Here is a 72,089-nt window from a genome sequence, read left to right as displayed (position 1 = left end):
AGGGATTCTTAAATTTAACTTCGTTTCTGTTTTTCGTCTCTTTATTATTTTACAATTTGAAAAATGCTACATTTTGTGTATTATAAAGTTTGTACAACGAGGATACGATATCATGAAATGATGGCGAATGGCTAATTAGTCGGGTCTTTGTCTTCAAGTGTATCGAGACGAAGGCAATATGACACAACATATTCAAAGCGAAATAATGAGACTTTCTAGATGAAACTCTCGAAATATTTTATAAGTAAACTTGTCAGGGGTGTTTAATATGCTGTTCGCCTTCACCTTTATTTGTGGTCCGTTTCCCTTTTTGTGTCTTTGCAGCTCGAACACCCAAAGACCGGAAGACACGAATTATCGTTCCTTGACCTTTAATCCTCGTCCTGAGTTAATGAGGACAGGAAGACATGACAAAAATAAGATTATTGTCCTTTGGTATCTTTTCTGGAATCTTGTCCGGTACAATGTGCTGAAAGACTACGCGGTTGTGTACAGTACATATAGAAATTACCGTTGATATGAAACAACATAATTGTATCGCTTCCAAATAATTAACAAAGTAGGAATAGTGGAAACTCCACAGGTCACCCAACACGTTGATGCTTAATTCAGGTGGAAATTTCAGATCTCCATAACTTATAACTATTAAATGTAGTCATCAGTCTGAAATACCTAAATTATTGCTTCAATGATGTTTTTGAATGTTTTATAACAATTATGCGAAATAAATATTCCGTGAAAACAATGTTTTAAAAGGCATATTGCATATTTGATCTAAACCTGTAAGGATTGCAACATAAATATAAAATATTCCATCAATTTATTTCCAATATTTGTTAAATCCATGTAAAATACAATTGACACTGACACAAAGAACACGTCCTCGTCTCTAAGTGCAACAAACTTCTGATTTTAGTGTCTTCGTATCGTCGGGTGTTCAGGGCGAAGACACAAAGGCACCAAGAATAAAGGGCGACGTTACGACGTTTTATACCCGCCAAAACAACAGTTTCAAATATTTGGAGTGATTCTTCATTAAGATTTGACAACCGTCTGATATGTTTCCGGTATGCTTGCCTTCGCAGTGATATGTATGCCACAATGATCAGAAGAACTTGCATCTTTGCATCCTTCCGTGTCGTCAAAACTCTACAAGAAAGGAATAAATATAAAGACACGAAGGCACGAAATACTCTGCCAATATCTTAGGAAAATGTGACTTTTGATGGCATTTTTTGTTAATGCTCGGATATTAATATTGAAGTGTTCCTTAGGATTAAACATGAAATTTAAAAGGGGCTGTCGCCTTCTAGGTGTTCTCATTACAGTAGTATAATGGGGTCAAAGGTCAAATGAGTGCATTTTAAAATAAAGTGCCTCTGTGCCCTCGTTCTATTTTCACATTACCACCTAAGTTGCCTTAAATATTGTATCAGGTTTGTAACGTCATTAATGACACCACATTTAAGGTTGACGCTGAATCAAGAAGTACATTTACCTCAATAATTAAAAAAAAAAATCCCAGCCAAACAAATTAATATGCAACAAAATAATGATATGGTTTGCATCGAGAAATATGCACTCGTGTTTACACGGAATAATACTGCACAGCATGTGTAGTTCAAAATCTCAACTGCAGAACTCACGCATATATACAAATCTATTTTATTAATACACACTTGCAGAATAGTATCCTAGTTCAGGACAACATCATATTAATAATCCCTTGGAGATAGAAATATTGGCCACTTAATTGTTTAATCCCGCAGATTGCAGTTCTTGCTTCATAGGGACCAGCACCAAGTTGCATTCATTGGGTTACCTTATTTGAACTGTCATGGCTCAACAAACGTACTTACAATTAATATCGCTGTTACATTTATTTAACTGACCTATTCATTAAACAATATGTTCAATTTTCAAAACAAAAGCCAGGTGTGGAGTTAGAAAAGTAAGTTGTTGAGTATATGAATGTGAAATGACGATGCAAATGCATTTCTTGTACCTCAGGCAGCAATACAATTTGATTTTAAGCTTTGCATCGACTACAAAAAGAATATTTACCTATTGTACACTTTTTGAGAAATGTGTGCGAAAGAGAAAATATTGTATGTTTTGAGGAAGAAGACTACTACGGAAAATGAATTACATATAAATATATAAAAAATCTCAAATCAACAGTTAAAATCACCGTACTGTCATGTATACAACCAAGTATTTTTAGCTTAATAAGAAAAGCGCAGACCTAAGTATCGCCGGGTCATGAGTTCGATCCCCGGGAGAGATGTATGTTCTCCATGACGACCTGATGGAGTAATTTCGTCCCCCACTTCTGAATGATATGGAAAAGTTGATAGTTACTTGCTAGAAAAAGGCTAGAACTTGTAGAGAATATAAAACACTGATAGGTTAATTTACCGCCGTTACATGACTTAAATGCTGTTGAAAGTAACATTTACATATATGGAATGCTTCTCCAGCACCTTTCAATACTGGTGATGATTCATTATATGACATATATTTATTTTAATTCATCCGTGTGGTGATGTTTAAATTGTTGAAATAGGACCATTTTAGAGGAATAACTGAAAGATTGGTAATACTATACATGTACACAGTACATGTACTAAACAAAAACAGAACAGATATGTACGGTTTCATCTAGTTAAAATATGTACACTATTTCTTTGATTTGCTGTATTGTTTCTGTTTTTACTATAAGTCGGACATTTACCATCACATTTCATGTATGTGTAATTAAGTAGCATATTTCAAGCACTCTCATCATACACGTTCTCTTCCTATTCAAAACGTAAGTTGAAAACGAATCGGATCGTAACAATTTAGACATTTAAACTTGATTTCAGACAGGATGTCCTTGACAATATTGTGAAAACAAAGTTAGTATATTTTCACCGAAACACAAGTCATGAAGATGCTTTAATTTACAAATGAAAATAAGAAAGGCTGCTTCAGACATTTGTTATTATAGTAACATTTAAGCACATTCAGTGAAATATTAAAGGCATTTTCATGATTACTGACATGATATTTCAACTAATCAAAATGATGAAATGTGGTGGTAAAGATATACGATATGTAAAATAACTTCTAGTAGGATGAGAAGAGCATGAAGAAGAAATTTGAAATTCAAAACGATGTATTTATAATAAACAAATACTGCCGAATGAATATGTCAGACTAAGACGTCTATAAGTAGGACTATTATTGGGTTTATTCATTATTTATACAAGGGTAAGAAGTCAGTTTAGCTAATTCTGGCATTCCGCACTGAATCTAATGATTAAACAATATATTTATTTTTACACATTTTAGGCTTAAGCGCATATTTGTTTCGATTTATAACATCAGTTAATACCTTCGTGATACCTTGATACGTTCGTTCTACCAAGTTGTGTCACCAACCAATCACTCGAAAATGTTGTAACAGGAAAACAAACATGTGTTACCTCATGTTCACAGGCGTAAAGATCATGCTAATAAAATTCAATATACTATCAAATTACCAGTTCTTATAAAAGCCTAATGTTAATGTGCAAAGAAAAAAAATCAGCTGATTAAAAAGTATTAATGCTAACGGAATGAAAACAATTCTTAACATTTGCGATTATCTAATAGATATATTTAAACTTTGATACCGCTTGATTTATTGTGCACAGTATATCTAAACACCCAACATTCCTAACATTACTACAGTACATATGTAAACCGCTTGAATACAGATTAATTTGACAGCATAGGCCATTTTAGACAATACTTGAGAGAATATGCACATTTCATACTATCTCACGAAAAGACATAATCAAACCGAGTTTGCTATTTTTACGTCTTTAAGTCTGTCAACAGTTTGTACAGTCTAACTATGTTCGCTACAGCCAAGAGTAGTGAGCGAATAATCCGAGTTCCAGCAAACGAAGTTTGACTGTACCAGTCTTTATAATACGCACCATATATTCTTTCACCCAGTACTGTTAATACAGACAATAAACCAGCCATTTTTAAAGTTGTAAGCCTAAAAACGGAAGTTTTAGAAACATAAGCAAGATAACTTTCGTAAATGAACAAAATATCAGAGCGTGCGAAAAGTTCATTCTATAGAAATGACTTTAGACTTTTTAATTTTTGACAGTCTCAAGTTTAATAAATCTACATGACGTCATCTCAAATTTATAATTTCACAAATAATTACAAGTTTATATTAAATGGAAGCAAAATGGCGAAAATCTATCGTTTATAACAAAAATGCACTTACTGACCTTGTGCTGTGACCTTACTCTGACCTTTAGGAGGCGACAGCCTCCTTGAAACTTTTCCAATTTTTATAAAGTTAACAATGAACATGGCTGTCGGTCATTAACAAAAAATGCCATCAAAGGCAATTTCTATGCCTCTTTTTCGGTATATTGTCAGACTAAAATATGCAGAAAGCAGCCACAATACAACGATGCCAGCAGACTCTGAAGTAGTTTTTAACGCGCACATAATGAATGGAAATATACATATTTTTGTTATTGAATTTCTGCGCATCAGTATTTTCCTCGGGTTGAATTTAATGTATTCATCGGTCAAAATAATTATACAAGCGAGACTTCGAATAAGTGTTGTAAGAAAAACAGTAAACATGCTCAATAAATCTTGATCAACAATAAATAGTCAAGAGAAATTTTCGAGAAAGTTTGAGATATTTATACCTTTTAATTCTAATTTATATCATACATTAAAGTAATTTAGTGCCTACTATATTTTGTAAAGTGAAAATTGTTCTGCTGATATTTCAAGATAATTGTCAATTTACCGTCTTCTTTCTAAACCGTGCCGCAAAAAAGACATAAGTAAAAGATATTATATATGTGTTTACTGAAAATACATTTTGCATTATGTGCGTATTCGCTTTTTCAGCGAAATCGTTCAGTACAGAAATATGCCCCCTTGAATAAATCAGGAAATGCTGTACACTCCGTGAGGCTGGTATGAAGCTATAACGCTTGATTTTATGTTGAACAGAAATAGACAAGACAACGTTTTGATTTATACTATACTCATGCATTGTTTTCAAATGATAGCTTCCATCAAATTTAAGTTTGCAACTCCTTCAAGTCTATTAAGGTTGTTTAGACTGATTGAAAGCATTTACAATCATATTATTAACATTTATTCGGATAACATAGATAAAGATCCTGGATTCGGCACACGGAAAGAAAAATAGAGTGGAATCACTCCAATCATTTTTCAATTCGCTTCAAATTTGGCAGATTTCCTAAATCTGTACAAGATGTAGTCAATTCGATCTCAGGACCTCAGAATATCGTTTTGATGCTCTACTGGCTACACGGTCACTTGTACATTCAGGTTTGTTACCACAATGAATAATCGTCCAAACATTTCTAGCGACTGGGATACACTTGAAGGCATACTCGGAGTATATTCAATTAGGGTTTCACATAGAATACCAATTAATGCAGTTAAGGAAAATGTAAATTCAGATCTACAGTCGATCATGTGGTATCATAAACTGGTTCAAAGCTCTATTGCTATGAAGTATTTTGTATGAAAATTGAGTACTCAGCTTCTCCATTTATACACTGCAATACAACTGTTAATATTCTTTATTTTCGGCTAGGAATTACATAACGTTCTTCGATGAGACTACGTGAGCGTTGTCATTATGTAATGGATAGAAACTGCATTGGTAACAGTCATAATTAAATGCGTCACAGTTAAGTGGATACTTCTTCCATGAGGAAAAGCAAAAAAGATACATCTAGTCGCTAAATATCATTGAATGTGTGAGGAAAGCATTAAATACACATTCATTCTGCTACTGGTAGTTCATAGCAAAAAATAAGCATGCTTTTCTTGAAGCATTTTGCCTCTTGTTCACGCAATGTTAGTTTAGATTCAAGACGGTATACGGAAGTAGATTAAAACATGGACAAAATTTGATACTTTGTATCTCTCCATTAGCACTTAAAACTAGTCTAGGATGTACAAGAACATTTGAAGTGTCTGCGGCATAATTCCTTCCTAATGTGTCGAAACCATTGACCATTCTTGATACTGGAGATGGACGATTTTTCTATAGTACAATCATTTTAACTTTAGAAATCCTTCAAATCTTTTATTTTCAAGAATTTAGCGTTCGAGCGTATTGAACTCATTTCGGTTTTGCAACTTCTTTTTCTTACTTTTATTGTTACGTGAGATAAAATGTCTTTAATCTAAGCAGCTATTCTACAAATTGGCCTCATCATTTTAGAATGATCACATGGTCAGGAAATCAGTACATTACCCTTAAATACATAAATTGATAGCGCTTGTAAATTAAGGAGATTGAGAATAATATGGCAAGATTAAATTTCATGTTACTTTCGTGATTTTCTCATTTATCTTTTACGGATACTAAATAAAACTTCTTTTAGTCCAACATTTGAGACACCGGGGAAACCGAGTGCTTGATTTTGTCTTCGGGTGTTATTGTAACAACACAAAATACTGGTCGCTATTACCTATATTATTTAAAATGTCTTTGTCTATAACACTGATATTGAACATAAACTTTTAGACGTAATAAAACCCAAAGATACTGGATCTATTTATATGTATAATTTGCATTCCTTACAGCCACATTCGTTCATAATCACTATGTTGAAAGTATTGTTTGAAGAAAAAACAACATTTCTGAATGGTTCAAGTACAAAAATATGTCAACTTTTATCATTTCTAATATTTACTAAAAAAAAGAAACAAAATCACTTACAAGACAGACATGTCTCATGTGAAAGTCTAACTTGAAATAAACTGTGACTTTTGTACATCACCTTTATTTATTAAAAATACATAGTGTATTAATACACCATTAAAATTTGACCTTTCCGGACTAAATATTTTTATGCGTACTGGAGCTTTGGAGCATCGCAAAATTTTCAATCTGCCCTGTCAAGCTTCAGTTTACTATAAGAATACCTAATGGCATAAATAGTGCTTGACGGAAAGAATATTTTGATGCAAACAACAAATGAAAAAACAAATGCATGGACGGACTGTTCGTAAAAGCAACATTTTAGGGAAGCAAAATATTTCGGTGAAAATATAACAAGCCATATTTTATGAAATTGGAAAGTGATTTTCTAAACAGCCATAATGAAAACTAGTAAGACTTTAAACGACATTTATTATTTCACTATGTGGAAGCAATCTTTATCTTCAATTGATTACTGTTGTTAGTACGGTAAAGGGTAAGACACGACAACAGTTTTGGAAAACCAGTAAATTTATACGCAATGTGTTTTGGATACGTAAAACAAATCATTGTCGAGAAAATGAATTAAATACACATTATATTTGTTTAAAATTCAAAATATTTCATTCGAATGTCTGCAGCAAACGTTATATTTTAGTCCAAACTACTGTTTTTTTTTTAATCGCACATTAAAAAAAACTAAGTCCCGTGGCGAAATGGAGACTGGGGTGAACACCTATCTTGCTTTATGCCTAAAAATACTACTATCGTAGTCATTTTAGTAAGAATTGTATCGCATTAGATTGAATCATTTAGTCAAATGTTGTTCTGTTCTGAATACCTAGTCTGCAAAAAGGTTCTAATGTCTTTGAAAATTAAAAAAAAAAGAATATTGATATGTTACAGGCATTTTCTGAATTTAGGCATTTTGTATAATGTGTTGGTAAAAAAAAACTGCTTTCTGCCAGAGTAACTCCCGTGATTAGTGTTAATCGTTAAAGATGCATTAATTTGTAGCAAGACAGACACTCTAACGGGGACGGGGACGGGGACGGGGATGAGGTTGAGGTGGGGGTGGGGGGAGGGGCTTATGTTCTGCTCACAGATATACCGGTCACTACTATAATTCCTACGTTCGTAGACAACATGAAATAGTTTTGCCACTAAAGAAGTTCGTACTAATGATAACAACGAAATACATGCTTGGAAAATATAAAGTCACTGTAACATTTCGGGTACTATATTACATATGGGGGGCCAGCTTTGCCCCTGGTGTATTTTTTCAGTACTCTAGAACATTACCGCTAGTATTTCGTTCATAAACTATAACATTAATGCTACTTACAATCTATCCTCCAACTTGACAAAATGTAGGTATATCCTACGTTCGTAGACAACATGAAATAGTTTTGCCACTAAAGAAATTCATACTAATGATAACAACGAAATACATGCTTGGAACATATAAAGTCACCGTAACATTTCGGGTACTATATTACATATGGGGGGCCAGCTTTGCCCCTGGTGTATTTTTTCAGTACTCTAGAACATTACCGCTAGTATTTCGTTCATAAACTATAACATTAATGCTACTTACAATCTATCCTCAAACTTGACAAAATGTAGGTAAACTGCTGTTTTAAATAATAGAAAAGGAAGAAAATAAATTACTCTTTAATTACGTATGGTCTGTGCGAGTCATTTTAACAAATGCTGGCAGATATTGCATTAGTGTAAAGCAGACAATGTAGTAGTTACATTAATGTAGCTGTATCCTTTTTGTGAAAAGTAGACATTTAAACCAAATTTAAGTCTGACTGTTGTGACAATATTATCAACTGTCTTGAGGCAAAGCTTCAATATCCTTCCTGTTTTATTTTCCAAAAATACATCAATGGAAATGAATCACAAGAATATATCAAAGTCCGAAAATATTATGTCCTTTCAGTTTATTCCAATTTACCTTATCACTGCCATGAAAGCAAATGCTAAAGCAAATGACTCTGTTTACATATGTACAGTATTTAAAAAAAGTACGTATAATAACTAATATAGAGTTGAACATACAACATGGAAGCGAAACTTGGGACCAAACGCCGCTCTTCATGGAATTACACGCCTCAACACGTGTATTATTGAAGGTTCCATGTTCACCGCCGTTTGAGTACATCTGCGGATGTCTCTAAATTCCTTTTTGTACTTTTAGCATTTGTAAATGTTGAGTTCTGCTCAACCCGGGGTCAAAGGGCGTGGACGTTAGCATGCATTTCCTCTACCGTCCATGAACATGCACAATCAAACCAACCGAGCCTGCAGCATTTTCGTTTTTGTCGTGTTGAGCGACCTGTGAAGTTTCCACTTTTCTCTATTTTGTTCATATTGACAATATTAATCGAAAAGGAAGAGGGGCCCTTGTCAATGAAGTACACCTATTTCTTATATACTTGCATATTAACTGTCTAAAATTGAGCCTGTATTTCACATTCTTACAAAACCTTTAATATAACTCCTCATTAGGAACAGTATTCAATGGTGGCCTAATTGTGATGTTAGTTCTGTTAACAAAACTGAAATACTAATGTCGTATCTACGTTCTATTCGTAAGAGGTGGGTCATCATAGATAAGCGTTTAATTATTTTATTTATCTAAGCAAATTTTACTTATAAAGCCTTAAAAGTATGTATGTGAATATACTAAAGTGTTTTGAACGCTTTTATCGGTACGCAATAGTGTAACCAAGCCGGATCGCACTCACAACATTGCAATTCTAGAAAATTGTACAATTACCACTTTTATCTGAGCGTTTACATTTTCTGATGTCTACTGCATTAATGACATAGTGGATGTTTCTACGCGAAAGGAGATATGTGTTGTTTTTACCTTATTGCTTTTATCCTTAATATAGAATGTAGTGAGTAGACCTATATAACATAATTTGTCTGCGAGCGTCATATCTTGCGACAAGAAATATATTTTGTTGACGTGGTTTTTGTTTGACAATTTTAATCAGTATCTTTCTTTTTGTCGATGGCATACTGTTTTAAAATTATCACTTACGTAATACAAAGCAAGATAAAAATGTTATAAACCTCTGAATATGGCATTAAGTGCCCCTGCATTAGCACTTTGGACAGATATAGGACAGTGAAATATCAAATGAAAAAGCGTTGTCTGCTGTCTGAGGCATAAAGCTGTCAAAACAGGCTGAAAACATGCAATACACTAAAAGCTTACGTCATGTTTTAAAAGGAAATTGCTAGAATGTTCCCACGTACGTGGGAAAAGGATTTCGGATTATTACTTATGCCAACTTCATGAAATGATGCTAATGCTGAAACAATATTGATTATATTTTAACGAACCTGACCCATTCAACATTAACAAACGTACTTTTTGACGAGATAATATGGGTGTTGGTTTAATATTTCCTTTGTAAACACGCTCTTATTGCAATACATTTATAACAATCAAATCAGCTGAATTAATAAGTATGCAGCAAGATCACTTTGGACAATGTTTTAACGTTTTGAATTTTTCATTCGTTGGCGTTGTCAAACGTGCGACAGTTTATAGTCATTTAGCATTTCCATGAACGCTTATTGTAAACGCACACTGGTATCTGCGACAGACTTTTATGCATATCAGTAATGTAAATCATTACATGACCCTATATGCCGGTCTGTGATATTGAGCTGTTTATAGTTGAGGACTTAATCTTTCTGGGTTAAAGTGACGACTTGGAGAAAAAAAGAACAATTTTGACATCATGTAACAAACACTTATTGGACAACAGGCATTAGTTTATTCCCGGGCGGGGCGTATGTTCTCCGTGACAATTTGATAAACGACAGTGTGTCTGAAATCATTCGTCCTCCACCTCTGATTCATGCGGGGAAATTGGCAGTTAATTGTGGAGAAAAGGTTTGTACTGGTACAGAATCCAGACACACTGGCTAGATTAACAGCCCCCTGGTACATGAGTAAAATACTGTTGAAAAACGGTGTCAAACCCAAAACAGGAACAAACACACAAACACTGGTTTTTACTTTTGACCAGCAAATTATTCAAAATGTGTGCTTTGTTAACTAACTAAATGTTCTTGTCACAAAATGTTGCAAATTTTAGCGGAAAGGATGCTGTCTATGTCAAACTTAAAATAAATAGTTGTTCTTGTAAGCGATTGTAACATTAACAAAATAAAGTAAAAAATATTTCAAAAGTAGTTGAGACCAGAAAATTTAACAGAATTATATTCACACCTGCTTCATGATTTAAATCAGAAATATGTTTGATGAAAAAAAATGCAAAAAGGAAATAGCAAAAGTACAGCTGAAACTTAATATTTCGAATTAATTTTGTTCAAACTTCCGGCTAACCCGATGATATTTTAAAGTCCCGTTCCGGAAACACCTGCCTCAAATATAATATTTTCAGTTAAATTTCGGTTATCTCGAAGTAAACGCTCCATCCTTGGAATTAGAAATACCGAGTTCCAACTATGTAAACAAACCCATCCATTTGACATTGGCCTGTCATGTATTTTGTACACTTTGTAAAAAGTTTTGTATCTTGTTAATACAAATACTATATAGTCTAAAATGCTTCTTACTTAAAACTCCTAATATTGTAACACCTTTTCAAGAGACCTGTCTTTACCTTTTTTCAGAACTTTGGAATGTTTTGTTCCCTGATCAGAGAAGGTTTGTTCGTTCTATTGATTCTTTCTTGTAGGAAACAAGTTCAGTAGAACGCCGTGGGTATTACAGATTACAAGGTCAATACTATACAAACGTAAATGATTTTCTATCAATAAAATGAATTTGAAACTAGAACAGTTGCTTTAAGAAACTGATCTATATTATAAAGAAAGTGAAATAACTGTATATCCCTGTCTTTGTTTTTGCCTTTCTCTTTCTTAAATTGCTTATACTTGATCCCTGACATGCAAAAAGCAACATAGTTGGTTTTCTCCGCGCAGTCTGGTCTGGATCTATGCTGATCGCAAACCCACTATGTTGGTTTTCTCATGGCGCGGCTCATTTATCATTTCATGTTTGTATTGTATAATTGTCTTAGCTTTACTTCTATAAATTTCAGTTATATACGTCGAAATCATATGTATCGTTATACTACATCACACTTGGATAATATTCAGATTGCATTCATTTACATACATTTATCTTTGACAAATGTTCATTCTCGCTGTTTCAACACTACGTTTATTTCATACATTGTCTAGTTGGTAGACGCTGGTTGCATAATGATCAAACACGCAAATATCTTTTACTTTTTGACAACGCATAGTTTAGTTTATACATAATGTATTTTAGGTCGATTGTGAAGGAAATTCTACAACCTATATTAATCACTCTCGATACCTCATTCCTGATGGAATCCATCGCCTCGAGGGTATGAGAGAAGAGGATAGTCTCCCTTTTTTAAATGCTGAGCAAGGGAACTATTGGTACCATTTTTCACGTCTTTGGTATGACACGGCCGTAGATCTAACCCACGACCTCCCGCACTCAAAGCGGATCCTCTACCACTAGGCTACCGAGGCGTATAGTTTGGTGAAAGAATAATCATTTGAAATCTCAATGCTTCAGTTGCAAATGTTTAAGTTAGTACAGTAGGGAACCGCCTTAGAACAATCAATGGCAGAACTACCACTGTAGAACTTTAAATAGTTGATCGTGCGGACCTTGTCTCACTCTTATACCGTGTTCACACTAGCAGATCAGTTTTATTTCTATCAGGCACTAATTGGTTATAATTGGTATTTGACATTTAAAACCCATCAAAATATAATATTGTTTGCGTCCATGCTAGGCAAAGAAATGTGGTTTAAGTTGGAAGTAAACAAATATTTTGCAATAAACAAAAATGATTACAAAGAAGGAGGCTGACAGAAACAAGAAGGAGTCATCAATGTTTAAACTTTTGTGTTCATCTAAAAATTTCTGTTCATTCCATCTATAATGCATTTTTAGCATCAGTGTGACTCCATATTGCAATTTAATGTTTTTGTTTCATCAACACATCAATTACTTTTGCCAGTCATAGTATCAATAGTTTGATACAAAAGAGAAACACGTGGTATTCTTCCGTGTAAAGGGATTTTGTATTGTAAAACCAGTTATAATACGCATTTGCTTTCACACTTGTTAAATAATGTAGTATTACTTTTTAATATATTAGTATTGAAACCACCTCCCAAGGTAGTTTTAAAGCTATATCACATAACCTACCTTACCTTTACATATTCACGTTCTACACCATAAAGTGTGGACGCAACCGAGTTTAAAAAATAAACCAAAGTTAATGTAGGATTTAAAACATAGTCTGAACACGGTACACATAAACACAATATATACAGCATATACATCAGGATATCAAGTGATAGATATTTCGACATAAAATATTTCTAACGAGAATATCAATATCTCTTTTATATTAATTTGCCTCCATTACGTGAGGAAATTACAAAAATACAAATTGGTATTTAATTGTCGTAATATTATCGAACTCGGAAATATTTTTCAGTGCAGATTCTTTTGTTTAAGGAAAAGCACTTGGGAACAGGGCACTTTATCAACTAAATCTATGTTTTTAATAACAATGTTCTTTATTCCCTCGATTATATATTTTCATCTGAAACAACGCAATGCTTTAGCTACATTGTGGTTATATTACCTTTAGTACTTTTGATTATATCTAAGTGGTAAACATTAAAATAAAAACAAACATTCTAATCATTATAATACATACATTTAAAATGATGTAAAAATGGATAATATATAATTTGCCGAATGACATTAAAGTTGCATTACTTAAATCATGTAAAGATGTCCAGAGGTGCAGTCTGCTCAAGTTGTGTCGTGTGTTGGAGTCCTACTTGGGTCACAACTATACCTTCTCAATACGTCAATATGCCTGACGAATAAAGAGAAGCTTCAAGCGTTCATTTCAATCGAGCTAAAAATAAATCAGTATAATCTAAACTAAACTAACTAAATGTTACATCATTCTCCTGTTAAATCATGTTTCAGGTATTGTTTTCATCATCTTTTAGTATTCGATAGAAATTAAAAATTGCGCAAAATACATCGCCTTTGCTTTCAGAAATAAACCGCTTCAACATATTTTGCAAAACAATTCGAAATACGTCTACAAGTGAAATGCTTCATTCTTCGAAATTCTGTCATGTAAATTTTATGAATGGGAAAATTAAATAGTTTTAACTTTACATTACATTTAATAAAACAGACATTCTACTGAAGCAATAACGCTTGCGATATTGTGAATGATATTTCATGAAATCTTAAGACTAATATTCATTAATAAGTGAGTAAAAGTCTGTTGAAACAAAACGTTTTTTATATAGTTTAGAAATGGTATTATTGGTATTGCCGGGGAATTTCACGAAGTTCATAACCTTTTACAAGCAAATTCGATGAATTGGTATCCCCCACCGAAAGGGATTTAGGTGAGGTATGGTAAAAAAATATTTCTGGCAAAAGTTAAGGATGATACTAAGAAGCAAATAATTTCATTAGTTTAAATAATTTTTGGGGGTGGGGATGCAGCGGGAATGACCGGCGAGGGTACAAAATTTCACCTGTTGATTATAAATTCTAATTGAAAATTAAAAATGAAAAAAAAAAAAAAAAAATAAATAAATAAAAAAACTGGCTGGGGGATGGGAATGCATGATCGGGAGGGATGGTGGGCAACATCGAGTGCAGAGTGAGGTGGGGGAAAGGTACAACTTTGCATGCTAATAAATATTCATAGAAGGTTTGAAAATAAAATAATAATAAGAACTTTTTTGGTGGGGGGAGAAGGGGAGGTGTGTGAAAAAGGCAAGGTGGTGACCAGATGTGGGTACAAAACTTCAGATGTTTATTCTAAATGTTCTTGGAAAAGAATGAAAGAAGTTTAATGAAATTCTACTAATAGGTTGGTTCGTTATGTACAAATCTGTAGATTTTTAAACAATTAAAGGGCAATAACTCTAAGGAAAATTGACCAGTTGAAAAAAAATGACAGGCATCATTGAAGTATGTTGGTTCATATTTATTTCAAGTTTCATGAAATTCTACCAGCTTGTTACCGAGAAATAGCTGCAGACGTGGACTTTTCATTAAATCAAGGGCAATAACTCTAAGGGAAATTGACCAATCTGATAAAAAAAACTTGACGGGCATCATCGCAGTATGTTGGTGCATGTTTATTTCAAGTTTCATGAAATTCTACCTTCTGGTTACTGATAAATGGCTGCGGACGGACGGACTGACGGACGAACAACCCCATTTCAATACTCTACTCCCGATTTCATCGGCGATGAATAACAAATATACAAACGTTTATGTGCCGTGTGGCGGCTGTAAACAGTCCCCCAGGTACTTCGTCACACTGTTCTTACATTATCTGGTCCTTGAGATCATGGTGTATTTTCATTTTTACTATAATGGAATTCCATTAAGTATCAAATGTCTTACGACGTGAAATGGTTGAACATTATAGGCTTTGTAAATTGGAAACTTATTGGTACATCTATGGCTATCAAGTTTGTATGTGCACGATCAGATGATATAACACGGCTGATGCATTTGCAAATATTTAATTTAGTCCGATATTTCTACATCTAATTGATTGGCACTGCTAATGGTGCACTCTAGGTGACGTTTGAAACTGGGTTATGTGGTATCAATAACTAGGTCAGTAGGCGGGATAAAATGAACATCTTTTTAACACTTTCAAAAATACACAGTTTAAGATTGAAACTCATGAGCCTAAGTCAGAATGTTTTTCTTGATGACTTCAAGTTCGAATCCGGGTCATATCGGGTCAAAGACTAGGTCAGTTGATCAAATAAAAGGAAAAGCTTGATAACACTGTAGAGGCAACTATTGTAACTAAATCTTTATGAAACTTAGTAAGAAGGTCTGTCTTAATGATGTCTCGATCAACTTTGAAACTGATTTGGATGGGGTCAAAAATTAGGTCAGCAAGCAAGATCAAAGGAAATTTTGTTAAAACTTTAGAGTCCACTGTTAAAGTTTAAAACTCATGAGAATTTATCAGAATGTTTGTCTTGTTGAGTTTTAGGTCAAGTTTGAACCTGGGCTATGTGGGTCAAAAACAAGGTTACCCGGGCAAATTAAAGGTAAAACTATTTAACGCTCTAGATGCAAAAGTTGTGACAAAACTTTATTGAAACTTCGTCAGAATATTTGTAATTGTACCTTTTTACCTTAATTTTATCAGTGTGGGGAATCACGTGACCCAAAATGGTACGGAACACGGAAATCAACATGGCGGACTTTTGACTTTTTTACCAATTTTCAAAGGTAAGTAAAAACTACAGCATCTATTTTACTCTTATTATAGCGCAGTCTATGCGCATTTTAATGCTCTTTCCAGCAATGTATGTGTCGTGTCCTGTCTACGTTTCTTCTAGTTTCTGAGTTACCTTCGAGCTTTTGACCGAAGCGAGGATAATTTTCTGTAAAAACGCAATGGTACGATACACGTAATTACTCTTTGCACATAAAAATCTATGTAATTTGCAGCTTTTCGTACTTGTTTCAATCTGTAACTGTTAGATCTTTATCATATAGTAACCATGCACATTGTTTTTTTTATGATTTTTCGTGAATTTTTACAAAATATCGACAAACTATTGAAATGGTACGCGACACGTGCTATGATACGCAACACGTATTAACTGTTGGCAGTCTGATACGCAACGCATGCATGTGTCATCAACGGCGGTTTAACTTCCAATTCGCGTCATAATTGATTTATTGAACTATTTTAAACGTGGTTTTCAGTTTTTTAGAACGTTCAGAAGCACTGCAATCTTTAGTTATGTTTAAACAGGTCCGCACGTTAAGACTTTCATGTTTCAAAATTACATAAAATGTATTAATCTTATTTCAAAATGGCGCAATTGTTTAGTTTTCTAATCTTGTATACTTTTCTTCTACAGAAATGGCAAAACCTAAGAAGAAACGGAGTCTGACACTTGGGAAAAAGAAGTGGATAAAGAAGCAAAACAAGAATATCAATATTAAAGTAACTTTCCAATTGCCGCAATGCGCCAGGAAATCACCATGCAGCGAGAAAACAAGCATAAAGAATGCTTACGCCATCTGAATCCCCTCTACAACTTATATCCAGCAAACTGAAGAATAAAGTCATTTAGGTCACCTGTCGCTTCCAAAAAACAAACATACAATAACTCTTGATTAAAGTTAAAGTCTTCAAGATCACTTTTTGGACCTGTAGCGGAAAACTGATATGTAAAGACGGTGTAGAGCACTTCTTAAACACTGGATTGCAAGTGTGAAGAGCTGCATAATAAAGACAATGTAGTCCCCGTTGATGTGACTGATGAAGCAGTTAAAGAAAATTTATTGTCAGAAGTTCTCTCGGTATTATAAGAGGGAGATGGACTTGATGAAGTAGTGATAAAATTTCTAAAATTGGTTAAAGATAAAAAATCCCAGTGAACCGTATAGCATTTTTTGTGGATGGAGGTTGTTTGTTGGTTTGGGTGCACTAATACAACACAAATGAGATACTCGAACAAAACTAAGATGTTTTGGAAACTTGGCTGGAGAATATTTGGAGGACGGTTTATTCGTTTTATGAGCGGATACAAAAATAGGGAAGAGAACGTATTGGGTATGTCAGATCCAGGGCTAGCATCACCATAAACATCTTTGATTAACTGTGCCGTACCAGATTTGCTAGTGTTCATAACATTTAGTTACAAATAAGTTTTACAAAGCTGACTTTTTTTAATGAAAATTAAGTCACGTATCGTACTAAAATCATCTAAAATTTGAACTAATTATTGAACTCTAAATAAATGTTACTATATACATTTCTGACGCATTTTTAGTCGATAGTTTCTTCATGGAAACTTTTAACAGAAAACGTTTTTTTTTTGGTTTTTTTTTTTGCAGTACCATTGAAAAAATACTACACCACATTTTGTATTTGGGGTCTGGTAAACCTATCCCCCTTGGCCAGGCCAACATTATCTGCTACTCCCAGTACAGTATCTTTCAAAGTTATGGTGCATCCCGAGACATAAAACAATCATACAAAATAAAATTTAATAGTCTTCATCGGATGACGTTTTAAAAAGTTCACCCATCACACCATGTTTGCAAACTGGGTGAGCTTTTATGTTATGTACGATTGTTTTATGTCTCGAGATGTACAATACTGTATATGGGCCTAGTTAATATGGGGGTCTGGCCAAGGGGATATGTTTTTCAGACCCCCATGTGTCTGTGTGATATAAATCGTCTTGGTATATCTGAAATTCATAATACTCTACTCGCGATTTTCTGGATTTTGTGCTACTATGTTTATAGCTGGCATTTTTATGGTTTTATTCTGTGACGGTATCACCATTTTGACGTTAAATAAGCATTTTATATTTACGTACAAAAGATGAACAATTAATAAATAATTATAATAATTCAAACTGATTTTGTTTTTGGTGGCTATATTGTCCATTGAAACAGTATTCCAGATTCTTACGAGCGGAAAGAGGCTTTGAAAGAACCAACACAAGATCCAAACTACCTAGTTTTCTCATATAAAGAGGCTGGTATTAGTGGGACTCTAATTTAAACCCTCTATCTTTTCAATTTCACAGTGATTAGAAACTTGAGTAACTAGAAACGTGAGTAACAGTACTTCTTTATTGCAATTAAAAACATAATTAAACGAAATTATGTCACAGAAACATGTGCAAAATAAATTTTTTTTCTATTGACAAAAAAAGCTATCAAAGCTCATTTTTATTATCTATACAGAATCTATAAAGCAAGCTTCCAACAATAAATTAAAACAAAATCAAAGAACACTGTCATTAGAAATTTCTTTTTCTCAATGTCATTGAGTGCCCACCCGCTTAGCTCAGTAGGTAAGAGCGTTGGTCTACGGATCGCGGGGTCGCGAGTTCGATCCTCGGGCGGGGCGTATGTTCTCCGTGACTATTTGATAAACGACATTGTGTCTGAAATCATTAGTCCTCCACCTCTGATAATTCATGTGGGGAAGTTGGCAGTTACTTGCGGAGAACAGGTTTGTACTGGTACAGAATCCAGGAACACTGGTTAGGTTAACTGCCCGCCGTTACATGACTGAAATACTGTTGAAAAACGGCGTTAAACTCAAAACAAAAAAAAAAAAATGTCATTGAGTCTGTCTATTCCCATTCAGTATGTCAATTTATATCACATAATGTCTTTTTGCATACAATTTAGCCCCATGATTGTAATCACACTATTTTCACATTGTTTACTGAATATATCAAATTTTCCCTACCATTTACTGTTAAAAACATCGGTTCTTTCTTCACTCAATATCTATTTCACTTCCCGTATTTGTATTAAATTCCTCGTCTCATTTAGTGTAGATTTATATCACTTTCCTTTTCACATTAAGTACTCAAATAATTTTTCTTTTCTCCAATTGTATTTATATCATCTTTCTTTTATTTTCGGTACTGATATCGTAACTATTTCTTTTCTCGTTTATATGCACTTCTCAGTCCAGTCCCATCCTCTTCATCGGTAGCATTTTAGATTCATTCGTCAAAGCCTTCTCCCACCTTATACACAAAGCTCCTTTCTGAACTGCGTTCCCTGTTTTCTTCTCAAGGGAAGTCTCTTTCTGCTTGCAGTAACGAACATGTGATTTCTTCACATTTCTTCACACAGTTATTCGGTGTTTAAGAAGTGTTCTACATCGTCTCTGGTATAACTGTTTTCCTCCACATGTCCAAAAAGTGATCTTGAAGACTTTTAACGGGAGTTATTGTAAACTGTTTTTTGGAAACGACAGGTGACCAAATTCACTTTATTTTTTATTTGCTGGAGATATGTTGTACAGAAGGGATTTAGATGGCGTAAGCAGCCTTTTTGCTTGTATACTCGCTGGTGGTTTCTTGACGGATTGCGGCAATTGGAAAGTTACTTTAATATTGACATTCTTGTTTTGCTTCTTTATCCACTTCTTTTCCCAAGTGTCAGACCCGGTTTCTTCTTAGGTTTGGCCATTTCTGTAAAAGAAAATTATACAAGATTAGAAAGCTGCGCCATTCTGAAATAAAATAAATATTTTATGTAATTTTGAAACATGAAAGTCTTAGTGTGCTGACCTGTTTAAACATAAATAATGATTGCAGTGCTTCCGAACGATCTTAAAAACTGAAAACCACGTTTGAAATAGTTAATAAAGTAATTATGACGCAATTTTGAAGTTAAATCGCCGTTGGTGACACATGCTCGTGTTGCGTATCAGACTGCCAACAGTTAATACGTGTTGCGTATCATAGCACGTGTCGCGTACCATTTCAATAGTTTGTCGATTCTTTGCAAGAATTCGCGAAAATCATAAACAAACAATGTGCATAGTTACTCTATGATGAAGATCTAACAGTTACAGATTGAAAAAAGTACGAAAAGCTGCAAATTACATAGATTTTTGTGTGCAAAGAGTAATTACGTGTATCGTACCATTGCATTTTTACAGAAAATTATCCTCGCTTCGGTCAAAAGCTCGAAGGTAACTCAGAAACTAGAAGAAACGTAGACAGGACCCATACATTGCTGGAAAGAGCATTAAAATGCGCATAGACTGCGCTATAATACGAGCGAAATAGATGCCGTAGTTTTTACTAACCTTTGAAAATTGGTAAAAAAGTCAATAATCCTCCATGTTGATTTCCGTGTTCCGTACCATTTTGGGTCACGTGATTCCCCACACTGTTTATGTTTTGCTTTATTTATCAGCGGGGATTTTAAACATTTTGCTCAGTAGCTTTACTCTAAAACAGTTTTAACTTACCATCCTTTTGCCAATAGTTAATGTCATAGAGTGTTAAACTGCCGTAAGCCTGATGGATCTGAAAAATGGAAATCATATAAATATGACACTAAGTATCTTTCCATTAGCACTCAAGACAAAATAGGGCATAAAATCACAAAATGACATTAAAATGTTGACAGTCTGAGGGAGGGACCTGTTCTAATATCTTATATGCATGTAATTGAACTCTTCCGCTTCTCCTTATGTCTCGTTTTAAATGAGTATAAGAGCAGTAATGTCATGAAAAACGCTTTCGGGTTATTACTTACGTGAAAACAGAATACCGTTATGCAATTAACTAACACCATATAAAACAACTGTTTCGATGGATTTGTTTATTATTACATACACACAAACAGAAAAATGTTTAAACAAATGTATTAATTCCTTTTATGATGTATTTTGTTTAAAAATGCTGATAGTGTAAACTTGAATCATTTATTATTTGGTCCGAACGGCGTTTCACGACGAATATTTCTATCCGATTTGTAAACTCATGACTATATATATTTCTTGTATATCGTATAATTTAAACATTTTTATTAGGACAGATATTTTTATTGCAATATATATAGCAAATGGAAAATAAATTGTACTACTTTTTCATATGGTTGAGATGTATGCAAAGCGAGTGTGGGAAATATTAACGTCTGTAAGCAGAAGTGACGTCATTAAGTTTCAGTTACGCACAATGACAAACTTTCACTTAAGTTTTATCGTTTGTAACGTAATGTTATTGCAATAGCATGCATTTCTACTACCGTCCATGAACAGGCTCAATCAAACCGAGTCTGCAACATTTTCGATTTTGTCGTGTTGAACGACCTGTGAAGTTTCCAATTTTCTCTATTTTATGTTCTAACCATAACATAATGCATTTTGAATCGGGAAATATTCTATACGTAACGTAATACATAACCGAAAGAAACTGTCAGGGTTCCTGTTTTTTCGTATTTTACATAAATAACATAATAATCAACGTTATCATTAGCAGAATGAGAGTCATCTTTTATGGGGGTGCCAGATGGGTTAAATATTTGGAGACGCCAGTCCGGTGTGCAAGAAACTTTTTAATTTAATAGCAATGTTTGATTAAATTGTAGAATTCTTACAGAGTTGGAAAGTATGAACGAATAACTTGATTAGCTTTGCCTGTCATTTCATTTAAAGTGGTATTTGTAGAGCATTTTAAGATCCCCACTAAACCATTATACAGAAGGTTTAGCATATTAATCGGCTGCATGAATCTAAAACTCAAAATACACACAAAAATTGGTTACTCTCGTTTTCGTATTTAATTAGTAAGACTATTGGATATACTGGTGTACTCTAAGTTAGAAAAATAAAGGTCTTAATTACACAAGGTTCCCTGATTAATTTATCAGCAAACAGTTCCCTTCCTGCTCTTTCTGTGTAAAACGATCTAGGTAACCTCACAGATGTTCTAAATAATGTTTATTAGTTCTCAAAGAAAAAAAAACTGATCAAGTTTGGACATCTATTAAACCAATGTTACACAAACATAATTATGATTGTGCAAATAAACATCTATCAGCTATCTCATAATAACTTAAGTGCACTTCCATGTAACTATCAGAATTGTAGGTCGATGGACAGTAAGGTAGTAGCAAATTATTCATTGGAACTCAACGATTACTATCATAATTATGCCTTGCTCCCCTTAATTTCGTGTTATAGATTTGTCTGTATAGCCCTGATATATGATAAAATATGTACAATGTTTAGGGATGTTAAAAGACTTCTTTTCCAATATTGTGCTGCTAACAAATCAACAAAACCTTAACGTCTGTAAGCAAAATATTTTGATTAGAGTTCCTCAATAAACGGTGCTTAATGTTATTGATATTATAACATAACATAACACGACATATATTAATATAAAAACTTACCATGACAAATTAACAAAACCATGGGCATGTATTTGTAGATTGCGATGAAGGGCCAACATTTTATAAGTAACACTGAAAGAAAGCCTGTAAAACAATTTGTTTGTTATGGGTTTTAACGCCGTTTTTCAACAGTATTTCGGTCATATAGCGGCGGGCAGTTAACCTAACCAGTGTTCCTGGGTTCTGAACTAGTACAAACCTGTTCTCCGCAAGTAACTGCCAACTTCTCCACATAAATCAGAGTAAGTAAGTAACAGTTAGTTTAAGTTTGTAACTTACAACTAGATATATTACCGTCAAATCAGGTTTCCTCAAAGGCCTATTCTAGGTCCTTTACTTTTTTCAATATATATCAACTACATATTTATGCTACATCTTGACCTTAATACAAACTTGTTTCTCGATAACTCTACACTGCATAACACTGTTTACCAGTTTTCTGAAATGCAAAACTCTTTACAACAAAACCCTTGACGTCAAATAATGGTGTATTGTAAACTACATAATTATCCTTTCACATAATGCAAATTAAAAGTACGACGATTGATTCTTCAATCAAGGCAGAAAAATATAATACTCTAAAAGTAAATGATCCAGAACCGAAAGATATTACGGATATTTTTAGCGCAAAAGATATAAATTTTGCATCTAGATAGTAAATAAACTTTGCAGATTACTGATACACACACACTACACACTCTGCTACAAAGCTAACATCCGAACATTCGCATTTGCTTTGGATCTCTGTCAATCAAGTTATGACTTATCTGTTGGTAGATAAAGGGAAATTATTACAGTTACTGTTTTTATTAGCATAGTCTTATCATATTTATATTTTAAAGAAGAAAATGCCCTTGTGAAATAAATGTCGGTAATTAAAGGGTCAAGGAAAGGCATTTCAGTATCGACCACATCGATCATTCATTAGGTGAAGCTTTCAACTAGTAAGACATGGAGTAACCGTTAAATACAGAAAACAAAAGTGCCACCAAACAGAAACCATGTCTGCAAACTTCGGCCGTCATTTGTAAAGTTACTTTGATGATAGAAATATTTGTCCCACCTACCCATAGCGAGATGGCGAATAATCTTATATATCTCAACTAACTAGAAGTAGGATTATCAAGTACTTACTGCAAGGAAAACCTCGAAAAAATGCGGAGTATATTAATCTAATTCAGCCCTTAAAGAAAGGCAAAGGCACCGTCGAGGCTATTTGTATAGAAATTTTAGTTATAGCAAATAAACAAAAAGCATGTCACTACGGATAAGGCAATGTCTTACCTGTGTTTGCAGCGATGGTCGTCGTCGTGTCTGCTACATTTGCAATTGACATGACGTTTCTTCAAACCTTATTTACAAAGACTCCGGACAGATTAACTTAAAGTTTGAAAAACTGCCAGTCAATGTAAAACGGAATTGCATTATTAATGAACTGCACATTTCGGGGTTGGAAATGGGACATATACTAAAACGGAGTATAAAATGCACATAAGCCTTTTTTACGTACGTTGCCTTAAAAATTGTATGGAACCATTATTTATTTCTTATACACTTAAATTAAACTAACTTAAAGATAACAAGTATCAATATCAAAACATTTGTTAAATGTCGGTTTAATTTTGTTTCGATATAATTGATAATATGATTGTTTGAACGATTTTTCCTTAAAACAAAATGATTTCTTTCACTTTACAAATATAAATTGAATTTGTGACAGAATAAAACGTTGTAGTTTGTACAACATGCTTTTTATAGAGCGATTAATGCCATGACATCAAATCATGCGCAATCTATAAGTCAATTCATTTGATGTGACCTAGTTCGATACGTTATCTATGTAGATTTGTATTAAGTAAATCGTTTATTAATTTAAAGACTGCCATAAAACCATGTAACGTTTGCTAACATAAAGGAAAGCATTCGTATGGTGGCATATTTCTGCCAACCACATATCCACTTATTTATCTCGAAATATTTCGTAAAATATTCACTTATTCAGTTATTATCTGGCATGTGACAAAAATGCTTGTTATTCACTTAAGTATCTTAACAGAACAAAACTGCCTGTTAGTGCCCATTACTGCCATACACATATCTTTTTGTTTTGTTTGTTTGTTTTGGGTTTAACGTCGTTTTTCAACAGTATTTCAGTCATGTAACGGCGGGCAGTTAACCTAACCAGTTTTCCTGGATTCTGTACCAGTACAAACCTGTTCTCTGCAAGTAACTGCCAACTTCCCCACATGAATGATAAGAGGTGGAGGACTCATGATTTCAGCCACAATGTCGTTTATCAAATAGTCACGGAGAACATACGCCCCGCCCGAGGATTGAACTCGCGACCCCGCGATCCGTAGACCAACGCTCTTACCTACTGATCTAAGCGGGCGGGCTCGTTAACTAGGTATTTTGATTTTTGTTAGTTAGTCAGTTATAATTGGCAATATCCCGTAATCGTTCCCTATCATTACGGAATAAAAGAAAATACATAAAGGGGCATAACAATTATGCAAATTTATAATTCCAAGTCATATCTTTAGGCACTGACCATTGAGGGTGTAGGGGATAAGGCGGATATACACTCATTCGTTCTGTCACAGGATGAAAAAAAAACAAACCGAGACTCGAATCCGGGGCCTCGGATAACCGTTCCGTTAATCTACCGACTGAGCTACCCGATCGCCAACACACTTTCTCCTCGTTTTTATATTCCAGTTCTATACCGTGGAATAGTTCCCGACCATTTTGAAACTCGTCCTCGAATTTCAGCGGTTACTTTATAAATCAAGCAATTACGGGCGTCGGAGACTATCCAGTCATACTGAACTTTTTTCTTCTTCTAAAAGCGTCTTACCAAGCCATCCGCAGCGGGGTGCGAGAACAGCCGTCACGGGCGCCAAATGTCACAGGATGAGAAAAACGTGCAGCCAGACCGGGACTTGAACCAGGGGCCTCGGAATACCGTCCCAATGCTCTACCAACTGAGCTACCCGGCCGCCTATACATTTTCTCCCCGTTTCAATATCCTATACCGTGACAATTCGGTATAGAGGACGAAAACTCTTAACTGTTAATCGCCAATTTGGTACGAATATTAACTGGATAACACGAAAAGTTTCACAAGAACCACTTATTTATGTGAATATGTGCATGGCAGAAGTGGGCACTAGCAGGCAGTTTGGTCCTGTTAACTTAATTATCTAGATAACAAGCAATTTTGCCACTTGCCAGATAATAACTGGATATGTGACATTTTTAGAGAAAACTGTCTTCAAAAAAAGTAGATATGTAGTTGGAAGAAATATGTGATCATATATTCGATGTTAAAGCTAGTCTTGATTATTTACCAGCTCCAGACGTAATAGTTTTCTCATAAGAGTACATGTAGTTGCAGTAATATTGTATTCTGCTCTTTAAGAGTTTGACAAGCATGATCGAATGAGTCGCTTGCAAAATCTAATTACATGTATTAATGACCCAAAGACAACATTACAGATCAAAGGACTTCTTCAATGTACATATACCTATTTTAAAGCTTATCAGCCAACATTGACAATGGTTTTAGACAAAGAAGGTTAAAACTTGTTTGAAATGATGGACGTGTATTTACATATAGAACGTCAAGAGGCCATTATTGCTTGATTTCTGACGTCTTATTTGACGTCATCTATTGAATTTTGAACAAATATTAAGTTAATGAACGTAGATCTTCCTATACACTGGGGCAAACTCTGTATTTCAGAAATGTATGTATGTCTTGTATTGCAAATGGAATTTTGGTAGGCTAAACATTCTAAGGGGGACAACTTTGCATGGAAAAGTTCATAAGTGTACTAAATTATTAAGTACAGTATCAAACTATTATCAGTTAAGGGAATATACTTCTTTTATGAATTCACAGCGATATTCAACGTAACCGAGCAAAACTGACCTGTTAAAATGCCATACTGTTCACACATTTAAAATGCTAACAGATCCCTAGCATACTTAATTTCTAAATATGGGTGTACCCTCTCCCCCTGTGGAATCTCGGCACATTTAGATTCAGATGTTAAATTTACTTGTTCTGGCTTGTTTAATTTTTAACCAAAATATAGCAGAAAAGATACAGGCGTGTAAGCTTTAGAACCTTTTGACAGCGGACTTGAATTTTAAAACAGAATTTTACAAATATATTGACATTTACTGTTTTGATAAAATGTTTCAGGAACAACTGGTACTGACCATGTGTATAACCTCTTACCTTGGGAATGCTAAAGTCATTAGTTACCACATCTTATGAGTATACTTCTTCAATATACAACAGTCAGGACCTTGAGAACAGCATCTGGAAAATTTCAAACTACGATATTGGCTATTATCCTCAGAACATTTCGGGCTTTATCTTCAAAATTAATATGAACACTTAGGCCAGTCTCCATCGACTACTACATATGTTCATATATTTGTCAATGTGGGTTATTTGATCTAAAATAAAAACTTTTGAACATGTTCATATCATTGTTTTTATAATAACTACCGAAAGTCCATTAAATGAGGTTGACAACGCTTTGAATCGCCAAACTCATTCTCAAAGCAAAATGTACACATTGATTGGAGCTCTCCGTATTGAACAATGTGTCCCTTATGGAAATTGTTTAGTGCAAATGGTACAGCTTCTCAACCATGTTGAATCAATAATAATACTTTAAACATTCGGATTGAGTAATTAGAAAATATTGACAAAAACAATGTGCATACCAAGTTTGACATTTCCCTAGTTTGTAGCATTTTGGAAATATCACAGCATTTCGTATTATCCGGATAACAAGGGTGATTACTTATCTGACTATTCAGCTCAGCTATATACCAACTGAAATTTGCATGAAATAATTGTGCAACCAACAGTTCAATAACTTTTCAATATAGTAAAATCTCGATTACTTTAAACCGAGAATAAATATATCTTTTACTGAATGATATTTAATTATTCATGCAGACATTATGTTGTAAACAGGGATCTATAGCATTATCGAAATGAAACATTTCACCAAAAAATTAAAAACTGTTGATGTAAATAATTAGTCTATAACTTTTCTTCTCCCGATCGTAATTAATTACCTTATAGACCACACCACCGATAGTTTACATAAGAACTAGAAAACAAGAAACACTTGTGTTTTGGTAGGGAACCGACAGACCGACTGTTTTAATTTTTCTATCACAACATATCATACACTTTTCAAACATTTTTTTAAGATAAACATAAATCATTATGTATACATGACAATGCTCAACATCATCAAGAAATTACGACAAAGTATTAATATCAAATGTATCAAATTCATATAGAAGGTAACACATATTTCAGCCATTAAAAATATAAACGTCTATCGTGTTCTGTTCCCAAAGCTGAATGGAAAAAATACTTCTCACTCTTAAACGCACGAACACTTCGTGCAGAAAATAATACGATGCCTGTCGCAGTTACTGGACAAAGTGAAATAAAATTTCGTCTAATTCATCACTTCAAACGACGAAAATTGCATGTATTTGCTTCCGTAGAAGAATAAAATATCTTTTATACTGCTAATAATTAAAGGAAAATTTGAAAATGGAATTATGTCAAACATCACGTTCTTTACATGTGAATTTATTTTATTAAAGGAAAATAAATTTAACTTTTTTTTTTTCAAGCAATTGAGACAATAGGGAATCTGAGCAGAAAACGCAGGTATGTGATAATGATCCCGAGCCTTCGTCTCTTAATTATTCTACAGGAAAATCCTTTACTGACCGTTACCACCTATATCCAGGCAGTTAAAGTAAACTAGATGTATTTGCTGTCAGTTTCATAAAACAACAAAAGAACCATTTTCTGAAAAAGAGTTACTTAAGCCATGAAAAATGATCCTGGGTAAAATATCTTGAAATGCTAAAACTTTATCTTAGAGTGCTGCTGAATACACTTTTTTATCCTACCTTCATGCAAAATAAAGGCAAAAATCAAGGGGTCAGATAAATTTTGCTTTATCTGGTCAGTGACTAAATAAAGCTTGGCGGACTACTTTTTGGATTTTTTTTTTTAAAACGACGCCATCTTGTTTTTGAGAATAACTGCTAAAAGACATATTTATGCAATTATTTTCATAAACGCGCTTTTATTAGGTATGTGAGACCATCACAAATGTATAGTGTATGCATACCGTACTTGCAATTACTACAAAAAGTTTTTATAACGGAAACGCTTGGAGAAACGGAAAGTGACTCATGTATAGCGTTTGTTCAGAATTTTAGCTTTCTACACGTCAATCTAGGAATATATTGCATCTGTAATGGAGTGTTACTGAATAAAATCATCGAGGAAACGGTTTGCAAATTTGTTTTATCAAGCGGCGATATGGCGTGTATATAAGTCTCGTCAATCGTTTGCTTGGTGAGGATGGGCAATCCGACATTCAATTGAACTTCGGACAAAACTTCACTTGGCAGCAAATTAAAATTATTCTTTAATGTTCAACAGAACAGAGAAGTCAGACACAAAGCAGAACAAGGTTAGACTTTGTTTTTCGGCTCTTATTTTATAATATTTTTATTTTAAAAACCTGTTTGTGTAATGGTGGGGCGTATTAATTTCTGTGCAAGACAGACTCAGATCTAGTTGGCGGTAAATTTTGAATTTTAATTAAAGAATGATTTTAGATCAGAAGGTAGGATAAATAGAACATTAGGTTAGTGTCTTATAAATTTAAATTTATTAAGTTCGTCTACGAAAAAATAAAAGTCTCGGCAGAGCCTCGACTTTTATATTTTCTCCGACTCACTTAATAAATTTAAATTTATAAGACAGTAACCTAATATTCTCTATTTCTTTAAGCATGAACAGTACTAGAAGTCAGTAACTTAAAAATAAAAACATAAAGATGAAATCAAGAAATCGCTTAAAGAAAGTGTGGCATTTTTGTTATAAAATGTGTTAACAAACAGACGATTATTTTAAGCTAAAACCCCCCAAAAAATCCACAAGTTAAAACAAGTTAAATGAGTAATCCTTGATAGCTTCATACATACATCAAGGTATATGGAAACTATCTAGCAATATGTGAAAATCTGAGGGAACGATTTCAGCGCTGTTATATGCATTTATAGGTTACCCTGATATCTTTTCTATTGCACTGAATATAAAATTGACACACGTTGTTTATTCAACCATTCCACTCTATAACATTGTTTCCCGTGGGTAAAGAAATGTTAAGGGTTTGGTTGTATTGTAAGTCTCTACTGAATCTGTTTAATCTCTCTTATATGTACCTTTGGAATCTTATTTCCTTGGATATGCTGACGCAGTGAAACACAAATTGACATTGAAACTAAATAAAATATGTCATTTGCATTACTTACAATATGTTCGTTTATAATCATTATATAAAAATGGTGTTTGACTTTTCTAGAAGGGTATATTAGATTTCTAGAACGCAGACAAGTCAAGATTTTCAGCTTATATCATTCTATATATTTAGTTACAAATAATAAACTATTGCAAAATCCCGTATTAGACAGCTCTTCTTCGGCAAGTAGGTACGGTTTTTGCACAATTGAATGAATATATTTATACAACTTTACTGTTATGTTCAATGGAGTCTTGATCAACGATATCTTTACAAAATACACACTTAATTTGTTGTATGAACACCTTATGAAGGAATGAATGACCTTCCTCGTAAAGGTCCGTATGCCGCATGTAACAAAAGCAAAATTATTAAAGGAATGAATGTCACATTTTTTTGTTTTACACACTTGTAAATATGTGTACACCGAAGTACACATATCCGATAACGGCTGGATGACTATTATTGTAGATATGTGTACGAGGTTTTGGGTTTTACAAGTGTGTAAAACAAAAAAAAATGACATTTATTACTTTTGTTTCTTTTTATATGTAGATCTACAAGCTATTTAAATCTCTGTACTGGCAGTATAAATAAAAAGTGAAAAAGTAGTCCAACATCGGGAGCAGCACAAAGGTTATTCTGAAATTTGCTTAACGCATTTGTAAAAAAATATATGTTAGCCGATCAAATTGAAGGAAACGGTCCAGAATAAGAAACAACACGCCTTGACAGACTCGTAATAGAAATAGGAAATTATAATGTTATTATTTTGGAAATAGTTACAAATAGTTGTTTGGTAAAAAATCAACACCATGCATTTTATAGAAAACGTAATGCTGGGGCAAGTGCAATAGTTCTACAATTCTAAGAATGTTTACCATGAAGTACATAACATACGCATAATATTTCTTTAAATTTCAAGACATTAAATCATAATATGAACAGTTATTATTCCATTTTAAGCCATACCAGTAACATTAAGATCCGTCTGCTATTTAATTAAGAGAAAATGAGAAGCGTAAAATTCTTTCTAATAATGGATTGGTTTTGTGAGTCAGTGAATCCGTTCTGACAAATATTGCATTAGTGTAAAATAGACAGTGTAATAACTCACATTAAATTAGCTGTATTCTTTGTTTTGTGAAAATCAGACATTACAGTCCAAAGTAAATTGTCTGTGATGAAAATGTAATTACTGTCTTAAGGCAAAGTTTCAATTTCAGTCCTTGTTTATTTTCAAATTATTGTCATATGACTCTGTGTTCGGTTTAATCCTTGTCATTCCACAAAATTAACTGAAATATATCATTATTATTTTTAGTATGTAACTTTTGCATGTACTAATATTAGATCGGGGCAACTTGTACTCTATGTTTCTTCATACCACATTGTCGATTAAGCAAGTAAGGTATGGGTATGTTTCTATTTTATAATAATCATATCGAATCTGAGCGTATACAATATCCCATGATTAGTCAACTCAGAAAGAGTGGATGATTCTACGTTAAGGGGAAACCCAAATTATTTAAAGTAATTTTCATCTTTGAAAGTTTCATGTTCACCGCCATTTGAATACATCTGCGGATGTCTATAAATTGCTTTTGTACTTTTAGCATGTGTAAATGGTGAGTTCTGCACAACCCGAGGCTAGAGGGCGTGGGCGGTAGCCTGCATTTCCACTACCGTCCATGAACAGGCTCAATCAAACCGAACCTGCAACATTTTCGTATTTGTCATGTTGAGCGACCTGTGAAGTTTCCACATTTATATTTTACCTAACACTAATTTGATTATACTGTAAAGAGAAGGCAGCATGACGACACATTTTGTCTGTACGCGTTAAGTTCTGTTGCTAGAAACACTAACATATTTTATAGACTAATTTTAGTAAGACCACTGTTACCTTTTAGTACCTTTGCGACCTGTCAATGTTTTACTGCATTATATTTATCAATGACGTAATACGAAAGGAGATAAAATCATTTAAACATCTGAATGTGACATTTCGTGACACTGCATTAGCACTTATAGACAAGTCTAGTCAATAAAAATATCAAATGACGTATGATGCTGAATAGATGATGCATTAAGCCGTCCAAATGAGCTGACAACATGGATTATTCTTAACGGTTACACCATGTTTTAAAAGAAAATCACTTTTATGTCCGTTAGGACTTGATAAAAGCCTTGGAGTCTTCCACCTGATGTGATTTCACTACAGCTGCAACCGAAAGAATGAAAGGAATAATGCATCTGACCAACTCAGTGCTAAAAGCATACAAACTTTCAAAACTAAAACGCTGAAATTGGTATTGGCTCCATCAATTACATTACATCTTAGTTTTTATAAATAGAATTCCATGAATATAGATGATATGCAGTGGTGCTATTTTGGGGTACAGTAATGTTGGTATTTTCAAGCATGGAAATGTTATTATTGTTTAATATGTTAATGAAAGTTTTATGCAAATTGATAATCCAAATTATACCATGAACTTTTATGTTTATAATCTATTTATTGAACAAAGATCAGGCAATAATTGACCGGCTAGTCATTCAAGAAGTGTGTGCTTCTGATAAAATATGCTTCTAATAAAATATTTTCTCCTTAAATGAGTATTGAAAATCCTGAGGGAAGCCATTCATTAATGAAACAGTTAAAGTAAAGAATTTTTTCTGCAAGCGATTATATCATTTACAGAGTTTAAATCTATTTAAGAAAAGAAGTTGATATCAAAGAGCAGAAATATTCACCTGCTTTAATGATTTCATCATTTTAAGAAGGCAAAAATAGTTTAATAGTTTATTGCTTCTTCCGAATACGATGATAAGATACCGCTATCTGTGAGAAGAAAAGTAATAACAAGTGAAACATTTGCTATATTTTGCATTCATCTGATACTCACTATGTAATATTGTACAAAACGTAAATAGCTATAGATAACATTTGAAATAAAAAAAAAATCTATACAGTTAGATAAAAAATGCAGATTCGCAAAATTTTCTCGCTGAAATATTCCTCAACTTTGTAACGCTGTTTCTAGAGATTGTTACCTTTTTCAAAACTTTGGAATATTCCTTGCTAAATCAGAAGGGCTTTGTGGTTCTAAAAACAGACAAGCTTAGTCGTCTGAAATCAAAAAATATTCAGCGACATATACTATTTTATGCATTTTTTTTAATTTACTCCTTGCATAAAGAGAATAAGAAAGACGTCAATTATATTATTAAATTTAATGAATGAATGACGTGTCACATTAGTAAACTCAAGTTCAAAAGTCAATCAAATAATTTGAACCTTAGTTATAACACAAACACAATTACAAATAATCATCACAACCCGCCATGTCTCTGATCTCCTTATAACTATATATTAGTGTCTATGATTCACAAATCACTTTTATTCAGTTCGCGGTATCAAGCACTATTTCCACAATCATTACACTTCAAATCACTGTCATTATTTATATATGTAACATGATCCGTTACATCATTGTCAAAGAACTATCCATCACTAAATATATGTACACTTAAACATGGTTATAACATCTCAACTTTGAGAAACGCGCAATTTCACCAATGTCCATCATGTGAATGAATCATGTGTATCATAAATGCAATCCATACACATTTCCAATTCAAAACCTTTAAGGTTACAATATACTACATAACAAATTCTTATCAACAGTAAAGAAAAGCAATGTAAGTGTATTACAATGTAAATGACAAAGTAGTGTCAGAAGAATAAATGGAACAATGTGAAAATTGAAAAAAAAATAATGATGAATAACGATGAAATATTGCATGATTTAAAGACATAAACTTTGTCATTTAACATGTAATTCAAATAAAACAAATAAGCAATACTTAACACAATGCAGCATGCTTGTCAATAATAAATGCTATGGCTCATAACTTACTAAATACAAAGGTAACATCCTCTTTTCAAACTTTAAATGTGGGCTTAATTGAAAGGGGTGGGTGGGGATAATTTTGTACGAGATTGTGACACGATCTCAAAATTTTTTCAAGAAGTGGCGCGAAAACCCTTGCAAGTCGTTAAATAAACTATTCCGACCGACCAATAAGAAATCACGTTTTAAATTAAACCAATGAATATGGACGACAGATAAATACAGGACAGGTAAAGAACTTACGAATCGAATAAACTGGAAATGCTGTCGTCGTCAATTAAATATTTTAATAAATATTAAAATAGTCCTCAAATGAGAAAATCTATTACAGACTGTAAATATACTATATTCAAGTATGTAATGGTTTATAAGGGACATCAACACATTTGATTTTTGACTATTTATTCCTGTTTTCGTCTTACAAAAATTGCTTAAAAAGTGCCATTTTATGATATGTACTATTTGTTTGGTTAATATTTATTCAACATAATTTAATCTATCTTAACGTTTTTGAATTGAAACGTACCCTTATACAAATTTAAACATATAAGATAACATTTAGAAAGCTTTTATTTCTTTTTTTAATCTGGTTTTACTAGTGTATTAATTCTGCTGTTTCTACACATGCTATAAATTCTATCGTTAAGATGAAACATTGTCTAGTTTCAAGGCGCTGGTTGCATTATGATCAAACACACAATTATTTAATCAGCGTAAGTGATATCCTCTATGGATAATTATAACTGTTTATGTGCAAAAAGATCGAGACCAGAAAAGTATAATCCATCAGTTTTTGACAACGTATGTTTTGTTGGATAAGAATATCCGCCAATTACTTTTCTCTTCCAAATATTTTGATAAACTGCTTGGTAAATTTCTTAGTGAAAGATAAATACTGTAATTTACAGTGTCAGCCGAACAAACTTGAAATAGTCAGGGTCCAGTTGTTCAAAACTTATACGATTGTTATACTAATCTCCTTAATCACCTATTATAGATGAGGGGGCGGGCATAAGGTCTACCATGCAACCCCCTCCCCTAGACTTTTTTATAGGTACCAAATTGTTCGGCAGGATCAACTCTTTCAAAAAAAATATTCCCATGAAAACACTCTTATGAACTATATTTGATTTCTCTTCAGTTTAAAACTAGTGGATCCATTTTTAGCAATCATAATATCACTATTTCGTTTTCAGGGTCAATGTTACTTTAACTAACATTTAAGGTGATGTCACGTTTTGAATTTCCGGTGAATAACAAAAAACCAAAGAATATTCAGTTCTTTCCAAAAAAAACCGTTATGTTAAGATTCAACCAAATAGTTTCCTTTGTCTACCAGAAAGGAACAATTCTTATATCTTAATATTGATTTTTTTTGGTTGGGTTTAACGTCGCACCGACACATTTTAGGTCATATGGCGACTTTCCAGCTTTGATGGTGGAGGAAGACCCCAGGAGCCCCTCCGTGCATTATTTCATCACGAGCAGGCACCTGGGTAGAACCACCGACCTTCCGTAAGCCAGCTGGATGGCTTTCTCACATGAAGAATTCAATGCCCGGAGTGAGGCTCGAACCCAAAGGGGCAAGTGATTTGAAGTCAGCGACCTTAACCACTCGGCCACGGTGGTCCCTGTAAATATTGAGGTTTGGAACCTTTATAACAGACAATAAACTAAAACAATAGAAATTCAGACGTGACTTCGGTGAGCTCAACAAAGCAATTTCAAGTACAAATATTAATGTGGAATGTAAAGTAAGTTACACACTACAATATCCGACCAAGATACTTACAAAAACAATGCATTTGCAGAATAGAGAAATAAAACTAATTTTGACAGCTCATGTAAACTAATGACAAATGTTGACAGGTATATGATGACTCATGACCTAATTATTTTTTTGTTGTTATTTCTAAGTTCTAGCTTACAAATCATATATTAAAACAATAAAAGAATATATTGTTACCTCACTGTCGTTTTGTCTTGCTTTTATGATACATATATATATATATATATATATTGTAATTACATGCTATGTGTTGAATAAAATATTGTTTAAACTAAACAATATAAGCAGGCTCTCATAACCCTGATAAACACAGTTTGATAAATATGCATGAGTCTATCTGATATCATAAATAAATTTGATATTATATCAAAAACTAATTATATATAGATCTTTATACTTTACACATTTTATACAGTACTGTAACATCAAAGGACAACAAATTAAACTGTTGTTTGCATATACATTTGAATGCTTAATATAGTTTATTACCCTGAAAGAAATGTTTTATTGATAATAACGAAACCAATGTCAAATATGATTGATAAGGTTCTATTCCATTTTATATAACCGAAAAATTTGAGACAGAATTTTAACTCCAACATTGAACAATTAAGGTATGTTTTAAGTTTTGCTCACTTCATTCAAAAATAACCTTGGGGCAGAAGTAAAGCCTACCTACATTTCTTCCACAATATGTAATCTAAAGAGTAAAGGCAAAATAGAGAACTTTTACCGCATGTAACACAGAAAATTTTTAAAGATGTCTAAGTCTGCCCCCTTCTGTTTTAAAAAGTAAATGCACTGAGAACAGCAAGAAATCTCTTATCAAATGAAAAATTTCCACTTCTGTACAATAAATCAATAATAAGTCTTGAAAAAAGTAAAACCTTACTAGAAAAAAAGGAAAATAAGGAAAAATATTTTGGTCCCAGTAGGGCTTGAACCTATGCCCCCTGAAAAATGTCAGTCAAAGTAGCTTTATGGTAGGAATTCTATACTCTTCAAAAGGAGGTACTCTATTACTCTATTACGGGTCTAATACCTTAAATAAAGTTTGTACTGTAAACAATTCGTTAAAATCACCTTTCTAATTGTAACGCTGTAGATAAAATGATTACTTTCATCTAGGTCAAAGGATTACCAGAAATACTTTTGCAAATTAGACCCTTTAGAAGTACAGTTCATTTACCAGATTAGTGTTTCAGAAAGCTGTCATTTTCATATGTCGCTTCTGGGTACTCAATGTATTGTAGCTGATTTTGAGAACTTATACGATATATTTTCATTTTCTCAACAAAGTGTCATAGTATTGTCGATTAATGCGTTTAAAAAAATATGCTCTTGAATGAGAATATGCTTAATTAAAACGTGACATATTACTGATTTTCAAGAATGTTTTTACTACTTTATTGCGTATTTAATTACTCTTTTGGCCATCACATTTTCTGTTAATGTTTTTACTAATTAAGGGAAACATAATTATATTGGCACGTTCTCTCTGTTAGAATAAAGACACGTATTGAGGTCAGTTTTCCTTTCAATAGAATCCGGATATATTCACTTCACACAAACCATAAGGTATTTGCTGCTTTGCATGTTGGATATAACGACCCATCTTCACCAGTTTTTCAAAAGTATTTTATGAGTGTTCCTGGATTCTGTATCTGTACTTACCTGTTCTCCGCAATTTACTGACAACTTCTTCACATTAATCACAGGTGGAGGACGAAATGACTTTAGATACAAATGTCTTTAATAAAATAGTCATAGAAAAGATAACATTTCTAACTCAGGACCCGATGATCCGTAGATCTGATATCTCTGTATTGTGCTAAGCGGACAGGATAACTGTTCGTACCTGATCAAAGACCCATCACGAAAATATTGTATTAGACTGTGTGTCCATGAATTATAATTATATCATTTGCATCTTTCAAACTGAGAAAAGCTTTTCTTTAACCGTTTAAATACAGTGATATTAATTAGGCTAAGACTTGGGTGTTCACTATGAGAGCTTTATAGCACTATTCGATATAGTTGATGTTTTTACTCGAAGAAAATAAAAATATTTTCTATTACTAGTGTATCAAAACATACATTAACGTGTTGTTTTTTGGTGGGGGAGGGTGGGGGTGGGGTGGTGTTTAATATCAAAACGACATAATCATATGTCATATGGCGATAGGGTGGAGGAAAATCGCAGGTACCCCTCCGGGTTACATTTCAGACACAGGATCCCACTTGGTACAATCATCGACATTCTGGAATCTAGTTGGATGGCTACATCACGAAAAAAAAATCTACACTTAAGTGAGTTAAGGAACCAACAGCAGTTAGTGTAAAGTGATCGGAAGTCCTCGACTATAGCCACGCTGCAACGTAGAAAAGACGTTTTGATAATGGGTAAACTGGAGAAGGCTCTGCTAAAAATATGAAACAAAATACCAACATTACCAATCCAGATGCGTGATGTTCTATGCAAAGATTTAATTTTGAAAACTCAACCAAGCAAATAAGATGGTTATCTAAAGTTTCATGATCATAGATCTACATTTATACGCTAGTATCTATAAAGGAACTATGCCATTTTGATAAATAAACATTTAGATTAATAGCACATAGTATACATTTACGATCTGCTATATGAATTTTCGAACAAACTGAATCAGATATGACATTTGAAACAACATTTAAGGTATGTTCATGAGCATAGGATAAATAATCTAAAAGAAAAGGAAATAGGTGCATGTAGCTAGTTTTTACATCAACATTAACATTAACTTAACTTAAAGATGTAAGTAAATGCGAAAACATCTCCCTAATTCTTAATTACCAACGAAATGTTTTGCGCATACTTATTATTCATCAACACGTCAACATATATTACCAATAGCTCGACGGTAATTTCACTTGAATGGTTTTATAAACTGCTTCAGAATTTCTTGTATAACAATAATTTATTATCATTTAAATCCATGAGAAAAAAATATGTTAACTTAAAGCAGGAAAATACCCACAGGATTACCACTAATTGTTGCAACGGTAATTTATGTAAAATGCTACGCATAATTTCACACAAGTATATATATAGAATATATATATATATATATTAATTCTTTTTTATGCTTGAAAAACACAAAATTTTATATTTGCGATGAAGCAAGCCTTACGGTTATTTGATGATTGCATTTAATAAGGTTCCATATAACATGTTGTTAGCTCTATCTACAGTTACATTTTTAACAGATTATTTGTTTGAATAAAAGTTATTGTTGACTATAAGGTATAAGAACGAAAAAGAAACATACACCAACATATATAGTATTTCAATTTAAAAACGGATCGTTAAAGGCCAAACTTACATTTGAAATAATGTAACATGTTCATAGGGTGTGATTGGGCGTAAAATGTATAGTAAAACTTCTCAATGGTCATTGCAAAGTTAATAGTTAAGAGTAAGAACAGAATGAAATTTTATATTTCCGTAGAATGTTACTGATGGTGATTTGTCCCTAATGTAATCTGACGTTGTATAAGGCTGACATTATTAACCAGTTGAAATTACCTCAATATCCAGGCCATTCACATGACGTTTAATGGCCCATTAAAAGGGTTACAGGATATGTGATAAGGATAAACAATAAAGATCGGCGATGCACAAAATCATTAGACGTGCATGTTTTAATGTGTTAGTAATGAGCAATTTACTTCACATGACAACTCTTTATAGTTAATAACCTAAACGATGAGTCCATGCTGAAGGAATATAACAGTAACTTCCGTTTACCTACATGCCTACATTTCATTAACACGGGTTATAGCTTAAGAATGTTGTTTATTTTACATTACTCTTCTAGTTCAGACGTTTATCGAGAGGGTGTTTATTATCATCAACAGACAATTTTCATTTGCTTAACTCTCCGCAACATATTAAGGATTGGTATGCTATTTGAAGGAATCATCCCTGCAATTTGAAACATTTTTTGCTTTCGACAAATCTTTTTCTGTTTTAATGTCTATCTCAACTTTGTTTTAATCGATATTATATTAATTATTTTTACTAATAACACAATGTTCAAAGAATGTCCCAGGATGTGTAAACTGTGATAAAGGAAACAGAGCTATATGAATCGTATATAAAAAGTAAATATAATGTACATACACTTCAACAGCACAACAAAAGATTATGCATAAAATACTCGAACTTCTTGAAAGTCGTTTGAAATATCAGTTAGTCTTTGTACATTTAAAGCAAACAGAATAAAGCAAATACGTATATAAATACTGGGCGATACTTTGGTATCCACGCTTTGGTATTCAATTATTACTGATTGCAAGACCTTAATACAAACTTGTACTGAAATTGGAGACTCTTAGGTGAATGAATTAAGTTCTAGTGAAAGTGTAACTGACATTTTGGTTCGCAAAAGCATCACTTAACGGCTGCACCTATATAAAAGTATATTAGAGACCGTACGACTCATTAACTATTAAAATTCATTAATGCTTGAAATATTGAATGTACCGCTAAGACTAGATATATTGAATCTTTCAATAGTTGTATTTTATTTTCCAAATCTTCAGCAGAGTTATATCAAGCAAGATGCAGCTATAAGTTTATTGTTTATTAGAACAAAAAAATCAGTACTCCTCTTTTCTGTTAATGGTCGCTCTTACATTGATGACAGTTGTGTGTCGTTCTATGGTTTCTAAACGTACTTAATATGATGACATTTCTTGATAATCTGGCAAATTTTGCCAAATGATTCTTTTAAGCGATGTCAGTGTAATATTAGGAGTGATCACATTTGCGCTTGTGAGTGCAAGTTATATGAACTACACTACAATAGTTCTATTCTACGTAGAATCGGAGCGGGATTAGCAGCAACGAAATAGAGTAAATAAATAAATATTCTTTGCTATATTGGAGGAAGCCATCTTCTTTCAAATATAAGTAAACGCGAAATTTCTTTCCTTATAAGAAACCTAAAGTTTTCGCGTCTGGTTTCTTTGTGGCCGTAAAAACGAATCTGCACACGAGTACTTTGTGAAGCGTGCGTTTTCTGTCGTATCTGATCTTTTTCCGAGTCATAATGTGAATAGGCCTGTCTCTTTCTTTTAGTGCCAGGCTTTTGGGATAAATTCTCAAGAACACCAGATTTTGCCGATTCCACTGCCTTTTTCTCCGCCGTACTTTCCATTTCCGGATTGGTTAACTGCTCCATTTTATATCTGTTTAAAAACGTTTTGAAAACCATATTTCCAAACCGACACGACTACACAAAATGTACCTTTTTGGACTGCTGACTTTTGAATTAAAGTAGTGTGAGATATTTTTGAAATCATCAACATTCCATTTTTTGTTGGAGAACTGATCATAGTCACTGTCACTGTCATAGGACGCAAATAATATTATCAACATGAAACATGTCTCAAATGCCATTATTTACCTATTTTATACTTTCAGGAACGTACTGTATTAGAATCTATTTGTTGTCACGTAGTTAGCAGTCAGTAGTAGTCATTAGTCAGTTCGTAAGCCGTAACATTACTATCGTAGGTCGTATCACTTGCACTAATCCAGAGTTATACTTATCATCTCCCTTGGCCCTTCCCATGAACCCTTTGTTATGTCATCCGCCATTATTGTTGTTGTATGAACAATAAATATACATTGTCCAAATATATTATTATATATATTTACAGGTATGTTCTGATGTCCTAATATATATTGTTAGTTACATAAATATGTGTTCTAAATAACTAAGGTATTTAAATGTAACTGATATATTGTTTTAAAGTACATTTGATGACATTTATTGAACACCGTTGACATATGTGTAATGAACCCTTTTTTATGTCATCCGCCATTATTGTTGTTGTATGAACAATAAATATACATTGTCCAAATATATTATTATATATATTTACAGCACCCATCTCATATGTACAAGAACCCGCAATAAACAAATAGCCCCGTGACAACTGGCGCCCAAAGATGGATATGAGATCTGGAAAAAGACTTGATATTATTGTATTTGAAAATGTCAACACAGTGGTTACATATAATGCAGCCAATCAGATGATAGTTGTAAAGATTGGACCAATCAGCACAGAGTTGTAAACATAGTAACCAATCACATTTGGTAAACATTGTGACGTCGCCGCTCTAGAATTCATTCATAGGCCTACTACTACGGATACTACGGTATTCCATTCATAACGTGCACGTGCTTATACCTGTCACTATTGGGAGCCTGATCAACTCTTCAAGACAGCCATATCTTCTAGAAGGAACGCCATCAAGAAAGTTTAGAAGTGACATTGACATTTGGAATCTTTATATTCAAGATTCTTTTGAGTGACAATAATATCTAGCCTTTGCTGTGTGTGCATTGTGTGTTTATATTCATGTGTATTGGTCAACGGTGGTATGTACCTTAGTTAATTTTAATATAAGTGTATAGTACAAAATATACAGTCGAGTGATTTTATAAAATTTCATTGATTTATCTTTCAACGTATTGTCCTACATTCTGACAGATCACTCTACTGTATACTATTAAGATTTCAGTAATTGTGTATTGATTCAATATTTTTCATACTTTAGGTATATGAGAATTATCAAGATATAACGCCTAAAATGTTCAGCCCTATAGTATTTCCTATATAAGTCCTATAGTAACAATTCCATATACAATACTAACATCACAACCACATAGAAAAGTTTAGTTTTGATAGTTAGATAGATAGAGTTTAAGTAGGCCTACTGTATAAAATGTGCAGGTTATAGGTCATATTCTAGGTGAAAAATGGTGTGATTGATATTTATTTGAGTTGAATAAGTCTTGTTCAGCAATTAAAATTGAAGAACAAGCTCTGGAAATTATTGAAAAGTGACACTTGATAAAAGAAATATTTTATTGGCGAGGTAAAATTTATCCTGTCAGTAAAATATTATTTTCTACAGTCTGTAAGCGTATATATTTTTCAAAGTGTTCTTTGGTATTAGTAACATAGTAACACTTGTAAAGGTTGTATTTTGTTTTAGTACTTAGATATATTTCATTAAGTTACAAAATTATTTAGCTGGTACTTAGTCGTTTGTAAATTTTGCGAGATTTGAATATAAATTGATATTCTCCGATTTTGACCGCGGGCGACGCTATTACGAATCGTATCGATTTATTGACCTGTAAAATCAGTGTGCGGATTTAGCTCAGTGGTTAACGCGTTCGGGTTAGAAGTCCATAGTATTGAAAAAAAATTCGTAGGGCGTAGGTTCGATACTCAGACAAGATTTTTTCATATGTTTTTTTTTTGTTTTTTTTTTTTAGAAGTAGATTTTATTTTTGAAAAGGAATTGTTGAAATATTGAACATAAGAACAAATTGAGAGCAATCAAGTATGAAATAACTGCAATTCTGAACTTGAAATATAGGTGAAAGTTGAATAGTTTTGGCAATAAAGGAGGTTTGTCAAATATAGATAAAATACAGTTACAGCAGAAAAATTGTGAAAAATTGTGAATATGGAAAGAGAAAGAAGCTGTCAATAAGAAATGCTTGTATATATAAAGAAAAGTGACACTATTTGAAAGCTGTATGTGAACTGTATCAGAGAAAACTTAATGGAATATTGAAACTGAATAAGTATTTCAGATGGATGAAAACTGAAATAGCTTAAAGCTGTGCATTGAATATTTAGATAAGAGCACATGAACTGAATTAAAGCAGCTGTGCTATGCTATTAAATTTGAAGTTTCAAGTTGTTGAAAAGTATTGATAGAAGAGTACACATTAATGAGATGAAAAGTGTTTAAAGGTGTACTTTAATAACTAAATTAAAGCACATGAACTGATTTAAAGCAGCTGTGTGTTATATTTAATCTGAAGTTTCAAGTTGCTGAAAAGTATTGAAAGAAGAGTATAACTGAATGTGATGACAATAGTTTCAAGCTGTAAAAGTGAAGTAGCTTAAAGTTGTGTCTGACTTATTTTAATAGGAGCACATGAACTAGATTTGATTTGTGCTGTGATAGTTGAATTGAACTTTCAAGTTGAAAGAAGAGTGAATATTTACTTGATGAAAGCTGTAGAATTGAAAAATTAAAGCTATACAAATTGAAATAGCTTAAAGCTGTGAATAACAAAATAAGAACACATGAACTGATTTAAAGCAGCTGTGTCTTGAATATTTAAATAGGAGCACATGAACTGAGTTGAGTTGTGCTGTGATACTGAAGTTGAACTTAGAAGTTGAAAGAAAAGAAAAGAGAAAAAATGAAAGTAGTTTTAAGCTGTTGTACCCTGAATATTTATAAAGGAAAACAAGAAATGTGTTAAAGCTGTACTATTGTGATCATTGAAAGGAAAAGTTTTGAAAGAAGAGTGAAAGCTAACTATATGGAAGTAGCTTAAAGCTGATCAAGAGAAAATACACTTGATGAAATAAGTGATGAAAGATGCTAATAAAATAACATAAATAAGGAAACTATTTCAAAGCTATCATTCAAGAGATAAAATGAAATAGTGAATAGCTTAAAGCTATTATTGAAAACAAAAGTGGAGAGAAATAGTGAAGAGGGTACATGTTGTTGTAAAACAAAACAGTTGAATATAAAATAAAGAGAAGGAAACTTGAAAACAAAGACTGAAATTTGATAAAATGTATCAATCAACTTAACTGTAACAAAGTGAAGAAGTATAAGTTATAGTGAAGAGAAATAGTGAAGAGGATACATTTTATTGTAACACAAAAGAGTTGAAAGGAGAAAGAAGTTTGCAAAAAGACTAATATTGATCAAGAGTGGCAAATTATATAGCACAGAGTTTAACAAAGTGAAGAGGTGTGAAGTTATAGTGAAAAGTGAAAAGCAAAAGTGAAGAAGAAAGTGAAATTAGTTTATAGCTGGTGTAGTTAATAAGAAGTGAACAAGCTGAAGTGAATGAAGAAGGAGAATATAAGTTAATAATATAAGAGAAAATTCTGTTTTCAATGTGAATTGGAACTTTGAATTATAAAGTATCACAATGGCAGAATATTTCACTGAACGTCAGTTAAGGTATAAGAGGAGAGAAGCTTTACAGGAAGAGATAGAAAGATTGCAGAAGGAAAAAGCAGAGTATGATAAGGAGGAACAAATGAAATTAATTCAAAGACAAAGACAAATGTTGTTATTACAAAGAGAAAAAGAGACATCAATAAGGAGAATGCACACATCCAATGATGATAGAGAAGAGAGTTCTTATTACCCGGATGAGGTAGAATATAGTGAAATGGAAGAGGTTCAAAATGAACAAGATCCTAGAAATGGTTCGTTTTGTACATTGGATGAGACTGGATATTTTGATCAAGAATCTCCAAGAAAATCTCCAGTTTGTGAAACTCAAATAGAAAACGATGCAGAATCGTCCTTAGACTTATCTGCTGAAATAGATGCGCTGGACTTAAGATTAACAGAGTTACATGAAGAGAACGCCGAAAGAGGTGAAGAAATGGATGTCGTCGGGAATGATAATAACTCAAATAGAAACAGAACACCAATTAAGAGGGTAACCATAAACACTGACCCCTGTGAAAAGTTACACCATAGACAAACATCAAGAAGGCAAATGGTACAGACGGAAAGAAGAGAATACCATACAAACACGAAGGACAAGGAGATAACAACACCTGCTAGACGGTATCACTATAGAATAACCCCTGAAGAGGAAACGATAGTTTCGGTTAAAGGAACAGACAGAGTGAAATATGAAGATACTAGTGCAAATCCTGATGGAATTAGTGACAGTGAGATATTAGAATATCAAAACAGCATAAGGCAGATTGAAGTAGAAAGAAGACGTTTAGATCAGTTGAAAGCTGAGCATGAAAAACAGATCCAACAAATGATTGAGAAAAATAATCAATTAAGTCTACAGAAAGAAAGAAAACGAAAAGAAGAGGAAATGTTATTAAGAAGTATTCAGTTACTGGAACTGAAAGAGAAAGAAGTAGATGAAAAAGTAAAAGAGAGTGAAAAACTTAAATCCTTATTTGACGAATCGGTTGCAGAAGAATTAGCCATGGACAAGAGAATTAAAATTTTAAAATTGAAAGAAAATGAGACAATAAAGAGAATAGCTCAAAAAGAATCCAAGAAAACAGATAAACCGGTGACAGACAAAACAGAACATAAAGTAGAGACACTTACAATTGAAAAGGCATTACTTGGAAAGCCATATTTACCCGCCTTCGAAGGAAAGAATTATGAAGATTGGAAAATGGAAGTGTCATGTTTAATAAAGTCTAAGATGTATCAAGAGAAAGTTCTAGCACAAGCAATAAGGAATTCATTGAAAGGACAGACAAGAAAGATACTGTTATCTATGAATCCAACAGCATCAACAAGTGAACTGATGGAAAAGTTGGAAGAAGTATATGGAAGCTTAAAAGAATCAGACACTCTTCTCCAAGACTTCTTTTCTGCATGGCAAAACCCAACAGAATCTAGTTCAGATTGGGGCATTAGAATAGAAAATCTGTTCCAAAGAGTTGTTGAAAAAGGTGATGTCGACGAGCTGAATCGTAACGACATGTTGAAGAGAAAATTTTGGAAAGGTTTACAGTCAGAAAAGTTAAAAGAAGCACTGAGAGTATCATTTGAATCAAAGGATACATTTGAAATGTTGAGAAAGAAAGCACGGCGAGAAGAAGAAGAAATTGAAACAAGGAAGAAGAAAGATAACACGACAGTGCCAGAATACACAGAGGGTGTAAAATCTACAATTCAGCAGCCAGTTAGAACAAACACAGAAACTGATGCAAAGCTTGATAAACTTTTAGACAGAATGAAGGAGCTGGAAGATCAGATGAAAACTATGAAAGTACAAAAGCAATATGGTCCGCCGAACTTCTTACAAAATAGAACACCAAACAGATATATGAGTAATAGAAGGCCAAGAGGGAGATTTGGTTATAGGAATCAAGGTGTAAGAGGACAAAGAGGAATAGGTAGAGGAAACGACCATTCAAAGCAAAGTCAAGCAAAAGATGAAAGTGAACAGAACCAGAAAGCAGAACAAAATAAGAAACAATCTTTAAACCAGTAAATGTCTCTATCGGAGGGCAGATTAGAGACAATGTGAAACAAAGCCCTAAAGGAAATTTATTTCAAAGAATGGTTGGATCAACTAATGAAAGCGAAGTTGAAATAGAAGGTATAAAGACAATTGGACTAATCGATACAGGATCAATGATCACAACAATATCAGTAGAATTTTACAAAGATATGGATCCAAAACCAGAACTACTTCCATTAGAAGACTTTAATCTAGAAGTTTCAAGTGCAAATGGAGAGAAACTTCCTTTCCTAGGTTATGTAGAAGTTGACCTAAAAGTCTCCGTTTTATGTGATAGATGTTTCACAATCCCAGCACTTATTGTTCCAAGAACTGATTATAATTCGAATGTACCTGTCATCGTTGGAACAAACATTATACGTCAACTTCAAGCAGAAATGGATGATGCCACTACAGAAATTCCGGAAGTATGGAATATGGCTTTTAAAGCGACTTGTTCTTCTTCGGTTGGAATTGTCAAATCAACGCAACGTTTTACTCTACAACCTATGGAAACAAAACAAATTACTGGTTTTGTAAGAAAAATGAAGGACTGTGAATCCGTTGTAACAGAACCATCTGAAAAAGGATACTCAAGTAGATTTACAGTTTGTCCTAGAGTGGTTAAACTAGACGATCCCGGAAATACAGCACGAGTACCTGTAAGAGTTTTTAACATGTCAGCAAAAGCTGTAGAGATTCCTGAAAAAGCAAATTTATGTGAACTCCACGAAGTCAACATTCTTAGACATCATCCACTCGTTGAAAACAAGACGTCCACCACTGCACAGGTCCATCAGCAAACGCAATCTGAAAAAGAAAATGAAAAAGATAAGGTACATATACAAGAAATAGACTTAAGTGAAGCAAAGTTAACCGAAAAACAAAAACAAACAGTCACTACCTTTTTGATGAAATGGAAGCATATCTTTTCCAGAAACATTACAGATCTTGGCTCCTGCGATCTCACAAAACACAAAATTAAATTAGAAAATGAAGAACCATTTAAAGAACCGCATAGACGCATTCCACCTGCACTTTTTCAAGAAGTTCGAGAACATCTGAAAGAAATGCTAAATGCTGGAGCAATAAGAGACAGTCAAAGTCCATTTTCATCAAACGTTGTTATAGTCCGGAAGAAGGACGGTACCATTAGATTCTGCGTGGACTATCGCAAATTGAATAGCAGATCCAAGAAAGATGCTTATGCTATTCCAAGAGTCGAAGACACCCTCCATCTTTTGTCAGGATCGAAGTACTTCACTAAACTTGATCTAAGGAGTGGATACTGGCAAATCGAGATTGAGGAGGATGATAAACAAAAGACAGCCTTCCAGGTAGGAACGCTGGGTTTCTTCGAGTTCAATCGCATGGCTTTTGGGCTCTGTAACGCCCCAGCTACCTTTCAACGGGTCATGTAAAGATGCATGGGCGAGATGAACTTGCGGGATTATCTAATCTATTTAGATGACGTCGTAATTTTCTCGTCCACATTCGAAGAACATCTTCAACGTCTCGATGCTGTCTTTTCTCGGCTTGAAAAACACAATCTGAAATTAAAAGCATCAAAATGTGAGTTTTTCAAATCTAGAGTAACATATCTTGGTCATGTCGTCTCTGAAGATGGTATAGAAACGGACCCAGACAAGATCGAAGCAGTGAAAAAGTGGCCAATTCCTAAATCCATCAAGGACACACGTGCATTCTTAGGTTTCACTGGGTACTATAGACGTTTCATCCGTGGGTATGCCAGCATTGTACGCCCTCTCAATGATCTTCTGGTAGGACAATCTACAAATAAGAAAAACAAAACGAAACGTAAGAAGTCTTCATTCACCTGGGGACCTGAACAACAGAGAGCGTTTGACACCATAGTGCAGAAACTTACGACTCCACCAATCCTAGCATATGCGGACTATTCTAAGCCATTTAAACTTCACACTGATGCCTCTGGTACTGGCTTAGGAGCAGTTCTTTATCAAGAAAACAATGGCGTAGACCGCGTTGTAGCATATGCCAGCAGAAGTCTTAAGCCATCAGAGAAAAACTATCCAGCCCATAAATTGGAATTCCTGGCGTTGAAATGGGCTATAGTGGACAAATTTCACGACTACCTCTACGGTGCATCGTTTGAAGTTCTGACAGACAATAATCCACTTTGTTACGTTTTCTCGTCAGCCAAACTGGATGCTGTTGGACATCGTTGGGTAGCAGAATTAGCTAATTACAACTGCATCATGAAGTACCGCAGTGGTAAACTGAATAATGATGCCGATGGTCTCTCAAGGGTTACAACAGTACAAGATGTTGGAGATGAACAACATATCGTCTTTCCGGAAGTGCTAAAAGCAATATATTTTGCAGTAACACAAGACCAACCTATCGCCGAGACATTGCTTTTGCTGTCTGATGATGACCAACTACCACTTGAAGATGAAATTCCAGACGATTTTCTCAAGTGTGTGTCTGTTAAATCATATGACTGGATAAAGGCCCAACAACAAGATCCGTCAATCAAAGCACTCATTGATGCTATCCAGATGAGCCATAAACCATCCCTGAAAGACGCAAAAACTTTGGGTATAAATATGTTTTTGTACCGTGACCTGGACAAATTGCAATTCAAGGATGGTGTTCTATATCGCAAAGGTAAAGTCAAAGGAGAATCCTGTCTACAGCTTATCCTTCCGTGGCAGCTAAGAGATGAAGTCTTCCACGCTTACCATTCAGACTTGGGTCATCAAGGAAGAGATCGCACTTTGTATCTGATCAAACGTCGGTTCTATTGGCCCGGTATGGACAAATACATCAGGACTGAAGTGCAGCAATGTGGTAGGTGCATTCGAAGGAAAACTGCTCCCACAGTTGCAGCTGGGCTTGTTCCAATTTCTACAAGTGTACCAATGGAGCTGGTCTGTATCGATTACCTCACTGTTGATAGGTCAAAAGGAGGATTTGAAAATATCCTGGTGATCTCCGATCATTTCAGTCGATACTCACAAGCAATCCCTACCAAAAACCAGACGACAAACACCACAGCCAAGGCATTGTACGAGAAGTTCTTTGTCCATTACGGCTTTCCAGCCAAACTACATAGCGATAGAGGACAAAACTTTGAATCAAAGGTAATTCAAAGTTTATGTGACATGGTTGGCATGGCAAAAAGCAGGACGACACCGTATCACGCTATGTGCAATGGTAAAGTAGAAAGGTTCAATCAAACACTTTTGAACATGATTGGCACACTTGAAGATTACCAGAAAGCCGACTGGAAGGCCCACGTGTCTACACTGACCCATGCCTACAATGCCACAATAAATGAGAGTACGGGATACTCACCTTTCTACCTCATGTTTGGTCGTCATCCACGCCTTGCAGTAGATGCCTTTCTTGGACTGTCCTCACTTGACGACGGAGAAAGAGTCAGTTCCTCACATTATGTTGAGAAACTTCAGTCTCGACTTAAATCAGCATACGATATTGCCAACAAAGATGCCACCAAGAAAGGACAACGCTATAAGGAAATCTACGACAGACGAGTAAGGTATGCTGCTTTGGAACAAGGTGACCGTGTCCTCGTACGCAACGTCGGACTGAAAGGACGTCAGAAATTGGCAGACACTTGGGAAAACAATGTTTACGTTGTTCTCAGACAACCAAACAATGATATACCAGTGTTTGAGGTCCAACAGGAAAACAAGCCAAAGTCTAGGATAAGAAAGTTGCATCGCAATATGTTGTTACCTTTCTTTTCTTTGCCATCACCGTCCTCCAGAAATAAACAAGCCGATATACAGCAAGCTGAAAAAGAAAATACTTACCACAGTGGAACTGACCTTGATGAAATCCCTCACGAAAGCGTACAGGATAATGGAACTGAAATGGGAAGTGAATCAGAGGAAGAAAGGAGAGAAACTCGTCCGCAAAGGAAGAAAAGACGACCTGAAAGACTTACCTGTGATAACCTCCGCGAAGGACTGAAATGATATAAGTACATATATATCATACTACACGTTTTCAACAGAACTGATATAGATATGAGTGTTTTAGAGTTTGAACTGAATGAACTTGGTCACATGAAGCAGAAACTGTTTGAATAACTTCATGGTGAATTATTTTAATATCTTAAAACTTTTACCGATTCATATTGTGAATAATTGTGAAGGCGGACTATTCATTTCATGTTATTTCTGCTATCAAGAAGTTTGCAAGCTTGAATTGAAGTATGTGACGCAAGATATGTCTAAAGGAGATATCTGATGTTCGTAGAGTGATGCAATGAAATGTTTGTATTTATTACATAATTCAAGGAGGAATAAAGATTGTTAGCTGAAAATTTTCACCATGGAGTAAGGTGATATTGTATTAATTGTATTCAACTATTCACATGTATTATAGTGACTGTATTGATAGATATGTGTTTATGCAAAATGTTCATATATGCATTTATAGAATACATTATCATTTAGATATTAGATATCTTAACATTTGCATAAATTTGACTATTGTGGTGATGTGACGGTATTGCAACATTTAATTTTGTAATTAGAGATTACACTAACAATATGTTTGTAGTCATATTATTACATCTTATTCATTCATTCATTCATTCATTCAATTTTTCAAACATACATACATACATACATATGTATGTACATTCATTCAATCATTCTTTCATTCATTTATTCATACGTTCATTCAATCATTCATTCATTCATTCTTCCATCCATGTATTTGAACATTTGAATATCTCTAATCATATATATGCATTTATATAATCATTTACCTCAGGGTATTTTGCATATATGCTAGTCATATGCAAGTAACATATAGTTTTTTTTATTTTGATAAGTATTTTATATTGTTTAATGTTCAGAACGTACTGTATTATATGCAATGTCGGGGACGACATTTTCACAAAGGCGGGAATGATGTCATAGGACGCAAATAATATTATCAACATGAAACATGTCTCAAATGCCATTATTTACCTATTTTATACTTTCAGGAACGTACTGTATTAGAATCTATTTGTTGTCACGTAGTTAGCAGTCAGTAGTAGTCATTAGTCAATTCGTAAGCCGTAACATTACTATCGTAGGTCGTATCACTTGCACTAATCCAGAGTTATACTTATCATCTCCCTTGGCCCTTCCCATGAACCCTTTGTTATGTCATCCGCCATTATTGTTGTTGTATGAACAATAAATATACATTGTCCAAATATATTATTATATATATTTACAGGTATGTTCTGATGTCCTAATATATATTGTTAGTTACATAAATATGTGTTCTAAATAACTAAGGCTTTTAAATGTAACTGATATATTGTTTTAAAGTACATTTGATGACATTTATTGAACACCGTTGACATATGTGTAATGAACCCTTTGTTATGTCATCCGCCATTATTGTTGTTGTATGAACAATAAATATACATTGTCCAAATATATTATTATATATATTTACAGCACCCATCTCATATGTACAAGAACCCGCAATAAACAAATAGCCCCGTGACATAGCGATGTAATGTTATCTTCACCACGACTCCAAAACAACATTTGTTTTTACATACACGACTCACAAGTAAATAGAAATCAGCCTATGTCGATAGTTTAATGATACCACATTCTTTTTTAAGTAAAAAATGTCATTAAATGTTGTTTAAATGTGATTGACCACCTTTAAGCTTATAACCATACCTTAAAATGCCAGCTGATAAGTTAACATAGATCAAGGACATGACGAGGATAAAAACTGTTTTTCTTCGAAGTGTGCTTACGTCATAAAACAATTAAAACATGCTATGAATTGTTCACGTGAAACCAAAACTATATTTACAAGTGAATGATTATATCGGTATCATCATCTCGGAACAGGGAACATAAACTTGAATGTAAATTATAAATCAGTCGGACAGTCTTTGATGTTATCATAGTTAATGGATGTTTATCTGTAAAATGATATTTTATTTTTTTTCTTCAGAAATTAGAAGTACGGCAACAAACAATGTAAACTTACATTTGTAAGTGGCTACAAAACAAACCGTGAAATGTTTAATGTATACCAACGAGATAATTCGCTGTTCTGACTTTAAGTTTATATGACATTTTGTCTCTGCCTGTCTAACTATATACAAATTGCAATAAGAGTCTCCATTGCATTTTATGAACAACTGGCGTGCATTGAAATCGAGTACAGTGCGCGTTGAAATGAAATGTCCATGAAGTATTGATATAACATATGTTTACAATGTAATTGTGTAGCTTTTAATTGTTTTGACAGGTCATAGAGGAGAACTATTACTATATTCTATTGAATTATAGAGCATGTGTTACGTGTTTTACTGCGGAAATAGGTCAGTAAACTATAGTTGAATTATATAAAAAAGTGTCACCTTTTGTTTCTCGTTTGAGACAATTTTCAAACTAATCACCATTCAATTTCAGGTTACTTGTACGTTCCATTGAGTTATATGAACCGCTTTAACACGTCAGTGAACATTTCATTACTTTGATTATTTTAATCCAATAATTCTATGACAATTAACTTTAAATTAAACACATAATCATTGCATGCAGGTACCTGTATTAAGGATTTTAAAAACGAACTTGACTGTTTTAATTATACTCTAGTATTGGTTTGATTACCGTAAACATTGAGTACAGTTCATGTCGGAATAGTGCTTTCCAATGCCTTTCACATAATAATCACAACTGTAACTGAAAGTAACTCAAACTGTTCGCAATTATACGAAGTTTAGTGATGTAATAACAACTACATTTAATAACATAAATGTAAAGAATTACGTCGAGCGGTGACAACAATACAGCCAATAGCACATTCGCTGATACTGGCATTAAGGAAAAGTTGCATTTAACTGATTTTCGTTGTTGAATGAAACGTCATGCTGCTTTTTCACATTTCACAAAAATGATCTAATTCCAGAATGGATATACCTTCTGTTAATATTTTGATATTATAAAATATTCTTAGTTCAATCTTGTGTCTTGCTTCTCTGAATAGAAAATGTTTCTATCCGTAAACAGAATGCACAAGAGTAACGTCAATTCTATCGTTGGTTTAAAAGTCAAACCAACAGAGTTTAAGTCATATGTCGACCGTTTCAGCTTTTGATACTACCCTCCGTTGCTCCACCGGGCTTTAGTTCAAACATTACCAGGTACCTTGATAGAATCTCCGACCTTCGGAAAGTCAACTGCATGGCTTCGTCACATGAAGAATTCTACACTCCAATGTACATATGGAACTTACTTCGGCGAGGGGCGATAAATTCCTAACTGTGGTTATACAACAACGGCGGTATTTCCGGAAAATGCATCAGATGTGTTTCATACAAATTACATTGCACACTCGCAAATACCGGCATTTAGAAAAAGTTGCATATAACTGATTAAAATTTAACAATATATTTTTCATTTCTCACACAATGAACAGATCTGATTCTATAATAGACGTGCTTTCTGGTATTGTTTGATATTTTAACTAATAATTCACCAGAACACTAATAAATCTTAGTCCAAAGATACATTTGACAATTTGTTACCCTGGAAAGCGCAACATTCTGATCTGTTTTGATTCAAATGTTAAACTTGTACTGATTATAGGACTTGTTGTTCTAAATACGAAACGTTTCTGTCCGAAAATGAAATGCGCTAGAGTAATGTCTTTCCAGCTTTGGGAATAACATATTATACCATCACACGAACCCGGTGTTTAAGAGCACTTCTTTTTTTTCATATTTTTTTTACAAACATTGCATGTGCAATGTAATAAACAGTGAAATATTATAAACATCATGTCAAATCGCACTTGATCGTCCTACTTTTATAAATGGACTAATTGCTGGTTTATTTAAAATAAAATGCATGTTAAAGAACATAAACGTTGGATTTATTTCATGGCTGTTTCAAATTATGACATTCTGACAATGTGAAGCAAAACTTTTAATATATATACTTCGTTCTCTGAATTTTGGGACTAATTTCAATGATGAGATTTAGCATTGATGTCACAAAAGCCAGGTTTCAATTTGCATACATTAATGGTTTAAACAGTACTTTTCAAGCTCTGTCGCTGAATGAAAATACATGGAAGTAGTAAATGTCTTTTAAGTTTCAGTCACCAATAACCACATATCGTTCCCATAAATATATTTTCATTCAAATAAACTAATGTTCTCAAAACAATTTTATGTTTGATCTGGAACAGACACGTATAATCGTTTAATATTCTGTTAAAGTATATACGTATCCGATATTATTACATACTCGTTTCGATTTCCCGTTAAGTTACACTGGTACCGGAAACGTCAATACTTTTCCATACACTAACGCCTGAATTTCATATCGGTTGCGTGACGTAATTCAGTGTGTGTTGTTGCACTACTTTTTTCTATTTAGTTCAGTATTATTAGTCCTATTTAGACTATTGAACAAATTCATGATATTTACATTATATTTATACGTGTAGATGCGTATGTAATAAAAAGGTTTTTATCTTTGCATCGGGAAATATGCACTCGTTCTTCAGCGAAAGAATTTTGCGCTCCTAAAGTCGCTCAATATTTTCGCTGAAGAACTCGTGCATATTTCCCGATACAAAGCTAATAACCTATAAATATATTATTACATTCTTGTTTGCAGATTTCATATTTAATCGTACTTAGTGAAAAGTAAAATGCAGTGTCTACACAAAATATATGTAAGCTACCACGTTTTGTTTATTTCAAGTAAAAATGTTAATCGTTAATTTAAACAATGTCATGCAGAAAGAAGTGGCCACGTACTTTCATCAAATGTTTCATTTTTTTGTAAATATTGTTACGTGACGTCATTCTAGCATAAGAGTGTTTTAACAGAGGCAAGCATATTAGAATGCAAGATCAATCCCCAGGCGCAGTGCATGTTCATTGTGATGATTTTACAGTTATAGGTTATTAGCTTTGTGTCGGGAAATATACACGAGTTCTTCGGCGAATATATTTCGCGACTTTAGGAGCGCAATATTCTTCCGCTGAAGAACGATTGCATATTTCCCGATGCAAAGATATCAACCTTTTTTTTATTACATACGTATCTACACTTATAAATATAATGTAAATACCATAAATATGTTTAATAGCCTGAATAGGATTGACAATTGAACTGAATAGAAAAAAATAGTGCAACAAATCACACTGAATTACGTCACGCATCCGACATGACATTCAGGCGTCAGTGTATGGAAAAATATTGACGTTTCCGGTACCAGTGTAACTTAACGGGGAATAGAAACGAGTATATAATAATAGGGAATACATGTGTATGCATTCGTGCTCAACATCATTTCTGTAAGGCAGTTGTCAGTAATTTGCGGATGACAAGTTCGTACTTGTACATGCTAACTGAATTCAGTTCTTAAAGCTCTAAACTACTATTGAAAACCTAAACACAATTGTACAAAGAGTATAAAATGATCAATGAGATTTTTGAATGTGTATGATATGCGTATAATGTCTAGTTTTACACAACAAACATTAAACTCATCAAAATATTTTCAGTGTGTGTACAATAATGCCGATAATATATATTACTCCTAATACTGAAACAAAAAGTAACTTAATAGATTCATACTTCTAAATGGTGATATTCCTTATGAAATATGAGATTCTTTTACCAATATCACTGTAAAAATGTAAGAGGAGGTACGACCTTTCACATAGAGGGGAAGCAAATAGTTTATAATTCAATGACCAAGATGTTTGATATGTATTTTATGTTACATCACAGACAATGATCTGTGGGAAAAATATTTTAGAACATGTTTCACTTACATATTATTTTCTTGCATTTTCAGAACATTACTTTACATTTTAAAAACGGTCATTACTGTTTCAGTGATAGATGATGTACTTATGAAAATACATGGACACTTTATGGTAATGATTAAGGAATGGCACAGAACATTGTTGATGCAAGTGTGTAGGTACAAAATAGGTTTTGAACCTCACAGTTATATGTTGCATTCACCGGCAATTGAATTTGTATCTATTTATAACTTTTTAAATATATCTCATCTGGACAAGAAACCTCGCAAAAAGTGAAATTGACTCTTATACGGAGATATTTAGTATGAAAATGCAAATAGTGTTTTGGTATGTATGTTTTGTTTACGAATGCATGCTAATAAATTTGTTGCCAATGAAAATTTTGATTAATAATATCTGCGCAACAAGATTTTTTTTTGTGTCCAGAAAGGCATTTAATCATGAAATAGCTGCCGAACTGACTGAAGCAGGGAAGCAGAAAGTTTCATATTTCATGAAAACATCTTACATATTCCTTAAAGCTGTGAAAAATAAATATTGATATATTATCAAGCTCAAATGTAATGGAAATATAATCGAAATTAACTTCAGATATTTCTATTCCGAATCCTGTTATAAAATTATCAATTCATTTCTGTCTCAAGGATTAAGATTATTAGTTTTGTGACCAGGTACGGGATATATGGTGTAATAGTAAATGAAATTGAAAATCATCTTTATTTCTTTTTCGCTTCCTCCAACATCCCGAGCCTTTATCTATCCCTTACCAATTGTTTGTACTTTGCATATAATTAAAGGGCACTTGCTGTTGGACGTTTGATCCAACCCATCTACTTGATCTTTCCACTACATTTTTTTTATTGTTGCAGGCCTACTTTGCGATGCAAGGGTCAGGGTGCTGTATGTACTCTTACATTTTTTCTTTCTTCATTAATAGTAATAATTTTTGACACTTTTTCTAGACTTTCTGATATAATTTTAAACCAGTTAAAAGCAATAGTAGTTTTCCATTGCGCGAGACTGTAACCTCCTTCGTTAATTGTTTGTCTTCCTCCATTTAATTTCTTAACTACTGTAATATTACTAGATGTGTATGTCTAAGAGAAGTGAGAAATTCTTTGTTAACCACTACAAGCACACAGTGATCAGACCTGAGGTACAGAGCAAGAGAAATCTCCAAGAACAAAAAGAGAGCAATTCATTAAGTTCTGGCCTGTCCAGCTATCTTATCATGGCTCTTTTTGAATAAACTGGTTTCCGGTGTATAGCACCGAAACATGCGAAGCCATCTTTGTTTGTAAGAACAAGTACCGGTCTCTTAAGTAGGAGAGCATCAAGGGTATGTCAGAAATGTCAAGTGCCTTGACCTAGACCTCTGTTTTGCCTTCAAGCGTGTTACAACTAGATCACTGAGCAACTCAATCACCGAGAATACTCCTTCCGTGGAGCTCCTTCATGAGATTTCCTTTCTTTGTATAACTGTGTCTGGCACTCCTTGCAATACAACCACTTTTAGAAGTAAAAAACAAAGGTTTCTAAACATACTACGAATTAATACTTTAATTTACGCCTTTAATATTGAATCTGTTCAATCCGCCAGATCTAGAGGAAACAGGAAAAGTAACTTTTGAAGGGAAATAATTGAAATCATATAATTTCCACAAAATATCTAACCTTTATCTTATATACAACAAAAGTAGGTTCGCTTTTTAAAAGCAAGGATGTGGCTCGCTTAAACATTGTTTAAGACTTTTCATTACGGCGTTTATTCAAATAGAAAGGATTACAATACATGATTCATAATGGCAATCGGCAAATTACACATGCTACGTAAGAGATTTCAGCATTATCTGGTATTTTCGAACAATTTTGCACGAGTTAAGTTAATTGCTAAATTGCCTAACTAGAATATGTAATATCACGGAAATGTAATTATGTGATCATACTGAAATCGAAGTGTTCAAACGTTTCACTCTGTTGTTGTTTTTAATTTGTATTCTTTTTCGTCAGTAAACTCATGAAATGTATCAATTGGTTAAATCGGAAAACATAACAGATACACAATGAGTTTCCGCAATTTTGTTTGTCTCTACACGTTGCATCTACAAATGTTACCGCTACATGTGTTATTTCCACACATACTGCCTACACAAGCTTCCACGACAACCACAGTCGCCTCGATAGTTGTTAATATTATGAGATGGTATCTAAGCCATTTTTTTCCAAACATTTTAAAGCTTTATGATATGATAAAGTTCAATGTGTTTACTTTGAGATACGAACATCTAACTTCCGTTTAATCATACGAAGGTCTAATTATGATGTAGGAAGACCTCAAAAAGTATCATTAAGACCTAATTTGCTGATAACGTCATGACATAAAAGAGAAATAACCCATTCTAATTAACAACATAAAACAAACTTTGATAAAGTCTTATATTTTACAGCATTCAGGTCATAATTATACAAACACCGGGTGGCAATGAATAACGTTTAAATGAAAAAAAAGTTTGTTTTTATTTCTTGAGGTTTCTGCCTTCATATACACATCTTCCCTAAAATTTATATCGATATCTATGATCAGAGAATTAAATCAACTAACGGTTCGTTAAACTTTACTACTTGTAATACTGGCAATAACTTTATAAATGCAGATATGTCGTTCTTTTTAGAACTATTATTTGGCCCATTTCGTATTTTGTGGGTATATGCGTGCTTAGCGTTTTCAAAATCACGTGCAACTTGAATACAATACGTGCAAAGTCTTTTATAATCAATTTTCATGCCATGATTTTCATATCTACATGACTGTACAACAGAAACGAGGATACATTTGATCGAGGTGTGACATTCCGTTATCGTGTAAATAATTGTTAATTTAGCTTCGTTTCCGTTTACTTGTTATTCTTGTTCACCAGATGTTCTGATACTTTGATAAGGACTTCATGTCACGTCAGTAGAAAATGATTGCCACTTGACTGTACCAATCAAGCCAGTTAGCGTATACTGTCAAATTAGGGAAAAAGATTTACACGAAATATGTATTAAATCTAAACTTGCATGTCTTCATATTTCAGAAATGCTGTTTATGCATTGACAGTTTTCGATCACCGTTTCAGAGAGCGTTTACCAAATGAGGCTGGTGCTTCCGAGGGATCTACTTTTCAGATTTTATTTACTTCACAACAGCGGGTGTTAAGTGCTGTGTGGCGGCCGTAAAAAGTCACCCCGACTTCATCTCAGTGTTGTTATATTTTCTGGTCCTTCGGGATCATTGATTTCAACTCATTTAGATTTGAAGATTGAATACTGCTTAAGCCGGTGCTAGGGGGCGTGGGCAGTGTTGCATTTTCCATTACTGCTCATGAACAGACTCAATCAAACCGAGTCTGCAATTTTCACTGTTTGCCTTGTTTTCGGTGCTTCCGAGGGATTTACTTTTCAGATTTTATTAAAAGAATAAAAGAAATAAACAGGACAGTAAAATATTCTTAACAGATGCAGAAAACATACACTGAACAGATGCTAAATTTAAACTGTATTTCAGTTAAGTAACGGTATGCAGATAGCCCACTTGTGGCCAGTCTCTCGATTCTGTATGTATGCATATAGCCCACTTGTGGCCAGTCTCTCGATTCTGTACTGTTCTCCGCAAGGAGTTGTAAACGTCTTCCCATAAAATAAAAAAGTGGAAAACCACAGGTCGCTCAACACGACATAAACGAAAATGTTGTAGGCTCGGTTTGATTGAGCCTGTTAATGGACGGTAGTGGGGATACAAGCTACCGTCCAGGCCTTCTAGCCCCGGGATGAGCGGAACGAAATATTTACACATGTTATAAGTACTAGGATTCAATTTAGAGACATCCGCAGATGTATTCAAACGGCGGTGCACACGGAATATTCAATGATGCAATTCCATGAAAAGCGGCGTATGGTTCCCAAATAAAATAATTGCTTTGCCCTAAACGAGAAAACAATGGACAGAATTAAATAAACTGGAATTTAGAGAGGGTATATGTGTTTATGGATCCTGCATATCACAGAACTGCCAAAAGATAGAACTAAAAGGCAGGCACCATATCCAAGGGGTGAATTAAAAAGACATTAACCATTAAAACTCGAGTATTGGATCAATCCAAGCCGAAACGTTAAAGCTGAAAAATTAAACAGTACACTAACACAACATAAAGTCGGAATACGGACCGTCATCCGGAAATCAATACTCGCGGCCACTCAACTTGTAGCTCTGCGCTTTCCCTATTGAGCTACATTAAAGAAGTACGTATGTTCAAAGGCTTCAAGAATTTACACAATGTGTCACTTTAAAGACCGTCTTATCTTAAAGGGCCGTCTTATCAATATCGTAACTTTACGAGAAACTTGCGAGGTCCATTTCTCGTAAGTTCCGATTTACGAGAATATTTATGATTCTCGCAAACCGTATTATCAACGTCCTCGTAAGTCCGCATATCGTAATCCTCGTAACTTTCTCGTAACTTTCTCGTAACTGGTTAAACACAGTGACGCAGTCTACATTTTTTTAACGTCGTGTAAATAAAACGGACACTTGCTTAGTAACAAAACAACCGGCATAATCTAAACATAAACATGTAATAAAATTTATAAATCTTATTTAATAAGCATATTTTATAAAAGTTTTCTTCGGCGGAGAGATAAATGTTTAAAATAAATGTGTTCCCAAACACAAACAAAAATATTTGCACCGGAAAACTAGATAGTTGAGATGATATTCAAGTGTTCATATTTCGTCTGTTTGAATTCGGACTGGTAAAAAAGCAATTTTTTTGCGTACATTATATTCAGAAGATCTGACGTTGTGTAAAATGAACAAAGCACAGGGTGTAGTTCTCACCTGGGATAAACATGTCACTTTTTTCAAAACTAGTAGGAAGTAACTGTACGGATGTGTTTTCTGATCGTCCAAGAATTGGTTTATCGTGCGCAAATGATAAAGCATGTTTCATTTTTAAATGGTCTGATAATATTTTAAGTAAATATATTTTACAATGATTGATCCTACCATAGAAGAAATTTACAAACAATTCGAAAAATCGTGATTTTTGCGAGTCTGGATTTTGCGTTGGTGTATAATCTGAAAATTCATTTTCATCTTAATCACAGTCATTTATATATAATTGTGTAACCACAAGGCATTAAGTCATCTTTTTATCAAACAAAATATAATAATGTCATAGCCTTTATTTTACTATTGTCACAGCAATTCCCGGCGTCGGTTCGTTACTCTCTTTCTTATTCCGTAATATAAAAAGCCTAACATAAGATAAAAAAGGCCTAATACAAAATTGTACAAACAATAACTCACGCATTGTGTAAAGAAATACAATATCAACAATATATCTATTATTTTTTACCACAACTGAAGTGAATTAAATAATTCAAAATGATTTGAATTTTAAGTAGGTTTACTAGATTTACCATCTTACAATTAGGAGTAGAAATAAAATCTGGAAATAAGATCCGTGGAAAGTAGATCGTAGGAGTAGAAAGACTGTTCCGAGGGCCGAAGGAATTCGGCGGTGAAAAGTGCAAAGGGATTAAAAAAAAAAAAAAAAAAAAAAAAAACAAATCTGTGATATTACGTACATTACCGTGGATCCCCGATTCAGTAAAATAGCAGACGACACAAACATAACCCTCGGAAACCTCCGTTAATATTCGTGACATAACGTACATTACCGTACATTACCGAGGATCCCCGATTCAATGAAAACGGAAGAATAGGCGAGCGGACCAGGCGACGCTCAAACCCCAAAAGCTTACTGGGTATCGTTTTGAAATGTTAAAATAAAGATATAAGTCATCAATTACGATATTTTCGGTTTACTCTGAGCTACAGTAAAATGCTAATGTTTGTATTGTGAATTTGGATGACGAAAACGGACATGTATTAAAATCATCACCAAATTTCTTTCTTAATTTTTCACGGGAATTATACCTCTAGATCTATCTAGAAAACCCACTACTCTCACTCAAAAAATTGGAGCCATCATTACCATCACCCGTCTTATACTTCCTTTACATACGTGTATCCCCTAATTAAATCTGTTTTTCAACAGTCTAAATCCGGAAACGCGCCTTTTGTGAAAATTAATTTTCATTTCCAAGAAATAATGTTTATTTCAGACAGAACTGTTATGTGAAAATGATACAAAACAAGACATTTAAAACTGACTGCCGAACTGAGACCTATGCATGTATCATTGAAGACTTTATATAAAATTTATACGTGTCATGAAAGAATGTATAAAAGTATGGTTCCTTGTTACGGTCTGAGTATAGTATTCTGGATATTGATAAGTGTCACGCAGACGAATTGTTATTATTTGAAGGATTGTGTAAGAAATAAAGAAACTATTGATGTGTATAGGAGGTCAGGAACATGAGAAGACCGACATAGTGGCTTTGCAATTAGCATGGATCCAGACCAGCCTGCGTATACGCGCAATCTAGTCATGATCCATGCTGTTCGCTTTTAAAGCCTATTGGAATTAGAGAAACTGTTAGCGAACAGCATGGATCCTGACTAGACTGTGCAAAGCCACTATGTTGGTTTTCTCATGGCGCGGCTCATATATGCTTAAAATAACTATGAATGTTTAGAAATATACACAAGACAATGTACGGTACCATGTTTCCATGCATTGCGTTGCACCAGTTGCTTGGTAAGATTAATGAATGGTGTCTCCGAGTGGAAAAAGTCGCTGACTTCGAATCACTTGCCTCGCTGTGGGTTCGAAACATCACGTGAGGATGTTGTCAGTATGGCTTACGGGAGGTCAGTATTTATAAAAGTTTCCACTCGTTCTTAAAAGAATGGAATGCCCGGATGGGCACCTGTGATTAATTATTGCATGTTCTATTCAGAATTTTTCTAACTGACAGACATGTTGAAGTTGACAGGACAGGTGTACAGAAACAGTGTGCGAGTTTCTATGATTTCAACTAGTGATGTATATTTTGCTCGCAGATGAACAGTTTGTAACTTGAATTCATCAAAACAAAAACATAAGATAGAAAATGTGACATTACTTGTAAACGTGTATTTTTGCGATTTGATCTAGTTTTTGATCCAAATTTCAGACTTGGTCGCGATTTTACGAAAATTCCAGCCTTGTTCCGTACAGATCATGACGAAATGACACTTATGGCTGTTTCTTTCCTAACCTAGTGATAACAAAAAAACTTCCCATACTTCCAATACAGGTTCAAACCCCAGCTTACTGAGCTTAGTATGTAAATCATATGAATGAGCATCTTTTTCACTTTGACCTTGACTCATCAACAGCAAAAACCTCAAGTGTCGTATGTTGAAAATAGAAAATAAGTCTGTGAAGTTAGTTTTTTTTGTTGTTGTTTAATTCACACCGACAATTATAGGTCATATGGCGATTTTCCAGCTTTGATGGTGAATGAAGACCACAGGTGCCCCTCCGTGTATTATTTCATCATAAGCGGGCACCGACCTTCCGTAAGCTAGCTGAATAGCTTCCTTACATGAAGAATTCAACACACCGAGTGAGGCTCGAACCCACGTCGGTTAGGGTAAGTGATTTGAAGTTAGCGACCTTAACCCCTCGACCACGGAGGCCCCCTGTGAAGTTAAGAGTAGGAGCAAGTGTTCTAGTTAACAAGGCAGTCTGAAAGACAGCTAAATCCCCCGCCACTGCTATGGATAGTGAAAGGGTAAACCTTTGATTTTAGCTGTGACCTTGACCTTGAACTGACATGGCTGACTCACGAATTCTGCACAACGTCTTGATGAGGTGATCATTTGACCCTAGTTTCATGAAAATCCTTCAAGGGGTTTAGGAGATACAGAGCTGAAACCTTGACCTTCAGTTGTGACCTTGACCTTGAGTTGACGTGGCTGACTCATGAGTTCTTGATGAGGTGATCATTTGACCCAAGTTTGATGAAAATCCTTCAAGGGGTTTAGGAGATACAGAGTGGACACCAAATGAAAGGCTCAAACCTTCGACTCTTAGTTGTGACCTTGACCTTGAGCTGGCATGGTTGACTCATAATTTCTGCACATCGTTCTGATGAGGTAATCATTTGACCCAAGTTTTATAAAATTCCTTCAAGGGGTTTAGGAGATATAGAGCGGACACGAAATGGTAGGCTCAAACCTTTGACCTTCAGTTGTGACCTTGGCCTTGAACCGACATGGCTGACTCATAAGTTCTGCACATCGCCTTGATGAGGTGATCATTTGACCCAAGTTTGATGAAAATCCTTCAAGGGGTTTAGGAGATATAGAGCGGACACAAAATGGAAGGCTCAAACCTTTGACCTTAAGTTGTGACCTTGACCTTGAGCCGGCATGACTGACTCATGGGTTCTGTACATCGTCTTGATGAGGTGATCATTTGACCCAAGTTTTATAAAATTCCTTCAAGGGGTTTAAGAGATATAGAGCGGACACAAAATGGAAGGCTCAAACCTTTGACCTTGAGTTGTGACCTTGACCTTGAACTGGCATGGCTGACTCATGGGTTCTGCACATCGTCTTGATGAGGTGATCATTTGACCCAAGTTTTATAAAATTCCTTCACGGGGTTTAAGAGATATAGAGCGGACACAAAATGGAAGGCTCAAACTTTTGACCTTGAGTTGTGACCTTGACCTAGAAACGACAAGGCTGACTCATGGGTTCTGCACATCGTCTTGATGAGGTGATCATTTGACCCAAGTTTGATGAAAATCCTTCAAGGGGTTTAGGAGATATGGAGCGGACACGAAAGTGTTACGGAAGGACGGACGGAAGAACGGACGCAGACCATTCCTATAATCCCTCCGCCACGGCGGGGGTTAATAAGCAGAAACGTTTCAGTCTAAGGGTCAGTGACCATGACCTTCGACATACTGGCACGTAAAAAGTATGGGTCATTTACATTCAATCTCCTTAGGACGTTTAATGGCTGTAGGCTAAAGGGTTCTTCAGATATTGACCGGAGAACATTTTCAGTCTAGAGGTCACCATGACCTTCAAACAACTGACCCATAATGATCATCTGATGACGACAGGAAATCATACTGTAGTTCTAAATCTGGTCAGCTACAGCACTCTTCAAGTATACAGCAGACAAAGTTTTCAGTCTCAACGTCCTTGTGACAATAGAAGTCTACTTACCACAGACACTTGTATAAAGCTTGGCGTCAGTAGGCCAACGCACTCTTGAAATATTGGTCGGAAACTGTTTACAGTCTCAAAATTACTATGAAAGAAAAATATCAAACAGGGAATGCCACGCACAAAAAGCGCAGCCTCCTCAAAACGAACCCCCCAGCACGCAAACGCGTGCACCACACACACCCACACTCAAAGCCCACACACCAGGACAAAACGAACAACACACACACACACACACACTCAAAGCCAACACACAAGGACAAGACGAACAATAAGCATACACACACGCGCGCACACAAAGTCAACACACAAGGACAAAACGAACAAACAAAGGAACACAGTGGGGCACCGCCTTGGAACGGTCAGTAGCAAAAACACCAATGGGGAAGTTATTCCACTGATCCCAACAACAGAATAGGTCATCTGCTGTCGACAGGTAATAGGTCCATGAAGTTTGACTACTGTAGGCATAAGTATTATCTAGTTACTGATCAGACAAGGCAATCTGAAAGACAGCTGTCCCCCGCCGCTGTTATGGATAGTGAAAGGGCTGATGGTAATGGGTGGAAGCACTGACGTTGTTAATTATATGACAACATCTATGAATTTGAGAAATCTTCAAGGGGTTTAGAAGATACAGAGCAGACCCAAAATGAAGGCTCAAACCTTTGACCTTGAGTTGTGACCTTGACCCTGAGCCAACATGGCTGACTCATAAGTTCTTAAAATTGTCTTGATGAGGTGATCAATTGACCAAAGTTTCATGAAAATAATTCAAGGAGTTTGGGAGATACAGAGCTCAAACCTTTGACATTGGGCCGACATGGCTGACTGGCAAGGTCTGTATACTGTCTTGATGAGGTGATCATTTGACCCAAGTTTCATGAAAATCGTTCAAGGGGTTTAGGAGATACAGAGCAGACACAAAATGGACGGCTCAAACCTTTGAGCTTGAGTTGTGACCTTGACCTTGAGCTGACATGGTTGACTCATAAGTTCTGCACATCGTTTTAATGAGGTGATCATTTGACCTAAGTTTCATGAAAATCCTTGGAGGGGTTTAGGATATACTTAGCGATACAAAATGTTACGGACGGTCGTAAGGACAGAGACTATTCCTATAACTCCCCACCACATATGGCAGGGGATTAAAACGATGCCGACAGACCAACAATGAGCAAAGCAATTCACCACCTATTCTTCAAAGTTGGGCATAAATATGACCTCTTGACATCTTCTCCCTATACGAGATTTAGAGACGCAAAAGTATTTGGCTTGTGAATAATGGCCTTAGAACTTGACCTTTCATCTATTGACCAATCCTCCTGTTACAGCGTTTATATTTAGTCACTTTAAACTGAACTTCACGGCATACATTTATGTCTGTAACCGATCAATTAACACTATGGTTAAGTGGTAGCTTAAAAATACAAGAAGTTGTCTGTATTTTTCAAATTGTATTTCCATTTAGAACTTTATAATAAATTTTCAAAAATAACAGCTTGGCTTTCAGTTCTGCAAACACCATGCATGGCCAATCTTTGATGGATACCTGAAAATTAAAAAAAAAATCAGTCAAGAGACACATATTCCTAAGAGCTGTTTGAAGAACGTGTATGCCCCCCATGATGGGTTGTTCCTCTGATCAGTATGACCTTGACCTACTTATCCCCAAAACATTTGGGATCATCTACTTCTTAAGCCTAATCATACCATGTACGGTAACTGTAAGAGCAATTGAGTACACCAGCTAGTGTGATGGACGAATTAAGAAGGCCCAAGACCTTGACCATATGACAGTGAATATATTTATGACACACTGAATCATGAATAATAATATTTGTGATAAGTATAAAAGCATAAAACAGGTCATGTGCCCTCATTTGAACAAATTTGAGAGATGACCTTACAATGATGCTATAGATCAATTTTAATGAAAACTAGAGATGTCACAGGAGTGACGAATTATACCCCCACAATATGTCCTTGTCAATATATCCAATGTCGACAGGGAACATGCTTGACCTTTGACCTACTGACCTCAAAATCAAGAGAGGTAATTCATTATTAATTGAAGGACAGACAATTTCTTTAAAGAAATCTAACATGGCAAGGGTCAAGGCTTTATACAAGTTTTATATAACATAAACTCTTTCAAATAACTCAGTATGTAATTACCTACTTATAGAATATTTCTTATACTATATGCTATATGCTGTAACCTACTTTTGACAAATAAAAAAAAAAGAGAGGTAATTTGTTGGCCATGATCAACCTCCCTATGAAGTTTCATGATCCTCGGCCCAAGCGTTCTCAAGTTATTGTCCGGAGAAGGTTTAAATGTTCCGGGTCACTCTGACCTTTGGAACTCAGAATCAATACAAATCATCTGCTGGTCATGACCAACCTCCCTATTAAGTTTCGTGATCCTAGTCCCAAGCGTTCTGAAGTTATTGTCCGACCTGTGGCCTACTGACCTCAAAATCTGTAAGGGTCATCTGCTGGTCATAACCAACCTCCCTATCAATTTTCATTAACCTAGACGCAAGTGTTGTCAAGTTATCATCCGGAAACCGTTTAACTGTTTGTGTTATTGTGACCTTGACCTTTGACTTACTAGCCTCAAAGTCAAACTTGACCTGTACTTTATCATGTTACACCTGTGTAGAAAAATTTATGATCAAGTTATTGTCCAGAAAAGGTTTAAATGTTCCGGGTCACTCTGACCTTTGACCTTTGGAACTCGAAATAAATACAAATCATCTGCTGGTCATGACCAACCTCCCTATTAAGTTTCGTAACCTAATCCCAAGTGTTCTGAAGTTATTGTACGAAAACGTTTAAATGTTCCGTGTCACTGTGACCTTGACCTGTGACCTACTGACCTCAAAGTCTGTAGGGGACATCTGCTGGTCATAACCAACCTCCCTATCAATTTTCATTAACCTAGACCCAAGCATTCTCATGTTATCATCCGGAAACCGTTTAACTGTTCCGAGTCACTGTGACCTTGAGGTTTGACCAACTGACCTCAAAGTTTAACTTGACCTGTATTTCATGATGTTACACCTTTGTACGAAAATTTAAGATTCTAGGCCAAAGCATTCTCAAGTTATCATCCGGTAACCATTTAAATGTTCCGAGTCACTGTGACCTTGACCTTTGACTTACTGAACTCAAAGTAGAACTTGGCCTGTATTTTATGATATTACACCTGTGTATCAAAATTCATGATCCTAGGCCCAAGCGTTCTCAAGTTATCATCCGGAAACCATTTAACTGTTCCGAGTCACTGTGACCTTGACCTTTGACCTACATATATCAAAGTCGAATTTAACCTGCATTTTATGATGTTACACCTGTGTACCAGAATTAATGATCCTAGGCACAAGCGTTCTCAAGTTATCATCCGGAAACCGTTTAACTGTTCAGGGTCACTATGTGACCTTGACCATTGACCTACTGACCCCAATTTCAAATTTGACATGTATTTTCTAATGTTACACTTGTGTACCAAAAATTATTACAAGAGCTGTCAGTGGACAGCGCGCTCGACTATTCTCAGTGCTTGATAGTATAATATAAGCAATGAGTAAAACTTTAACATTACAATAAGCATATTATAAGTCGAAAAGGGGCCATAATTCAGCCAAAATGCTTGATAGAGTTGCCTCCTCCTTTTTACAGACTTGGGTCATGATGGTAAACAAGTATGCAAATTATGAAAGCAATATCTCAATGGACTTTGAAAATATTTAGGGTGGTACGCAAACTTTAACATTTATTCTAAGTCGAAAAGGGGCCATAATTCAGTCAAAATGCTTGATAGAGTTGCCTCCTCCTTTTTACAGACTGGGGTCATGTTGGTAAACAAGTATGCAAAATATGAAAGCAATATCTCAATGGACTTTGAAAATATTTGGGGTGGTACGCAAACTTTAACACTTATTCCAAGTCGAAAAGGGGCCATAATTCAGTCAAAATGCTTGACAGAGTTGCCTCCTCCTTTTTACATACTGGGGTCATGATGGTTAACAAGTATGCAAAATATGAAAGCAATATCTCAATGGACTTTGAAAATATTTGGGGTGGTACGCAAACTTTAACATTATATTCTAAGTTAAAAAGGGGCCACAATTCAGTCAAAATGCTTGATAGAGTTGCCTCCTCCTTTTCACAGACTGGGGTCATAATGGTAAACAAGTATGCAAAATATCAAAGCAATATCTCAATGGACTTTGAAAATATTTGGGGTGGTACGCAAACTTTAACATTTGTGTGACGCGCAAGCTAACGCTCACGCCGGGGCGAGTAGGATAGCTACCCTATTCTCCGAATAGTCGAGCTAAAAATCGGTCAAGCCTTTCATGAGTTATCATCCAGAAACCATGACCCACATGACCCATTTTCAAAAGTTTCATAAAGATTGAGTCACAACTGTGGCCTCTAAAGTGTTCACAAGGTTTTTTCCGGGTGACCTAGTTTTTGACCCCACATGACCCAGATTCAAACTTGACCTAGAAATCATCAAGGCAAACATCTGGCCAAGTTTCATAAAGATAGAGTCACAACTGTGACCTCTAAAGTGTTTACAAGCTTTCCTTTGATTCGACCGAGTGACCTTGTTTTTTACCCAACATGACCCAGATTAAAACTTTAAGTAAGTACAATTTGGCATATTTGTGTATTTTTTTGGACCTTGTGTCATTATTATATGGGAGATGATGTGGAACAACTGCAATGTATTTCAAGTTTTAATCAATTAATTAGATTGAAAAGTGCACTGAAAATTTAACCTGAAATTTTTAGTACAAAAGGGGAATAATTCATGAAATATTGATGCCAAAGTTTTGTCCCTTGTGTCATATTATGTGGTTTTAAGTTTGAAGCAAATCCACCTTGTACTAACAGGTGTAGACATGGATGCTGAGGCCGGGGCAAGTAGGACAGCTCTCCGTATACTTCATATAGTCAAGCTAAAAAAGCTTCAAATGAATTCAGTTTAGCAAGTACTTACTTGACTTGTATTTAGAAACATCCTGAAAATACATAATATGAACAATACTTACTATAAATACTTACAATCATGTAAGACACAAAGTTGTTACACAAAATACCATACAGTTCATATTAAACATATCTCTTAATCAAATAATAACATTTCAGGCGCAAACATATACATGTGTGAGTAGTGACATATTACGGCTAAAATACATATACTTCAGGAAGTGTGTAAATTAAAATGTACATTGCTATGCAATTAATTACAGGTTACAAAAACAAATTATGCATACCAGGTTGTGGACCTAAATGCACCATATGTCACAGGAATATCTCAGCACAGCATAACACACACACACACTCTCTGTGATCTGGTTAGAGGTCTGTAAATGATTAAATGGTTTATAATGCAAATATAGAATGAGACCGTGATATTAGAAAGTTTGCCATTTATGAAACAAAATATTAACAAACTGTCTAAATAGAATGAGCCAATAGCATAAAAGATAAAATCATTACTAAGCACTTTACGAGACCATTGAATTGATAATTACAAACAGTAATGAGTGAAATAAAAAAATCTGTATTTAATCCAATATGAATTCAACTGTTTTAAAATAAAAATCTCAATACATGTATTCAGGGATATAAATTAGCAAGGGCCCAGTAGCCCATGGCTCGTAGATTTTGGGCTGGGTCCTTTAATTGTTGGAGAAAATGCCCATATACCTAATCTTAAACATTTATTTTCCCTAATTAAAAATAGCTAGTTTATATCCCTAGTATTCAGTTACATGACTATACTGACAATGACCAGGTATCTTATGAAAGCCTAATCCAATGAAATTAAAGCATTTTAGAGGGAAAATTTTGACCTAGGGTCAATGCACATGAATGCACACAAAACACAATAAAACTAACACAGGGAGATAACTCTAATTTTAAAATATTACTATCCAAACCCTTAAAATCTGGGCTGTCACATATACATCCATGTTTATGTGTATTTAACTATTCTAAAGCTGAAAATAATATATCATCATATTGGAAGTTGTTTATGAGAAACCAGCTTGCATGCACTAATCTTTAAATAATAAAATTTTCTAAATTAAAAGGGGCACAATTTTGACAAGACTGAAGCTAGAGTTATACAACTTGCCCTGTGAGTATCTTATGACAGCAAAGTAATTTATAAAGGCCTAGTAGTTTTTGAGACACAGGCAAAACTGTTACCAAAATCTCTAAATTAAAAAGAGGCACAATTCTGACAAAATAAAAGCTAGACAGCTTTATGTGACCTGTCTGTGAGATCAACCAATGATGAAG

The 72,089-nt window shown here is 34.3% G+C and overlaps 1 protein-coding gene across 1 annotated transcript; it reads left to right on the top strand.

Moving 5' to 3' along the window:
* The first annotated feature begins 44,679 nt into the window (after positions 1-44,679).
* On the top strand, positions 44,680-46,740 carry LOC123552654 (trichohyalin-like). Its single transcript, XM_053529889.1, has one exon. The coding sequence runs from the start codon at positions 44,680-44,682 to the stop codon at positions 46,738-46,740; it is 2,061 nt and encodes a 686-aa protein (XP_053385864.1).
* Positions 46,741-72,089: the final 25,349 nt, after the last annotated feature.

This window comes from Mercenaria mercenaria, chromosome 18 (assembly GCF_021730395.1).
Source record: "Mercenaria mercenaria strain notata chromosome 18, MADL_Memer_1, whole genome shotgun sequence".
In the NCBI taxonomy this organism is placed as follows: Eukaryota; Metazoa; Mollusca; class Bivalvia; order Venerida; family Veneridae; genus Mercenaria; species Mercenaria mercenaria.
Note: the sequence above shows the minus strand (reverse complement) of the source record. Positions and strands in the feature narration are given on the sequence as shown.

Bases quoted from the DNA above. Each gene is read 5' to 3' on its own strand.
- LOC123552654 (XM_053529889.1), top strand. From the start codon at position 44,680: ATGGCAGAATATTTCACTGAACGTCAGTTAAGGTATAAGAGGAGAGAA.